This window comes from Equus caballus, chromosome 19 (assembly GCF_041296265.1).
Source record: "Equus caballus isolate H_3958 breed thoroughbred chromosome 19, TB-T2T, whole genome shotgun sequence".
NCBI classification, from domain to species: Eukaryota; Metazoa; Chordata; class Mammalia; order Perissodactyla; family Equidae; genus Equus; species Equus caballus.
The window spans coordinates 38,347,558-38,419,646 of NC_091702.1; the positions used below are offsets into that span (position 1 = coordinate 38,347,558).

At 37.5% G+C, this 72,089-nt stretch overlaps 1 protein-coding gene and 1 long non-coding RNA gene across 3 annotated transcripts; one reads left to right on the plus strand and one right to left on the minus strand.

Annotated features, from left to right (window-relative positions):
- Positions 1–19,564: 19,564 nt before the first annotated feature.
- On the plus strand, positions 19,565–20,910 carry LOC138918928 (uncharacterized). Its single transcript, XR_011428694.1, has 2 exons — positions 19,565–19,730; positions 20,342–20,910. It is a non-coding gene; the product is annotated as an uncharacterized lncRNA (long non-coding RNA).
- Positions 20,911–57,133: 36,223 nt separating this feature from the next.
- GMNC (geminin coiled-coil domain containing) lies at positions 57,134–68,046 on the minus strand. 2 transcript variants are annotated; one of them, XR_011428792.1, is made up of 6 exons: positions 67,598–67,991; positions 65,739–65,913; positions 64,062–64,150; positions 63,044–63,160; positions 60,370–61,260; positions 57,134–58,069 (listed from the first exon to the last, which is right to left on the minus strand). XR_011428792.1 is itself a non-coding variant. In XM_014732813.3 (5 exons), exons 1-5 carry the CDS (start codon positions 67,598–67,600, stop codon positions 60,637–60,639), a joined length of 1,008 nt encoding a protein of 335 aa, XP_014588299.1. In that variant the 5' UTR covers positions 67,601–68,046; the 3' UTR covers positions 60,122–60,636. The 2 variants fall into 2 exon arrangements, 1 of the variants encoding a protein (XP_014588299.1); XM_014732813.3 differs by lacking the exon at positions 57,134–58,069 and having other exon boundaries at positions 60,122–61,260; positions 67,598–68,046.
- Between the last annotated feature and the right edge of the window lie 4,043 nt (positions 68,047–72,089).

Below are 72,089 nucleotides of genomic sequence, written 5' to 3' on the forward strand. Positions count from 1 at the left end.
AGCAATAATATTAATTACCCAGGGCCTGCTGCATAATTTATGGTGCTGGGTGCAAAATAAAAATGCGTTTTCAAAAAACAAGGAAAAAGTGTCATTAAAAGTACTAGCATTTCCCTTTCTTGCATGGTTTTTCTCTTGACTTCTCATGGTATTTTTTATTTTATATTATTTTATTCTAAGTAAAGAAAAGTTAAAATTTTAAATTATTAGTATGAGTTTCACTATACATCCTTATGTCGTGCAACGCCAATTTTAATGCTAATTTAAGCGCATGTAAATTGTATACAGAATCACGGAAATTACAAGTTTGTATTTTGTAATTTGTGCATGCATACATATCTCAATCTTGCCAGAACAGTGAATTGCTGTGCAAAGCTAACTCAGCTACTTTTACTTTACTTCTTGATTCTTGCACATTGTAGCAGCATGCTCTAATTCCAGTTTACTGGTGAGTGATGAAGGAGTGAAATGCAAGGGAACTATGGCTTGTCTTATCTCTCCCTTTCCTTCTACGTCTTTATTTTTAGTGCAAGAGACTGGCTAAAACAGGGAAGCAACATCAGTAAGAAAGGATATGGTGGAGTTCCTTGGTCATTCATGTTTCTTAGAAGACAATTGCCTTCTTTCTTCATTCAAAGCAAGTTTTGGTTTGATAAGAAACCATAGCTTCTTAGGGTGTCAGTGCCACTCTTACTTAGTTGTAGACATAACACACTTATTTTGTAGGCACTTGGAGTCTCCCATGTATCTCCCATGTATCTTGGGTCCACCAGAATTCTATGCTCACAGCGCATCACCAACACTATATGTCAATGGAAAAGAGGACACGCATATTGCATACAGTCCATTCTTCTACTGTAAGGACATCACTTACAAAACACAAGTTCAAAGTTCATAGATCAAATTATTAAGATTTTCAAGATAGTGACAGCAGAACATTAAACCAAATATTGGGAACTTCTGAGCTTGAGGCCCTACATGACTGCATAGGTTGCATGCTCATGAAGTTGTTCCCATAATTACCATTTATTGAATGCCTCCGTTAGCCTAGTGCCTTACTTGCATTTCCTTTTTCAGTCATGACAAGATTGTTATCCTTATTTTACAGATGATAAAATGAATATTTAAGAGTAATTGACCAATTTACTCTGTATGTCTCCTGCTCTACAAACAGATTCAATTCAAGATTGAATCAAAGATCAAACCATAACAAAATCTGAACTTGGTAATTTTAACTAACCCTTTAACATTACTATAATACATGCTCAAAATTAAAGGAATTAATTTTATTGCACGACTCATAGAAATCAGTCATAAATTTATTACTTTACTGTAGGCGGTCCTTGCTTTGCACAGTACTACATTAACTGAAACGTGAATATTAGTACAGTGTCATTGTTCTCTATTGCCATGGAACAGTGCAAAGCAAGTATTACCTTACATAATTCATTATGTTTGTATAGTGACTTACAGTTTATAATCTTTTGTTTATTTTTTTATTGAGTTCATGATAGTTTACATCAATGTGAGATTTCAGTTGTACATTATTTCTTGACTGTCACCGCACAAGTGCTCCCCTTCACCCCCTGTGCCCATGCCCCACCCCCCTTCCCATGGTAACCACTGAACTGTTTTCTTTGTCCATGTGTTTGTTCATATTCCACATATGAGTGAAATCATCTGGTGTTTGTCTTTCTCAGTCTGGCTTACTTCACTTAGCATAATTCCCTCCAGGTCCTTCCATGTTGTTGCAAATGGGATGATTTTTGTCGTTTTTTTATGGCTGAGTAGTATTCCATTGTATATATATATATATGCCACATCTTCTCTATCCAATCATCAATTGATGGGCACTTGGATTGTTTCCACGTCTTGGCTCTTGTGAATAGTGCTGCAACCTACATAGGGGTGCATATGTTACTTTGGATTGTTGATTTCAAGTTATTTGGGTATATACCCAGTAGTGGGATAGCTGGGTCATACGATAGTTCCATTTTTAGTTTTTTGAGGAATCTTCTTACTGTTTTCCATAGTGGCTGCACCAGTTTGCATTCCCAACAGCAGTGTATGAGGGTTCCCTTTTTTATACATCCTCTCCAACATTTGCTATTTTTAGTCTTAGTGATTATAGCCATTTTAATAGGTGTAAGGTGGTATCTTAGCATAGTTTTGATTTGCATTTCCCTGATGATTAATGATGTTGAACATCTTTTCATGTGTTTATTGGCCATCTGTATATCTTCTTTGGAAAAATGTCAGTTCATATCCTCTGCCCATTTTTTGATTGGGCTTTTTTTCTTATTGTTCAGTTGTGTGAGTTCCTTATATATTATGGAGATTAACCATAATCCTTGTAAGATGTATGATTTGCAAACATTTTCTCCCAATTGGTGGGTTGTCTCTTTGTTTTGATCCTAGGTTCTTCTGCCTTGCAGAAGCTCTTTAGTCTAATGAACTCAGACTTGTTTATTTTTTCTTTGGTTTCCTTTGTCTGAGAAGACATGGTATTCAAAAACATCCTTTTAAGTTCAATGTCAAAGAGCGTATTACCTATATTATCTTCCAGGAGCTTTATGCTTTCAGGACTTATCTTAAAGTCTTTGATCCATTTTGAGTTTATTTTTGTGTATGGCATGAGATAATGGCCTACTTTCACTCTTTTGCATGTGGCAGTCCAGTATTCCCAAAACCATTTGTCGAAGAGACTATCTTTTCTCCATTGTATGTTCTTGCAAACTTTTTCGAAGATTAGCTGTCCTTAGATGTGTGGTCTTATTTCTGGGCTTTCAGTTCTATTCCACTGATCTGTGCGCCTGCTTTTGTACCAGTACCATGCCGTTTTGATCACTATGGCTTTGTAGTACATTTTGAAGTCAGGGATTGTGATGCCTCCAGCTTTGTTCTTTTTTCTCAGGATTGCTTTAGCAATTCAGGGTCTTTGGTTGCCCCATATGAATTTTAGGATTCTTTGTTCTATTTCCATGAAGAGTGTCATTGGGATTCTGCTTGGGATTGCATGGAATCTGTAGATTTTGGGGGGTAGTATGGAGATTTTAACTATGTTTATTCTTCTAATCCATGTGCATGGAACCTCTTCCCATCTCTATATGTCATTATCAATTTCCTTCAGTAATGTCTTATAGTTTTCATTGTATAAGTCCTTCACCTCCTTGGTTAAATTTATTCCTAGGTACTCCATTCTTTTAGTTCTGATTGTAAATGGAATTGTATTCTTGAGTTTTCTTTGTGTAAGTTCATTATTAGAGTACAGAAAAGCAACTGATTTTGTAAGTTGATTTTGTACCCTGCAACTTTACTGTAATTACTAATTATTTCTGATAGTTTTCCAATGGATTCTTTAGTGTTTTCTATACATAAAATCATGTTTTCTGCAAACAGCGAGAGTTTCACTTCTTCACCCCATTTGGATTCCTTTCATTCCTTTCTCTTGCCTAACTGCTCTGGCCCAAACCGCCAGTACTATGTTGAATAAGAGTGGTGATAGTGGATATCCTTGTCTTGTTCCTGTTCTCAGAGGGATGGTGTTCAGTTTTTGCCCATTGAGTATGATGTTGGCTGTGGGTTTATCATATTTGGCCTTTATTATGTTGAGGTAATTTCCTTCTATCCATATTTTGTCAAGAGTTTTTTATTATAAATGGCTGTTGGATCTTGTCAAATGCTTTCTCTGCATCTGTTGATATGATTGTGTGATTTTTATTCCTCAATTTGTTGATGTGGTGAATCACATTGATTGATTTGGTGATGTTGAACCATTCCTGTGTCCCTAGTATAAATCTCATTTGATCGTGATGTATGATCCTTTTAATGTATTGCTGAAATTGTGCTGCCAAAATTTTGTTGAGGATTTTTGTATCTATGTTCATCAGCGATATTGGCCTGTAGTTTTCCCTTTTTGTGTTGTCCTTGTCAGGCTTTTGTATCAGAGTGATGTTGGCCTCGTAGAATGTGTTAGGAACTGTTCCATCTTCCCTAATTTTTTGGAATATCTTGAGAAGGATAGGTATTAAATCCTCTCTGAAAGTTTGGTAGAATTCCCCAGGGAAGCCATCTGGTCCTGGGCTTTTATTCTTTGGGATGCTTTTGATTACTGTTTCAATCTCTTTCCTTGTTATTGGTCTATTCAGATTCTCTGTTTCTTATTGATTCAGCTTTGGGAAGTTGTATGAGTCTAAGAATTTATCCATCGCCTTCAGATTATCCATTTTGTTGGCATATAGTTTTTCGTAGTATTCTCTTATAATCTGTTGTATTTCTGTGATGTTCATTGTTATTTCTCCTCTTTCACTTCTAATTTTGTTTATCTGAGGTTTCTATCTTTTTTTCTTTGTTGGTTTGGCTAGGGATTTGTCAATTTTACCTATCTTCTCAAAGAACCAGCTCTATGTTTCATTAATCCTTTCTACTGCCTTTCTTGTCTCAATAGCATTTATTTCTGCTCTCATTTTATTGTTTATCTCCTTCTGACTTTGGGCTTTGTTTGTTATTCTTTTTCTAATTCGGTTAGGTGTAATTTGAGATTGCTTATTTGAGATTTTTCTTGTTTGTTAAGATGAGCATGTGTTGCGATGAATTTCCTTCTTAATACAGCTTTTGCTGCATCCCATATGAGTTGGTATGGTATGTTATCATTTTCATTTGTCTCCAGATATTTTTTGATTTCTGTTTTAATTTCTTGAATGATCCATTGCTTGTTCAATAGCATGTTGTTTAATCTCCACATCTTTGTCTCTTTCTCAGCTTTTTTTCTTGTAATTAGTTTCTAGCTTTATAGCATTGTAATCAGAAAAGATGCTTGTTATTATTCCAGTTTTCTTAAATTTATTGAGGCTTGCCTTGTTTCCCAACATATGGTCTATCCTTGAGAATGTTCCATGTGCACTTGAGAAGAATGTGTATTCTGCTGTTTTTGGATGGAGTGTTCTATATATGTCTCTTAAGTCCAACTCATCTAGCTTTTCATTTAATTCCACTGTTTCCTTGTTGATTTTCTGTCTGGATGATCTATCCATTGATGTGAGTGTAGTGTTGAGGTCCCTTTTCTTATTGTGTTACTATTAATATCTTCTTATAGGTAGTTTATAGTTGCTTTATGAACTTTGGTGCTGCTATGTTGGGTGCATAGATGTTTATAACTGTTATTTCTTCTTGATGGAGTGTCCCTTTGATCATTATGTACTGCCCTGCTTTGTCTCTCCTTTCCTGTCTTATGTTGAAGTCTACTTTGTCTGATATAAGTATTGCGACACTTGCTTTTTTTGTTTGCCATTAGCTTGGAGTATCATCTTCCATCCCTTCACTCTGAACTTGTGTTTGTCATTGGAGCCAAGATGTGTTTCCTGGAGGCAGCAGCATATAGTTGGGTCTTGTTCTTTAATCCATCTCACCACTCTGTCTTTTTATTGGAGAATTCAATCCATTTACACTTTGGATGATTATCAATATATGAGGGCTTAATGCTATAATTTTATCACTAGTTTTCTGGTTCTCCTGCATTTCCTTTGTTTCTTGTCCTGTGTGTTTTGGTCTACCCATTGAGTTATGTAGTTTTTTATGATGTGATTCTTTGTTTTCTCATTACTTATTATTTGTGTCTCTACTCTGCTTTTTTGTTTAGTCATTACCATGAGGTTTGTCTTCAGAATCTCATGTACAAGACAATCTGTTTTCTGATGGCCTCTTATTTCCTTAGTCTAAACTAATTCGGTCCCTTTCTTCCTCTCCTCCTAAGCTGTTTTTCTCACATCTTTTTCCATATTGTGTTGTGAGTTTGTGGTTAAAAAGACAATGTTATCTTTGTTTTTGGTGTTTTCCTTCCTTTTATCTTTAATGCTATACTTGAGTATTTGCTATCTTAGTCTGATTATGTCAATCTATTTATCTGCTCACTTGGTGCTTTGTAACCCCTTTCTCCCTTTATTTTTTTTTTAGGTATGAGGCCTTTCCTAAGGATTTCTTGTAGTGGGGTTCTGATGGCTACCAACTCCCTTAGCTTTTGTTTGTCTTGAAAAGCTTTTATTTCTCCATCTTATCTGAAGGAAATTTTTGCTGGATAGAGTATTCTTGGCTGAACATTTTTGTCTTAAAAGATTTGAACATTTCATTCCATTTTATCCTAGCTTGTAATTTTTCTGCAGAGAAATCTGCTGAAAGCCTAATAGGGGTTCCTTTGTAGGTCATTTTCTTCTGCCTTGCTGCCCTTAGTATTCTTTCTTTGTTATTCATTTTTGCCAGTTTTACTACTATATGCCTTGCAGTAGGTCTCTTTACATTGACATATCTAGGAGATCTGGAAGCCTCTTCCACATGGACTTCCATCTCTTTCCCTAGGTTTGGGAAGTTCTCTGCTATTATTTCTTTGCACTTTCTGCTCCATTCTCCTTCTCTTCTTCTGGAATACTCATAATTATTATGTTGCATTTCCTAATTGAGTCAGATATTTCTCAGAGACTTTCTTCATTTCTTTTTAGTCTTAGTTCTCTCTTCCTCTGTCTGGAGCATTTCAACATGTCTGTCCTTGATTATGCTGTTACGTTCCTCTAAGATGTCCACTTGATCATTCAGGGAATCTGTATTTTGTTTTATCTCTGCCATTGTGTCTTTCATCTTTAATATGTCTGATTGATTTTTCTTCATAGTTTCAATCTCTTTTGTGAAGTAGCTCTTGAACTCATTGAATTGTTTCTCTACATTCTCTTTCAACTCACTGAGTTTTTTGATGATAGCTATTTTGAACTCATTGTCATTTAGATTACATATTTCTGTATTCTCAGGACTGAATTCTGTGTGCTTGTCATTTTCTCTCTGGTCTGGAGATTGAATGTAATTTTTGGTGCTGCTAGAGGATTTAGCTCTGGACTTACGCATCCTGATATTATTTGGTTGCAGTTACTGCCTATCACCACTAGGTGGTGGTCAAGATCACGTATTCTGAGCCCTCTCCCTTCAGCAGAGATCCCAGGCAGTGTAGCAAGTGTGGAGCAGGTTGGGAAAGGCGTGCTTTCTCCTGCATGCTCTCAGGGCTTTCTCACTCTGTTCTCACTATCTGCTCTCCTGGGGTGTTGGCTTGATGAGGTCACCCCCTGTGAAAGCTCTCACCCAGGTAGAGGGCTTCCCTCCAGGCTGCATGGGCAATTGGGGGGTCCTTGATGTTCCTGCTAATGAATGTCTCCTCCCCTGTTCCTTCCCTCTTGGAGACATCTCCTGGTCATGGATAGCAGGCTTTAGGGGAGGGAGCAAAGTTTTCTCTTACCCCATTCCAGCTCCTCTGAGGGAGGCTCTTGCCTCTCCGCCCTCCATTGTATCACTGCATGTGTCTCTCTGACCTTTTTGTGTTGTGTTAGAATGTCCTCTGTTGGATTACAAATGTCCCTTTTCACTGTATGTTGGAGGGGAGAGAATCCTGGGCAAGTTCACTCCGCTGTGATGCTAATGTCACTCTCTTTTGTTTATTTTTTGTTAATTAAGATGTTATTTACTGTGCTGTGAGATTTAATTACAGCAGACCAAGAACTGGTCTGACCTATGTTACTAAAGTACCTACATAGCACTGACCTTTAGTCAAGGCATAAAATTTATTTATTAATAATGTCACTTTGTAACAATGTGTCCAAGGAGTTTGAGGGTAGTTTGTACTGGTTTATCAGCACTATTTACTCTATAACACAGATTGATGATTTTTACCTGTTCTTGGTGAGACTGCCCCCTCTCCCTGAGAATTTCGCCTTTGGAGCTATTGACATATCAAGAATATGACTATGTGGCCAGAAGAGTATAATACAACCCAGTCAGGGAGGACAGTGTCAAGATGATGGCATAGGCAGATTCTGAACTCACCTCCTCCCACAGACACAACAAAGTTACAACTACCCTTGGAAAAATTACCCCTGAGAGAGAACTGGCAACTAGATAAAAAGAATCCCCACAACAAGAGATAGTGCTGACTGAGGTGAAAGAGGCAGCAATTCCCCTCTGGAGAGAAAAAAAAGCCACCTTTGAGCAGCACCATCTCATCACTGGCTGGGAGCAATCTTAAGGTAGGAAGCCTTCCCTGGAGGAGTGGGGGATCTGAGCAAGGGAGCATTGCCACAATAAGTAGCTTTTGCACTTAGCACAACTGAGACAAGTGTCATAATATCTGGCTTTGCTGGCTATTAACTACAACAGGGAATACTCCCAGAAAAGCTGTCAGATATGAGGGGGAGAAAAGGCCTTCACTTAAAGGGTCCATGCACAAATTCACCAGTTTTGGAAAGCAAATTAAAATCATCAGAAAGAAAGGTGCACAGTCCTTTGGTGAAAAGAGACTTATTTGATAAGCTCTGGGTGCAACTTACTGAGAAGTGAGGCCTCCCCATGGACTGAGACATTGGCGGTAGCCATTATTGTGACCTCATACAGGTATGTTGACACAGATGCTGGCAGACACCATTGGAGTTCTTCCCCTGTCCTGTTAGTGCAGGGGTCTGCCTCACCCACTAGATCACTGATTTAATACAACTCAGTGGGAAGGCAGCCTGCACTAGGGACTGGCTTCATCCAACAGCCAGCCCTCGGGCAACTTGTGGGCTCATGTAGGCAGGGATCTAGCACCTCTGCAGCTGGGTGAGTGGGTCTGCCTCTGTGGAGCAGGGGATGCACGAGGGGTGGGCCTGTGTTGGTGAAGTGTGTGGAGCCTCTGCAGTGGTGACTGGATCTGCTTCAGTGGGCAAGGGAGCATGCACAGGGCAGGACTGTGTTGACAGCATATATGGCCCTGTGGGCAGTGAAGCTAGTCAGCTGCAGCAGACTTGTTCTTCTCAAACAGCCACATAGGGGATTGGCCCCACCTTGCTAAGCCTGAAACAATTAGGTGCTTCCATGCCTGGGACCAGCCCCCTCAGCTTCAATCCTGAGAGAGCTGACAACAGTTGCCTTGGAAGCAGGAGGCCTACAGCAATTGTAAGCTGCTGAGGCTAGGAACCAGCCACACTGAGGCTTACTTGTTTAACAGAAAAACTAGAAGACGAATGTACTATTAGACATTTCAGCCAACTCTACTGGGGTTTCCCACACAAGGTAAAGTGTCTAAAGGGTCCATAGCAGTCACATGCACCCAAGCATTACAATCAGCTAGCCAGGGGACAGCCTGGCCTGGCACCTGCAGCAAGAACAACCCTGCTACAACAGAAGGACACATGGAGCCACACAGGGGAAACTCCTGGAACATCTGGAATTGATGACAAGAGGGAAGCACACTGCTGGGCCTCATAAGGCATCTCTTACATAAGGCCACTTCTCCAAGATTGAGAGACATAACTGACTTACTTAATATGCAGATATAAGCAGAGAGAAAGAGGCAAAAGGAGGAGACAGAGGAACATATTCCAAGTAAGAGAACAAGACAAAACCCCAGATAAAAAAACTAAATGAAATGGGGAGAAACAATCTACCTGACAAAGAATACAAACTAAGAGTCATAAGGATGCTCACTGATCTTGAGAGAAGAATGGATGAACTCAGCGAGACTTTCAACAAAGAATCGCAAGATATAAAAAAGAATCAATCAGAAATGAGGAATACAATACTGGTAATGAAAAATTCACTAGAAGGACTCAGTAGCAGAGCAGATGATACAGACGAATGGATCATCAAGCTGGATGAAAGACTAGAGGAAATCACCCAAACTTAACAGATAAAAGAAAAAGGAATTTAAAAGAATGAGGACAGTCTAAGGGACATCTGGGACAACATCAAGCACACTCACATGCATATTGTAGATATCCAAGAAGGAGAAGAGACAAAGGGATGGAGGATCTATTTGAAGAAATAATAGCTAAAAATTTTCCCAACCTAAGGAAGGAAACAGACATCCAGATACGGGAAGCACAGAGAGCACCAAACAAGATAAATCCAAAGAGGTGCAGATCAAGACACATTATAATTAAAATGTCAAGAATTAAAGATAAAGAGAGAATCCTAAAAGCTGTAAGAGAAAGGCAACAAGTTACATACAAAGGAAACGCCATAAGGCTGACTTCTCGGCAGAAACCTTACAGGCTAGAAGGGAGTGGCATGATATATTTAAAGTGCTGAAAGGAAAAAAACCTATAGCCAGGAAGACTCTACCTGGCAAGGTTATCAATCAGAATGGAAGGAGAAATAGTTTTCCAGACAAGCAAAAACTGAAGAAATTTATCACCAAGAAATCAGCCTTACAAGAAATGCTAAAGGAACTTATTTAGCTTGGGAAGAGAAGACAACAAATAGGAATAATAAAATTACCCAAAAAGAAAAAAAAGCAATAAAATCACTGCTAAAGGCAAATATATAGTAAAGGTAGCAGATCAGCCACCTATGAAGCTAATATGAAAGTCAAAAGACAAAAGTACTAGAATTATCTATTTCCGTGAGAAGGGATAATGGATACAAACACAAAAAAAGAGGTTAGATTTGATGTCAAAAACATAAATGTGAGACAAGGGGAGTAAAAGAGTAGAGCTTTCAGCAAGAGGTTGGATGAAAGAGACCATCAACTTAATATAGATTGCTATATACAAAGGTTAATATACATGAACCTCATAGTAATCGCAAACTGGAAACCTATAATATATACACAAAAAATTAAAAGAAAGGAACCCAAACATAACACTAAAGAAAGCCATAAAATCACAAGGGAAGAGAGCAAGAGGAGAAGAAAGGAACAGAGAAGAACTACTAAAACACCCAGAAAAAAGTAAGAAATTGGCAATAAGTACATTCTTATCAATAGCTACTTTAAATATCAATGGACTAAATGCCTCAATCAAATGGCATAGGGTAGCTGATTGGATAAAAAAACAAGACCCATATATATGCTGCATATGAGAGACACACTTCAGACCTAAAGACACTCACAAAGTGAAAGTGCAGGGTTGAAAAAAGATACTCCATGCAAATGGCAAAGAAAAGAAAGCCAGGGTAGTAATACTTATATTAGACAAAATAAACTTTAAAACAAAAACTGTAACAAGAGACAAGGGTACTACACAATGATAAAGTGAACAATACAAAAGAGGATATAACACTTGTAAATATCTATGCACCCAACATAGGAGCAGTTAAATATATAAAGCAATAATTAACAGACATAAAAGGAGAAATAGACAGCAACACAATAGTAGTAGAGGACTTTAACCTACACCTACACCAATGGATAGATTATCAAAAGCGAAGATCAATAAGGATACATTGGCCTTAAATGACACGTTAGACTGGATGGACTTAGTAGATATATACAGAACATTCCATCCCAAAACCACAGAATATGCATTCTTTTCAAATGCACATGGGACATTCTCTAGGATAGATCACATAGTAGGCCACAAAATAAGTCTCAATAAATTTAAGAAGGTCGAAATAATACCAAATAACTTTTTAGACCACAATGGTATGAAACTAGACATCAACTACAGGAAGAAAATTGGAAAAGCCATAAATGTGTGGAGATTAAGCAAAATGCTACTGAACAACTGGGTCAATGAAGAAATCAAAGGAGAAATCGAAAATACCAACAGCAAAAGACCCCAGGTAGCCAAAGAAATCCCAAGAAAAAAGAACAAAGCTGGAGGTATCACACTCTCTGATTCCAAGATATACTACAAAGCTATGGTAATCAAAACAGCATGGTACTGGCACAAAAACAGACACACAGATCAATGGAACAGAATCCAGAGCCCAGAAATAAACCCAGATGTCTATGGAGACTTAATTTTCAACAGAGGAGCCAAGAACATACGATGGAGAAAGGAAAATCTCTTCAATGAATAGTGCTGTGAAAACTGGACAGCCACATGCAAAAGAATGAAAGTAGACCATTATCTTACATCATACACAAAAATTAACTCAAAACGGATTTGGGGGCTTGCCTGGTGGTGCAACGATTAAGTCTGCACATTCCGCTTCATCGGCCCAGGTTCACTGGTTCGGATCCTGGGTGCCCACATGGCACTGCTTGTCAAGCCATGCTGAGGTAGGTGTCCCACATATAAAGTAGAGGAAGATGGGCATGGATGTTAGCTCAGGGCCAGCCTTCCACAGCAAAAAGAGGAGGATTAGCAGCAGTTAGCTCAGGGCTAATCTTCCTCAAAAAAAAAAAAAAGAGATGGATTAAAGACTTGAATGTAGGACCTGAAACCATTAAACTTCTATAAGAAAACATAGGCAGTATGCTCCTCAGCATCAGTCTTGGAAGCATATTTTCAAGTACCATGTCTGACTGAGCAAGGGAAACAATAGAAAAAAATAAACAAATGGGACTACGTCAAACTGGAAACCTTCTGCACAGCAAAGGAAACCATCAACAAAACGAAAAGACAACCTAACAATTGGGAGAAGATATTTGCACGCCATATATCTGATAGGGGATTAATATCCAAAATATACAAAGAACTCATACATCTCAACAACAAGAAATCTAACAGCCCAATTGAAAAATGGGCAAAAGGTCTGAACAGACATTTCTCCAAAGAAGATATATGGATGGCCAACAGGCACAAGAAAAGATGTTCAACATCACTAATTATCAGGGAAATGCAAATCAAAACTACAAGGAGATATCACTTTCCACCTGTCAGAATGGCTATAATTAACAAGACAGGAAACAGTAAATGTTGGAGAGGATATTGAGAAAAGGGAACTCTCATACACTGCTGGTTGGAGTGCAAACTGGTGCAGCCACTATGGAAAACAGTATGGAGAGTCCTCAAAAAATTAAGATTAGAACTACCATATGATCCAGCGACTCCATTGCTGGGTATTTATCCAAAGAACATGAAAACACAAATGTGTAAAGATATATGGCCCCCTATGTTCATTGCAGCATTATTCACAATAGCCATGATTTGGAAGCAAACTAGGTGCTCATTAAGACATGAATGGATAAAGAAGGTGTGGTATACATGCACAATGGAATAGTACTCAGCCATAAAAAAGATGAAATCTGGCCATTTGTGGCAACATGGATGGACCCTGAGGGTATTATGCTAAGTGAAATAAGTCAAATGGAGAAAGTCAAATACCGTATGATATCATTCATAAATAGAAGATAAAAACAACAAACACAGAGACAGAGATTGGGTTGGAGGTTACCAGAGGAAAAGCGGGGAAAGAAGAGGGAGAAAGGAGTGATTAGGCACATGTTTATGGTGATGGATTGTAATTAGTCCTTTGGTGGCGACTACAATATAATCTACACAGAAATAGAAATATAATGATGTACACCTGAAATTTACATATTGTTATAAACCAATGTTACCACTATAAAAAAATAATGATAAAACCCAGCTAGGATTCCATTTTGGACTCCATAGTTCCAAGGTGTGCACATGTTGATAATTCCTGATCCAAGAGAAAAAGCATCTACATAGCCCTTACACAGAATCAAACCTCTTGCCTGGACTCCAGGACCTCTTGCTGTGTTTTGCTGTGAGGTCTTTGTCTGTAATGTGTATCCTTACTTTAATGCTGTTTCTCTACCATATCCTTTTCTTTGAGCAAACCGTAGATTTGTATGCACTGCCATTTTGGGTCCTATCGTCTTCTTCAGCAATCAATCTTATCTAACACTGTTAGTACATTTTCTTATAATATATTTCAGGAATTTATGTGCAAAATATTATGAATTTTATTATTTCTAAAACCTTGTATAAGCAAAACCATAATCAGAATATAGATCAGTTCCTCATCCCAAAACGTTTCCTTGTACCCCTTTGCACCTGGACTCTCCTGCCCCACTCCAGACAACCAGGCTTAAAAAGTTCAAATTCATTTTTTTGTTCTAGGAAAGCTGAACAGAATGTGATTTTCAAATTTTGCACCTAAATGCTCTGGGACACTGCAGCCCATTCACAGGAGCGTAGTGGAATATTTTAAATACTTGGAGAAAGCACAGATACCACATAAATTGCAACTGTTAAATATTTTGGATATAACCACTTCATAAACAGAACTGCTAGGTATTTCTTTGGTCTGTGGAATTATGAAGAAATTGCTGATACATCAGTTCTTTGAACTAAAAAACTTTGGGAACTTCTACTTCGCGTCTCACTGTAAGGAGGAAGACAGCTGTTACTGATGCCTGAATGGCCGGAGAAGTATATCAATCACAATTACATGGGCAGAAAATAACAATAGCAACAATAACTAGCAATGGCTATAATAAATGAGTTGTTTCTCTTAAGAATCAAGAAGTGCAGAATAAAGGGTTCATGACTTAGCTGCTCAAGACATCGTCAGGGAACTAGACTGTCCTGATCGTCTACTTCTTTTTAAAGATTTTATTTTTCCTTTTTCTCCCCAAAGCCCCCCGGTACATAGTTGTATAGTTTTAGTTGTGGGTCCTTTTAGTTGCGACATGTGGGGCGCCATGAGTGGTGCCATGTCAGCGCCCGGGATCCGAACTGGCAAAACCTTGGGCCGCCGAAGCGAACCACACGAACTTAACCACCTGGCCATGGGGCTGGCCCCTGTCCTGATCTTCTGTCAGTAGTATATGGCTTTCATCGTCATAATCACAATACGGTTGCCGCACTCCCAGCATCACATCTGCTGTCTAGGAAGGAAGAAAAGCAGAAGAGCTGAGAGGTAAACTGACAAAGACATCCTAACAGTTTAGTCTAAATTGAAAAAAAACTTCCTTAGAAACCAGCCCAGAAATTTCTTCTTGCATCTCACTGACGAGAAGAGGGTTACATGGTTGTGTCTAACTTCAAGGGAGGAAAGGAAATAGAACATTTTTATTTTCTAGACTTTACAATAGAGGAAACCAATTGAAAAGGAGGCTGCGAATGACTTTTGAGTGCAAATAAACAGGAAACATCACTATCTTTTTTTTTTTTTAGGAAGATTAGCCCTGAGCTAACTGCTGCCAATCCTCCTCCTTTTGCTGAGGAAGACTGGCCCTGAGCTAACATCCGTGCCCATCTTCCTCTACTTTATATGTGGGATGCCTACCACAGCATGGCTTGCCAAGTGGTGCCATGCCCACATCGGGGATCCAAACTGGCGAACCCCGGGCCACCGAAGTGGAAAATTCACACTTAACTGCTGTGCCACTAGGCCGGCCCCTGAAACATCAATATCTTAATATCTCAAAATATTATTCCACTGAATGCTATAAGAAATTATTTGTCTCTAAATCTGCTAATAAGCTATTTGTAAGTTAGTTGCTTTGGTGCAGGATAGGAAAAAGTTATGAAACATTATATTGCTTTTGTTGGGAAGAAAACGTCTAGATTGAGTACTAACTTAAACAAACCTTCCCCATTGTGTAAAGGTCCTGTATCCTGTGGTTATATTTTATACCATCATGTAAAATTCTATTAATTTCACATAATAATTGTTGTAATATTTGTCTATTTATCGGGGTTTTAATCTTTTGAGCACTTACCAGAATATTGTATGCACAATGCCATACTTAATCAGGTAGGCTGCTCAAACCCATCTCCTCTACTTTTTTGAACAATCAGACTTCCTGATGTAAAAGACATCGATGGAAACTTCTCTGTGATAGACATTTAATTAACAACTCAAGTTGGCTCTGCCAGTTTTGGAACAACTGACAAATTTGGAAACTACTGACAGCTGTCAGAATTTTGAGCCTAATTTAATAATGAATAACTAAAACTTTATGAACATGCCAAATTTTGTAAATACACTTGGATGTTTAATGCATTCTTTTGGCATTAGAGGGCAACAAGAAATGAATTTAAGGCAGTGTTTAGATGTTATGTATTGAGCCTGATGCCTGACATTCCATGGGACATTTATTATTTTGCTAGATAAATATCCTTTTAGAGAACTTAGAATAAACTGTATACGTAGCATACGTGTGCCAGCTGCCCATGTTTGAATGTATCTGAGGTATTTACCTCCCACTTGAAATTGGAGGCAATTTTAGATATAAAAATGCAAGTAATTCTGAAAGCCTTCAAGAGATTTTTGAAAGTAGACCATGTAATAATGCATGACCCAACTTCCCTGCTCATTTCTTTATAATACTGTTATCTTGAATACCTGCAGGAAGTTTCTATTCATTCTGTGTCTTTGGAAAAGAATAAATATAGGCACTATAACTGAGGCTAAATTTTGGCCACTAGAGCAATGGTTTTGTCCCATGTAATCCTATTTGCAAACTCGCCCATACCTGAGGATCTCAATAGTAGACAGGATACCCATTACACTATTAATGCTGAATCCTAAGACTTAGTATCCTGAGAAGAATAAAGGTATGAAGAAATGGAAAATTTATGTCATAAGAAAGACAAAGTGGACAGCCTGCCACTTCTACCTTGGTGGATTATGACAATAAAAATGAAGACAGAAATAGATTGAGGAGGTCAGCCAGGATCATTACTCCCCCACACTACTTCCTTTGAAGCCATATAGGAGGAATTCAAAAATATACAGAAAGATATGGGAGAATCTAAAACCTCTTGGCCCAGGGTGAGAGGAATGACGCAGAGATATCAGTAAGAGGAGGACAAGCAGACGAGCCTGAGGTAACACCATGGTGTTTCGTGGCATGTTGCCTACACATGGCAAGCAGGGATCTGAAAGTCCCTACGTGCCCTGATGAGAGGATGGAAAATTACTGAAAGGGCCCGTGGACCAGCAGAAGCCAAGTTGGAGAAAGGTCTGGGAAACATAACTTCTTATGGGTGTGTGATGTGGTGAAAATACTGTCTTCTACAGCAGCTCCCACTCATATAAAAGTTTCCTGCACTGAACAGTGTACCAAACTGTTGAGACATGGTCCTGATTTTGTCCCATGTGGTTGCATAAGGGGCTATAGCCTTGAATGCTTACCCAATACAATGTGGTAGAACTGGGTCCACTGGAGAGCACGTGTCCTTTCTTAAAGGGTTGGAATCCACTCAACTCTAGGGAACACTTATCATAGAGGAATGCTGGCCTAGTGTTGCTGGATGTTCTAATTTTTAAAGAAAAGTCATAAATCTTTATTTTATGTGGTTCTTCTGTGTTTCTCAATAAGATCAAATAATCCAGTTTAAAACACAAAAAGAAGCCAAGCAAAGCGTATGATCAATTACCCACCAGTTTGCTGACCTTGTTATAGAGAATATGCTGGGCTGCTTTTTCATGAATCAGCCCTTTAAATATGTGAGAAAAAATAAAGAACTCCCAAGATTTAGTTAACATGGACTTTTTTCCCCAGATAGGCAGGGTGTATGGCGTAACATTTTTCTTGTATTTCTCTTTTCATCTCTTTCTTTAACTAGTTCAGTTTGGGGGTCTTGGGTCCACCCAATCCCTGTGAAATATATGTGTTTTTCTCTATCACTCTGTGTAAACTTAAGCACCAAGATACCTAATTCAAGGCTATAACAGCCTCATCAAATGAATTTATTTACAGCTACTTGAAATGATCACTAATGAAGAGAAACTTTTCCTTTCCCGGTTTGTCTATATTTTCTTTTGTGTCTGCTTGGGATTTTACCCTAATATCTCTATGTTGTGGATTTATTTTTTAGTTCTTAGCATTTTATAGAATACATTTTTTCCTAAAGGAATAAAGGAGCATTCTGAAATGGTAAGTACACTTTATTTATTATTCTTTTAGAAGGAAATTATCGTAAATATTCTTGAATTCTCTTCTACCTGATTTCTCTACATGTAGGAAGACAATAGCCAATAGTTGAAATGTTTTACATTTGTCTTCCTAGAAGAGTGTACACATTGTTTTCATATTTTTGTTTTTTTCTTGAAAAAACATTATCAAAGAAGTCTTATAAATAATTATAAATAGAAGTAGGAGCCACATGGCAAATATGCTGATGTGTCAGATCCTCTCTTTCTACCCACACCTACCTTACAAATCCTTTTGATACAAAGTTGAGCTTGATAATAAATTGTAAAATCCCCAGAATCAGGAATTGAAGATAAAAAGGTCTCAAAGCCAGTTTGGTAAACATGAGCTTACATGGTAGTGACCCCTGAGGTGTTCAGACCTACGTCTTGGTGGTCAGGTTCTAGCGCCTACAGTGGAAGAAAGGGCATGGACTTGGAATGATTTAAGATGGAAGAGATGAAATTAAGCCCGTTTAAAGTAATTCTAAAAAGCGTTTAGCTATTTAAATCAGAAAACACAGTATTTACTGTAAATGTAATAGTATTTAGCTATTTAAAACAGTAAACGTAATAGTGGCTATTTAAAACAGGAAATGTCATGTTTGGTTAGATTTAAATATACAGGGATCAAAATGATGGTATATAATGTGTTTAGGCGAATTGGAAATAAAGGGTTCTTAAGGTACTCGATATAGGTGGAAGGAAACTAAAAGCATCTATTAATATTAGGCTTTGTTAAGAATGTATGCTGTACCCTCGAGGAAAAACCTCAAAATTAGAAGAGTACAATCTGTAATTTCCAATCAAAAAGAGAGGAAACATATTTCGTCATTTCAGAAAAAGCAAAAAATAGAGGAAATTGAATACAGAGAAAGTGGCAACTACTGAAACGGTATACGTAAATAAAAATACATCAATAATTCCATTAGATGCCAAATGGCTCTTTTCCCCCTTTAACAGACAAAGATTATTAAGACTGGATAGAAAACTAAGCCTAATTAAATGCTGCTTCAAATAGAGAGTTAGTGAACTGGAAATTAGATCTGAGGAAATAACTCCACGTACAGAACACATGATAAAGAAAAAGAAAATATAGAAAGCAAGTTAAGAAACGTGGATGGCAGAATGAGAGGCCACACCGATATTTAATATGATTTCTAAACAGTGAGAATAGAGAGAATTTTGAGAAAAAGAATCTTCGAAGAGATGACTAGAATTTTTCAGAATTAGAGAATAACATGATGAATTTTCAGACTGAGATAGGATGCCGAGTCCTCACAAAGATAAGTAAAAATAAATAAGCATTCAAACACAGTTTGGTGAAACTGTCGACTATCACAGAAGGAGAAACAAAAAGCAGATAAAATGAGTTGTTCTGACTGAAGTGAGTTTAAAGATCTAGCGTCTTGCTCATATCAGATTGTTAGCTCCTGGAAAGGAGTGATCAAATGTTGTTTTTCCTTAAACTTTCGGTGTCTAGCATAGTATCTCGCTTTTAAGTACTCTCTGACCTTGAAGAGCTTATAAGGCAGAATGAAATTCATGCTAAAATAGGAGTATAAATTAAACTGATGTAAGAGCAGAGAGAAGGAAATAGTTCTTTTTGAATGGGATAATGCAAAAGACATAACCAAGGAAATAGCATATGAGACAAGTTGAAGGATTAAAACAGGTGACAATAGTCCTAGGAGAATGGCATGAGAAAAACATGGAGGCAAATATCCCGTTTGGGGAATGCTGAGTGGCTTTACTTGGATGGAGTTTAGAGGGAATGAAAAGATGTAGTGACACAAGTGTGGACTGTCAACTGCCTGTGACTGACAAAAACAACACTGGATGGGGCCAGATTGAAGAGCTGCAGAGTTGAGTTCTGATCAATAGAATCTGGATTTTCCCTAAAAGCAAAAAACATTCACAGTTTGTTTGCTTGTTTAAGCAGGGAATAGTTATGAAAATGTCTACGCTTTAGCACAACAGGATGTATTAAAAGAAGGAGCTACTGGAGGCAAGAAGATCACTTAGAAATTTCTGTCAAGAGAATAGTCTAGATGAGGAGAAAGAATGCTTTTGTCTTTTTGATGCTTTGACTACATCCTACAGAGGTGAGTGTGTGTGTGTGTAAATAAGGATGATAGCACATATGCAGCATTGGTTCTAATTTGCAGAACTATTCTAGCTGTCGTATAGTACAATTAACTTCGAACTTGGAAGACAGTACTGCCACCTTTTAGCTATGTACTCATGGGAAAATACATGATTTTAAAGGTTAAATAATTGAATATCAACTTTCTCATCTTACCTCATCTTTAAAATACAAGATTTTTGTAAAATTTAAATGAAATTAATAATTAAACAGCGCTGCATATGTAAAAGCTCTAGTTATAGTGCTTAGCGCATATAGGCAATAACTGTTGTCAAATAAAAGAATGAAAGATTGGACAGTGACATCCATATTTTTTTCCCATTTGATAAAAACCTTCCCAGAGCTTTTTGTTGCCAGGTGATGGCAGCTTATCCTCTTAGACACATTCAGAGAAAAATTACTATGTTAATACTTATATAGCTATTTAGAAAAAATATGTAACTCGGAACGCCAGAGAATCAGTTGCAGGATTTGGCAATGCTTCCTGCTGTAGAAGCAGTTGAGGGAGGGGAGTTCATTCTTTCCTAAGTCCAGAATTTTGAGTTGCTCTTTGTTCCACTTTTTTTCCAGACACATTTCATTGCCATTGATTAGAGGACAAGAGGAAGGAGAATGGCCCATTCGCCTAATCATGACAAATAGCTGCTTTGGTCCTTACCTGGAGGCTGTGGTCACCTGGGCCTGCCTTTTGTGCATGCCCATGGGCAGCAAGCAGGAATTCAGTGTGGTAGCTGGAACCTGGCTCGACTCCAATTTGGCGTGTGTCTAACATTGTTTGAAGAACACTTTGTGCCCGCTGAGGCACACTCCTCTCCCAGGGACCAGAGCTAAGACAACAAAAGCTCCTGGTGCCAAGGCTACTGGTCTTATCTGTAAATCACTTTTCTTTTTTCTTGTCTCCTCAAGGGTGATTTGACCTTAGCTCAGAGCTTGAGCAGGCCCGGCTCATCAATTTTACACTGACAAGTGAAAAGACCAAGTGGATTTAGCTTCCCTGATTCCTGAAACCGTGTCAGGTCTTATATTTGAGTATCTTATTGACCTATTGGTGATCAGTACTGCCAAGAATATGTGTGTGTACACTTGCGCACTTGTTGTGCATGAACATGTAACTATATATAAATGATCATTAATCAAAATTCTAAATGTATATGAAAGTTAATTTTACTTGTTCTTTTTTAGAAATCATAAAATCCAAAAGTGACAGCGTTCAGAGGTCACTCTAAAAAGGCAGGCTTTTTCCTCCTAGAATTCTTCTTTGGATGCCTACCTGACCTCAAGCTCAGTGTTATTCTAGTACCAGTGAGTGATTCCAGATAGGCCTAAAACTTTGATGTTTTCCTATGAAGCTATTTAACAACCTGAAGAGGAAGGTTTCTATTGTGAATGAGTCTAGACTGCTCCCAGGTCACTGACCAGGAATACTCACCCCACAGGGTGGACACACAGGCAGCTGAGTTGGTTGCTTTTAAAATCTGTTCAAATAAACAGACTTAAAGAGACCAATTATATCTGCACCTATTAAATATTAAACATTACAGACTCCAAAATAAATAAGTGAAGCAGAGGAATTTTGTGGTGTGTTTCAAGCCTCCTCTGATTTATGAAGACACTCTCATCCTCTTTGACTTGCTGTCTGACACAGGGCCCAAGGTTGCTATTTAAACAACAGCAGAAATCCTCTGTGCTTTGAGGGGCCTGGGGCGTGCAGCCAGTGTTAATAACTAACTATGCAGACTGAGTGTCACTCATGCAGACCTTTCGAAGTAACTGCCCCAGTGTTGTCTAGGACGGGAAGGTCCAGGACTCCCTGTGTTTGGTCCTGCTCGGGCTCATGCTTCACAGTGACTCATTGACTTATGTGTCTAGCAATGGATGTGCCTTGCTCGTTTCCCTTGAGTAAAATCCAGACATCCCTGTTGGACGTCTTTTGGTATTGGATAAAATTTAAGATCTTCAAGAAGGAGGCTTTTCTTCCACAATTTGCAGCTCTGGGTTTCAGCATGCTAAAACCTGAAAGCACATATAAGTTGCCAGCTTATCTCTTGTCCTACTGCTTGTCTCCCACCACGTTTGGGTTCCGAAACAGATATGGTCATGGGCATTGAGAAATAAAAAAGAAGCAGTTCAGAGACAGGTGAGATCATACTCCGGGTACTACTCTCTGACTGTGTTTCCTCAAGTGGGAGCCAGCTCACTGAGTGTTTGTCCACATACTCATCATCAGAGTTAGGCCTTGAGTGAGGAGGCTGCTTATCAGCCCTACAGTCTTTGTCACACCTGCTCCCTGAGAAGTCTAGTTTCCCTCTGGATCTTTAGTAGCCTTCAAAATTCAATAAAGTTCCAACTTTGCCCCCAAAGAGTTCAAGAGTAAGGTTAGAATCAGCAGCCACTGCTGTGTTCACTGTCTGGAGTCAGAGGCTATAAGAGCTGCTCCAGCTCAGGACCAAACTTAGGAGTCCCACAGACTCTCTGGTACAGTGTGGAAAAAGTAAGACGATACTCTTCACCCATGTTAAATGGGTCAGATCTCCACTCCTTCACTGAGGAGGATGGCTAATTTTGACTCCTGGCACCATGGTTCTGGCTTTACTGCCTAACAATTAATAGAGTTCCATTGCCTACCTGGGCCCAGAGCCCTGGCTACTCCCTCCCCTCGTGCTTGGTCATCGACTGGGTTATCTCCTCCTTGACCTCCATGATGCCAGGCACCTATGTGGGCGGCTGGCATTTGTCTGTCTCTGGACCCTGTTTTCTGTATTACTGGCCTTTCTTTATTACACGCAGCTGGGCTTATCCTTCTCGGCTGCCTCTCCCTTGAGGGCATCCAAGTACCCATCCTCTCTGCTTTACCACTGATGGAACATCTGATCCATGTTTATGATTTATGTTTTTTATCCAGGGAGTACCAATTTGGCCATCAGATGTGATCTTTTTATGATGTTGACATTTGTAGGGGACCTGGAAATGGCCACCCCAAGATATGTCTCTTTGGCATCAGGATTATTTGAGGCTGATTGCTTTTGATAAACTGGGACAGGGAAGGAGGCTCTGAGGAATGGAACTTGCCCTTTGTTAGGACACGTTTACATTTGTAAGGTAAATCTCTATCTGTAAAGGTGCCTCCCTCTCTGTACCAGGAAGAAGAAAGGAGTTGACCTTCTTTCTAGAAACTCTTAATCAATGCCAAAGGCAAGGACTTAAATCTGCATTTTATCGTGTTTGTTTGGTAACCTCCTGTAACTGACTTCCCTCCCCCACCCAACATGGGCATTTCTTTAAGGATTAAGCATCTTTCCTTAGGCTAGGAATTGATTGTTGCCCTCACCTGTGACCGCCCAGCTCCAGACAATAGACTTACCTCCTGCTATGCCCACCAAGATAGCAGACCCACTATCTGCTGTGTCCATCAAGCACTGTGCCGACAGGACAATCTTGTGACTATTGTGGGAGGGACATTTCAATCATATGTGAAATAACCTGTTTGGGGGTATATAACCACTCTGTGCAACCCACTTCTTCAGTGCCCTTTCTTCCTTCCAGAAGAGAGGCCCCAGGCCATGGTTCCTCATAAAGCTTTGTTTAATTTTCTCTTGCTATTCTGTCTCATGTGAATTTAATTGGTTCGCCGGCCAGACGAACCCACATTTGGGAAGAGGAAAAGTCTTCCTCCCTACACATTCAATAATCAAAATCATTCTTTGGAGTATAGATCAAGAAGACATACAAGCCAGAACAACACCTGGTACTGTCAAAGCAAAACAAAACAAACAAAATACTTGTTGGGGGTTCAATATATCTGGGTCCCTGTCCAGTATCATTGTGACATCAGGAGGAAATCTTTGTTGTTTCTCCTCTGGTTATCAGTTTTCTCATCTGTGAAAGGAAACAATTGGACTCACTGTTCTCTAGAACACACTCCCCCCAAATGCAACTCCCCCAAAACCATTATTTTCAAAAAGGCAAAAAGTGCATTAACAGGTAATCTTAAATGAGAAGATAAGCATCAAAGCAAAGTGTGCAACTGTGCCTTAGTGGATGGGATGAGGAGCTACCACCAGTCCTGTGGGTCCTATCTATATGGACATCAGGTGAGGGCAGAGAAGGAAGCTGTACTGACAGTGTGTGTAGACCCTCACACAGAGTTTTTGAACACCCCATGGTGAAACCACCTCTTTCCAGGTAGGATAGGCTCCTTCTCTGTGTCCTGCCCAGCCTTTATTGACTGTGGCCATCAGGGGAATGAGAATATTATCCTTGGAGGGATGGACCACAAAGAGATTTATGAATAGTCTTTATACTCCATTTTTCTCAACCCAACAAGACATCCCAGTTGTAAACTCTGCTTGAAATGGTATCAGAGCTCAGAGTTAATCGTGTTCTGAGAGGTATAATCCAATTTCACTAGGTAACCAAGACTATTACTGTCACTTTTATGTGTTTTGCCTTTCACCGATATTTTTACATACATTATCTTACTTTATTCCCAGAAGAGCACCCCAAACAGGTGGGCAAGATTATTATCTAACTGATGAGGAACCCAAGACAAAACTGAAGGCACTTACTCAAGTTTACAGAGCCGAAATCCAGATTTTCTGATTCCAGATGAGTGATTTTTCTTCACAGTCTCAAATATGGAGATATTTTATGTTTTCCCTGATGTCACAGTGCTATCACCACCCAGTACTTATTGACCATATATTATAAATCCATACATTGTAGACCATTATGTGCTTCTAATAGCACACACGAAAGAAAAGATATCATCTTGGCTTCCCTCTCTATAATCTAAGTCACTCAGGTTCATCTCTAATAAAGAGATGGCTTGTCACCGTGGTTTTTGCTAGAGTTTCCTGATACGATTATGTCAGCAAAAATCTACCCTCGGTGTGCGTTACACGAGTCTTTCCAGAAGAAACGAGACTCAATCTTTAGGTGTGAGTCTGGTTCCAAGTTATCGCCGGCAGATGGCGCTGTGCATTAGCGAACATCCTGCTTGGGAAGCTATCTCGGGGTATAGCAGGAGGAGGTGAATGAGAAATACTATCTGAGGGAGAAATGTTGAACAGTTGATGCAGGAAGAAGACACATCTGTGTGGCTTAGAAAAAGGGGTACAAAAATGTGAGTTAACTTCGTAATAAGACATTTGAAACAACTCTTATTTAGCTTTTATGTATTAGAACAGTGCTGATGAGTGAAATCAAATAGAAATTCTATTCACTCCAGTGGAGAGATGTTCACTAATACAGGGGACTGTTTGCATCTTGTTGACATCAACCTAGCTCTACAAATGTTGAATAATTGTCCAGTTATTCCCAATATGAGAACTTCTTTCCTTTCTGCCCCTCATTTTTCCCTATTCCTAGACTCTGTTTCTCATGCTTAGAAAGCTCTCTTCTAATACCTATATTTCTATCTATTATATACGGGCCAGCTCTACCTCATATTTTCCTTGAAATCACCTTTGACGGGAATGGGAGCTCAAAGGACTCTATTTGTTTTATCTCAACATTCCTTACATTTGGCTTTTGCTCAATAAATGCTTATTTAAGGTTGAATAATTGATTAGTGAATCACACCATGGCCTAGTGATAGAGTTTTCTGAATGCATATTCAATCATCCTTTTCAAAATACATTCACTGAGTACCTATTAGGTTCTTGGTCACAGAGCTTATAATCTAGGAGAGAAAATTAAACAATTAAAACATAGTGTGGTAGGTGTATGACAGTGGGAAGATAGGGTGCTTTGAAAGGACGGGGGGGTTCCTTACTTCAAGTTGATATAAATGGTTAAGAGGCACTTCCCAAAAGAAATGAAGTCTAATGTTGTACCTGAATGATGAGTAAGGGATTGCTATCTGTTAAGAATATTTCAGAAAAAGAGGACAACATTTGAAAAAGACCAGAGGTTGGAAAATATATCACTAGATATGTGAGTAACGTAAAGAAGTTAATTTTACCTGGAAAAAACAGTGTGATAGGGAGTGTCAAAAGATAAAGTGGGCAATGTAGGTGCAATACTGGAAACAGAGACCAGTTAGGGAGCTGTTGCAAAATTCCAAGTGTGAAATGCTGTGGCTGAGCCTAGGATAGTAGCAGACCTGGATTAAGGGGTGGACCAGCAAGATCAGTTTTTGGGGGGATGCCAAGCTAAAAGGGTAAATAAAATATCACCAGGTGATAAAACATTGCTGCAAATGTAAGAAAATGGAGAAATTGATAATTATCAAGGCTCCTCCCCGGGAAAATACAGTATATTTTTGGAAGGAATACTTTGAAAAGCAGCTTAGGGTAATAAAAGAGATCCTTAAGCAGCATACTTAGGTGATCACAGATGAAAAGCAACATACCATTTTAGGGTGGTAAATCTTGCTGTTTGCCAAGGCTTTGTTTTGCTGACAGTTATACAAGTTTGGAGTTACAGATGATAGTTCAAGAAAATAAAAGAAAGGAAGAGCACTAGCCCCAGTGGTTATATTTCTCTACTCTCCCCTTCTCAAAATAATTATGGAATAGATATATAAAGAATGCCTGTCTAAAAGCACACCAAATAATTAGCGTCCATTGAGGGGTCCCTCACTCCTCCATTGAGACTTATTAGTGATAGAAGGATTAAAGGGAAGTAGATGACATCAAAATATGTTTATGGGGTAGAAATGATTTTTCTCTGTAATTATTAGGATGTAAGGATAAGGGAGAGAAAGAATCAATTATGATGATGTCCGGGATTTAGACCTGGGAAACTGCATGATGCTGTTCTCTGTGATAAGGGAGAGAAAAGACAGGTTTGGGGTGGAATTGGGAGAGAGTAGGTGAAGAATTAAGTTTTGCGTTTTTGATATTTGAAGTATGTGTAACACTCAAGTGGAGAAATCAAGTAAATAAGTAAGTCTAAAGGTTAAGAAAGGGGTTTGGATTAAAGATATGTGTTTGGCAATTAAAAACCTGGAAATATATTATATGACAAGGGAGAATGAGTAGAATGGCATACAATAGAAGATATGTGGATAAGGGTCTAGAGAAATACAATTAACATTGACTTAGGAGATATATCAAATTTTAAACCTAAGAAACATATGTATTGTGTTAACATATAGGTGTGTGTAGACATATAATTTTTTAATGGTTAGATGCTAGATGGCAAGGCATAACTTAGTAAACTACCATATGAGAAATTTGGGGGATCATATTCTCTCTGCAGTGAAATAAAACTGCTTGAGGTGAACTCAGGACTCTTTTCCCAATAGGACTTATGCTAAAACACTACAAGACTGCAAGATCTCAAAATTGGAAGACTTTGAGAATTTTAGACCTTAAAACTTCTAAAACTTGAGACCAAGAGAGCTCAAGACTACAAATCTATGAGACTAGGAAACTGAGACTGGAGACTGAAACTGAGAATCCATGAGACCACAGGGCTTTGAGATTACAAGTCCTGAAGACTGCAAGATTTTGAAATTACAAGACTGAAAGATTGCAAGATCCTTTTTGCTTTCCAGTAGCCTCTGCTTACTTATCAAATTTTCTATGTAGAAGAATAACTTAGCAGAGAGGGTTAGCTTTGCTTTGGGGGCTCTTCCAGAATAAATTCCGGCATCCCAGAGGACAGATGAATCAAAAGTTTGCCTGATCCCTCTTCATCTGAGAAGAATGTCCTTCTCTGACGGGTTAGCTTCTCTGCTCAGTCGGCTGCCTCCAACCTGACTCCAGGTATGAAAGCATCTTCTGTCTCTTGTGATCGCCCTTCTTGAGTGTGCTTTTATATTTTAAAACTATTTGGGCCCATTGCTTTTCAATGAATTTAAAGAGAAGCTTTTTGTTGCTCTGGTTTATCAGGAGATTTCATACTGTTTCAGGGAGAGTGAAGGGCTTTCCCATCTTGCACTTGTACAGTACTGCAGTTCTGCAGTTCATGCTCATCAATGTATCATAGCCTGAAGACCCAGCAGTGTTACAGTTTCAGCATCTCAAGGTATAGAAGACCCAAGGTCTTTCATTTTTGAGATCTTACCATCTTGCAGTATTTATCTGCAGTCCTGAGCAAGCTTTCAAAGCAATGAAAGACAAAGTTGAAATGAGTCTAACTAAAGTTGCAACCAATGAAACTTCTAATAACATCAAAATGTTGGCCTTTTTGTGGCCCAAGTGGTTGAGGGCTAGGGTGAAAAAAAAAGGAGAACTCCTCAATTTCTGGAGATCTAATTCCAAACCTTGCTAGTGGGATTAAAGTCACAATACTTCAATACACACTTCAACTTCTGCTTGAAGCAATAAAGTGATCAGTCCCTTATTCTAACCACCTAGGAGAGGAAAGTGCATTACCTCTTGGAGAGGAATATATATATATATATATATTCCACTTCAGCCTTTTCTTATATGCACAATATCAGCATACAAATTATAAAACATGTGAGTAAGCAGGAGAATAGGACGCACAACAAAAGAATATTTAGTAAATTGAAAGAGATCTATAGAAAATCCATATATTGGAATTATTAGAAAAGGACTTTGAAATAAACATGATAAATATATTAAAGAATCTACAGAGAAAGGCAGATTGAATGAGTGAAGAAATAGGACATTTTAGGAGAGACTTAAAAGTAGTAAAAAAGAAACAAATGGAACACCTAGAAATAATGATTACAGTATCTGAAATTTAAAAAATATGTATATATTGAATATGATTAAGGGTAGATCGGATAGAATAGAAGAAAGTATAAGTCAACTTGAAGATGAATCAATGAAAAACATCCAACCTGGAGTACACAGAGAAAGAAAATATGGAAGGAAATGGACAAAGTCTCAAGGACCTCTGATAGATTAAATTAGTCAACCATATGCATAAACGGAACGCCACAGGAGAAGACAGAGAACTTGAAACAGAGCAATATTTGAAAAAACAATGGATAACAGTTTTCAAATGTAATCAAATTAAAGAGAAATCTTCATATCCAGAAAGCTCCAAAAACTCCGAGGATTGAGTACAATATAACAGAAAAAACTATAGCTAAGCATTTCAGAGGCAAACTGCTAAAAAACAAACATAAAAATAAAAATTTAAAAGCAGCTAAAGAAAAAAGACATTCATATAGTGGAACATAAAAATGACAAATCCTCATCGGAAATAGTAGAAGTCAGAAGACAATAAAAATGTCTTTAAAATGAATAAAGAAAAAACAAGCTGTCAACCTAGAACTCTATGAACAGTGAAAGTATTTTTCAAAACTGAAAGGCATCATAAAGACGTATCTTACCAAAGACATTTGGTAAATACTAAATATATTTTTATTCTCTGTCTACACACACAACTGCACACATTTCTTGACATACTGATGTTTATGCAAAAATAACTCACTTAAGGGTCCACAACATATATAGAATTAAAATATTTGGCAGCAAAAGCAAAAAAATGTCAGGGATCAGTGCAATTACATAGCTGTAGGGTTCTTAAATCATTTATGAACTAGTATAACATTATTTGAGAGTGAAGAGTGATAAGTGAAATATTAACATGAGACAGCAAAAAAAGTCATGATTGACTCAAAAGAAGGTTGGGCAAGAGAAACAGAGTTACGTGGAAGACAGATGGGATAAGTTTTTTAAAATTCAAGATAGTAGACTTAAAAAAGGATAATTTCTTTTAATATAAATGGCCTAAACATTCCATGGGAGAGGTAGAGATTGTCAGACTGAATAGAAAAGCAGTAACAATGATATGTTATTTATAAAAATAACCTTTCAAACATAAAGACAGAGGCATGTTAAAAGGAAAAGTGTGGGGGCTGGCCTGGTAGAGTAGTGGTTAAGTTTGCATGCTCCACTTTGGTGGCCCAGGGTTTGCAGGTTGGGATCCTGCTGCACGCCTACACACCACTCATCAAGCCATGCTTTGGTGGCATTCCACATTAAAAACAGAGGAAGACTGGCACAGATGTTAGCTCAGGGACAATCTTCCTCGCCAAAAAAAAAAAAAAAAACAGTGTGGAAAGCAATCTACTATGCATACTTTAAGATTTTAATAAGGTGGCACATCTGTATTAATATCAAACAAAATAAATTTTAAGATAAGAACTATCACTAAGGTTAAAGGACATTTCATAGTGATGAAAAGATCAATTTGTCAAGACAGAACTCACAGAACTTAAGAGAAAAGTCAATATATCCATAATCATAATTAAAGATTTCAACACCTGTTATTAGTAATTGATAGAGTAAGTAGACAATATACTAAGCAACATTGTTAATCCACTTAATCCTACTGAAATTTATACAACTCTTTACTAAGCAATAGTAAAATATGCATGTATTTTGTAATTTCGCTAGTTTTTTAAAATCAATGTTTGTACGGTATGGTGGACAGAATAATAGCCCCTCAAAGATATACACATTCTAATCTCTTGGACCTGTAAATATGTTACATAGCAAAGGGAAATTAAAGTTATAGATGGAATTAAGGTTGCTAATCAGCTGACCTTAAAGTAGGGAGATTATCCTGGATTATCTAGGAGGGCCCAATGTAATAACAAGGGTCCTTAAAAAAGGTAGCATAAAAGTTGGTGTTACAAGAGGGGATGTGACGATGAAAGCAAAATCAGAATGATGCAAGGTGAAGGCTCAACCTGCTGTTTCTCGCTTTGAAGGTGGAAAGGAGTTGCTATGGTCTGAATGTTTGTGTCCCCTTCAAATTCATATGTTAAGATCCTAATGCTCAATGGGCCTTTGGGAGGTGCTTAGGTCATGAAGGTGGAGCTCTCACGAATGGGATCAGTGCTCTTTTCAGAGACCCCACAGAGCTCCCTAGCCCTTTCCACTGTATGAAGATACAACAAGAAGTCTGCGACCAGGAAGATGGCCCTCACTTCACCGTGCTGGCACTCTGCTATCAGACTTCCAGCTTCCAGAACTGTGAGAAATAAATTTCTGTTGTTTATAAGCTACCTATTCTGTGGTATAGGAGAATGTTATAGCAGCCTGGACAGACTAGGACGGGAATCATGAGCCAACAAAGTAGGCAGCCTCTAGAAGCAGGAAAAGGCAAGGAAATGGATATGTTCTTACAACTTCCAAGGAACTCAGTCCTGCTGACACATTGATTTTAGCCCAGTAAACCCTGTGTAAACTTCTAAGCTACAGAATTGTCAGATCATATATTAGTATAGTTTTAGGTTACTAAGCCGTGGTAATTAAACTGATACATATGGTATTGTCTTTTTACCATTCTTTTCCTGTTAACCTAACTGTATCTTTATATTTAAAGTAGATTTATTGTAGACAGTCTATAGTTGGGTCTTAGTTTTTTCCCAATCTGAAAATCTGTCTTTTAATTAGTGTGCTTAAACCATTTATATTTAATGTAATTATCAATACAGTTGGATTAAATCTAACATCTTGCCAGCTGTTGTCTATTAATTCTGTCTGTTCTTTCTTTCCCTTTCCTCTTTTTCTGTTTCTTTTGCATTAACTGTGCATTTTTGTATGATTCTATTTTCTCTTCCTCTTTTCTTATTATTTATACCTCTTTAAAATTTTGTTTTTAGTGGTTGCCTGAAGGTTTACAGTATACACCTTGATTTACTCAGTTTACCTCCAGATAACATCACACTGCTTCACATGGAGTGTAAGTAACTTACAACAGTATACTTCCAATTCCATACTCCCACATTTATGTGATTGTCATCATAAGTCTATGTTTGCATATGCTATGACCATTCAATAATGTATTGTGCCAATGGTTATTATTTCTTTAGGCAATCAGTTATTTTTTAGAGCAATTGAAAATAAGGATAGCATATGTATGCACCTTCTTTTGTTCCATTTCCAGTACTCTTCATTTCTTTGTGGCTGTCTAATTTTCTTTTTATATATTTCTTCTGCCAGAAGAACTTTCTTTAGCATTTTATGATATGCCACGTCTTCTGGCAACAGATTCTCTCAGTTTAGGTTTCAATGAATAAATCTTTATTTTTCCATTTTTAAAAGATGTTTTCTCAAGGTATAGAATCCTGGGTTGACAAGTTATCTTTCAGCACTGTTATTGTCTTCCAATTTACATAGCTCCTGATGAGAATTCTGCTTCAATTCTATGTTTCTTAATAGGCAATTTTGTTCTTTGACTGTCTTTAAGATTTTATTTTTCTCTTTGGCTTTCAGAATTTTGAATATGGCATGTATAAGTGTGTATGTGTGTGGGAGAGGTTTCTTCTTTCTTTCTTTTTTTTCTTTTTTAATATGTTTTTTGCTTGGTGTTCTCTGCTATATTGTTTGGTATCTACCAATAATTTTGAAAAAATTTTTATCCACTATCTTTTCAAATATTTCCCTACTAGTCTAGGATCTCATACACATATGTTAGACTATTTGTTATTTTCCCATAATTCTTGGATACTCTATTCTGTTCTTTATTTTTTTAAACAATCTCTCATTGTTTTTCAGTTTGGGTCATTTCTATTGACTTATCTTCAAGTTCACTGATTCTTTCCTTGACTGTGTCAAGTCTGTTGCTGAATTCATTGAAGAAATTTGTAGCATTTCCATTTTATTATTTCTTTTGTTTTCATCTATCTGCTGAAATTACACATAGTGTAACCTTTTCTACTACAGTCTTTAGTAGTTTAGTCATAGTATTTTAATTTCCTTATCTGATAGTTTCAATATCTGTGTCATAGTTGAGTCTTGTTTTGTTTATTTCTCTGTCTGTCTTGTAGCAGCATGTTGTTCTTTCTTTTTGTAGGTCTCATTTTTTAAGGCTGGACATCCTTTTCAGGAGAGTAGAGACTAAAATAAATTGTTTTTTATGCCTGAAAATGGGCATGGTTTTCCATCTTCTAGACTTTAATGTGAGTGATTGAGTCAACCTAGAAAAGAGTCAGTCTGTTTTTAGGTTTTGTCATTGCTATGGCTACCCTTTGTATGATACAGACCTCATATTCCTCTAGTATTACCTTGAATGTAGGGTGGAGACTGATTTTCCCAAGGGTTTTTCTCAATGTCTACTCTCCTCCAAGTTTTGTCTGTCTTTTGTACTGTACTTCAGATAAAGTCTCCCTTCATGCTCTTTCCTCTCTTCTAGGAGTAGACAGCTGTTACTTGTTCCCCAACTCCTGTTAGCCTGGCAAGGGGGAGGTTTAGAAATATTCTCTGTTCTGAATTTGCTTCAGTCTTAGACAGGCACTGTGTCCCTGGGTCTCAATAGTAGTACCTTCTCAGTGGTCCTGCCCCATCCCAAGTTGTAAGTCTGGGCTTAGTAAGTAACCTTCAGGCAGAGAGGGTTTTTTACTGTGCACTTATTCCAGTTACAACAAAGTTTAATTAATGTCTTAAAGACAGCATAATATGGTGTCCTTCCACTAGTTTTTTAAGTTTTTATTCCACAGGAGAGATAGATGAGAAGCCTCTGGGTGGGCTTTGTGATTTTCCTGCAACAGCTGCTGTCCTCTCCCCCCATATCTGTACCATATGGGATACTTTTTCACATCTCTTGCCCAGCTCCCCATCTTTTTTTGGTGAGTACCCCGTTAGGTCTGTGGAGAAGAACCTGTGAATGTGTGTGAATTTCCTTCAAAGGGTTCTATAGTCTCTTGCTAGGCCACCCTTAACTTTAGCAAATTCATGTTATTAATTTTAACTGAATTTTTCTCCCTAGGGCCTGGCAGTGTCTTTCCCAGGAAATCTTGGAGCTGCTTATCTTTTCTTAGATTTTTGTTTAGTTGGTTGCCCTAAAACATTAGCTGTCTGAAGGCTTCAAGAAAAGTTATGAATTTGAAACTTGTCTGGAAACTGTTTACCATTTTTATAAGGGTAGGGGTGATACTCTTCACAGCATTCTACATCCTCAAAATAAGCTGTAAATGTCTACATATTTATTTAAAGTGCATAGGTAGCATTCATCAAGGTAGCTATAGGCTGAGTTGTAAGACAAGTCTCATTAAACTTGAAAAGATTGAAATCATAAAAATATGTTCTTGGATCAAAACAGAATTAAATGATAAATTAATAATAACCATATATCTAGAAAAGCCCCCAAAACTTGGAAATTTAGCAAGAAACTCTAAATAACACATTATCAAAGATGAAACTACTAAGAAATAAGACAATATTTTAAATTAAACTATAAAATTTATTGGATGCACCTAATGTTGTCAAAGAAAATTGATAGAATTAAATTCTTATTTACAAAAGAAAAAAAATGCATTAATGTATTAAACCAGTAACCTAAGGTTCCAACTTGAGTTTATAAAAACAAGGGTCAATACAATCTAAGTAGAAGAAAGGAAATATTACAAAAAAAGAGCAGAAAACAGACAAGTAATAGAGAAAAAAGTGAATTAAAAAACTGACTTTTTTGAAAATATTCATAAATCTCTAGGTAGGCTGTTTGAGGAAAATTAGAGCAAAATGCAAACTACTAATAAAGAGAATAAAGATAAATAATAACTACAGATTATACAGACATTAAAATAAAAATAAAAATATATTATGAACATCTATATGCCAATAAATCTGACATCTTGGAAGAAAGGAATGAATTATCTAAAAGCAACCCAAACAGACTGTATTAATTTTCTATTGCATAAAAAATTGCCACAAATTTAAGGTCTTTAAACAGCATTTATTTATTGTCTAGGTGGTCAGTAGCTCATCAGTCCATTCATAGCCCAGCTAAGTTCTCTGCTCAGTGTCTCACAAAGCTAAAACCAAAGTATAGGTTAGACTGTGTTCTCCTCTGATGCTTGGGATCTTCTTTCAAGTTCACTGGTTGTTGGCAGAACTCACTTCTGGTGAGACTGAAGCCCTTGGGTCCTAGAGGTCACCCAGGGTTTCCTTCCACAGGGCACTCTCTACAACATATCAGTTTACTTTTTCAAAACCAACAGGAGAATCTCTCCTTTCAGGAAGGGCCCAATCCCTCTTTTAAGTGTTCTCCTGATTAGGTCAGTTTCATCCACAATAATCTCCCTTTCAGTTACTCAAAGTCAACTCCTTATTATGTTAAGTGCAGAAGTGAAATCCCATCACATTCACAAGTCCAGCCTGGCACTCAGAGTGGGGACTATACAAGGCATGTATGCTGGGAGAAGAAATCTGGAAGGCTATTCTGCCCAAAATACTGACCAAGAAAAATACCAAATCTGAACATTTCTATATTTATTAAATGAATTAAATTTATAAGTTTAAAAAAATCCCATAAAGGAAATTCCAATCTGAGGTGGTTTCACTGGTAATTATACCAAACATTAGAGGAAGAAATAAAACCAGTCTTACACAAACTCTTTCAGGAAAAAAGAAAGAAAGAACATGTCCAGACTTGTTTTATGAAGACAGAATAATCTTGATACCAAATTCTAGTAAAACCATTACAAAAAAGAAATTCAAGACCAACGTTTCTCATGAACATAGACACAAAAATCCTCAACAATTATTAGCATATCTAATGCAAGAATATGTGAAAAAGACAATATATTATGTCCAAGTAAGCTTTATCGCAGAAGTACAAAAACTTGATTTATCATAAAAAATCAACCAATATAACTCATCTCATTAAGAGAATCAAAGAGAAAAATAATATAATCATCCCAATAGAGGCTGAAAAGGTTTTTGACAAGACTCAACACCCCTCCTTGATAGAAACTTTCAACAAACAAGAAATAGAAAGGAATTTTCTCAATCTAATAAAGAGCTTCTACGACAAAATACAGCTAACGTGGTACATGCATCATGCTTAAAATGGTGCAATGTGGAATTCTTTCCCATTACATTCAGAAAAAAGACAAAGAATGTCTATTCTTACCACCTCTGTTTAACATTTTATTGGAATTTCCAGTCAATGTAATAAGTCAACAAAAAGACATAAAAAGCATAAATAAAAGGCATAAATGAGTAAAGTGAATCTGCCATTGTTAGTATGGCATAATTGTTGACAGAAAAAAAACAAGGAACATAATTAAAAAACTACCAGAATTAATAAGTAAATTTAACAAGGTATCAAATTACAAGGTCAGTAAAAATCTATTATCCATACAAAATTAAAACATAAGAATAATCAATTATTTCTTCAACATGATAAGTATACTTATCTTAAAGAAGTAGCCAGTTAGTGTATATCCTTAATGGATAAAACACTAGATGCATTTTTATTAAATTGAGAATGAAAACAAGAATGCCATCTATTGCTTTTGTATTTTAAAATTATTCTGCAATATCTGAGTAATACAATAAGTAACAAATATAAGACATATTAATATTGAAAGTGAAGAGACAGAAATATTATTAAGTGCAAACGATAAGGGTATAGCTCTAGGAAACAATAACCAGATAGAAGATAAAGCAAATAATATTCTTGTTCATATTATTAGCAAAACATTAAAACTAGGAATAACATCTTAAAAAGTCTGAAGAAAATAAAACACATTACAGAACGATATCTAGAAAAGACATTACATTCTGACCTAGATAAAAATGCTAAATGTTGTAAAGATATTAATATTTCCAAATTAATTAAATCGTAATGAAATTTAAATTAAAATATCCATAAAATTTTTAACTTCAAAAAGATGCTTTAAAGATAAACATGGAAATAAGTAATAATATTTAGAAAAGAAATTATAATGAAAGCAGATTTGCTTTAGTAGATATATTTTATGACTAAAATGATAAATAATACAAATAATTTTTGTATTGGTAAAAGATGCTGAATCTAATAGAATAAAGTGGGTAATCCTAAATAGGCAATAATGCAAATACAAATGCAATATATGAATAAAAAGCAGCACAAACTACTGAGTAAATGCTAAATTATTCACTACGGACTTTGGCAAAATCAACTTAAGGTAATTCTTAATTTTTGTATATTTCATTCTCATACAAAAACTTATTCAAATATACTATTAATTATTTTATAATAATACACCAAATTACCTTCTATATACACTAGATGGTCCCTCATACCTCACCTAATAAATTTTAGAGCTACTGTATGATGGTGTTATTTTGAGAATATTGAGCTTGGTTATCTGGAAAAGAGAGAGAAAAATCACTTTTTAAACTTTTGAGTAAGGTCTTCTGGTCCCCCAAATTTACAAGTAATTTTATATTTTTATACTTCATGCGTTCTAAAACTTATACAGAACCCTGTATCTGTTCCTTTACATAACTTTATAAGAATATTTCAACATTATATTTTTTCATTCATTCTGTATATACATATTAGCAGCATGTACATAGTAAAGAACAAAATCATTTAACATTTTAAAAATTTTGTCTTCAGAAGCAATGTTGTCCAAGAGACAGTTCAGAAATGCAATAATGCTTTTCCATGTTTTTACCATGGTGTTTAACAGACAGTTTTAAGAAAAGTAAACTGAACCTTTAATTAATGGCATTCGATTGGTCCGCCTCTGGATCCTGCTGGCCCCATCAGAGGAGAGGGACTTTAGCATGTTAATACAGATGTGTTCAATGGTTTGTCTTTACCCATTTTCTCTTTTAAATGATCTTCTTCAGAGCCGACTTTGAAGATTTCTAAGACAGCTAGCAGGAGCCCAAGTTTCAGTCTACGAGTCCTGGCAGAGAGGGAAATACAGTAACCATATAAAGTTACACAAGCAAACTTAAGTGTAACCGGGCTAGATTTGCATATGTAGCTGCTACGTGGATTCTCCTAAATTCTGGAAACACTAAACAAAGAAGGAAAATGAGGTAGGGATGGCTATCATGTGATGGTGAATTAAACGTGAAATAAAGCAACATAAGAGTTTTATAATTGTTAATTATGGCCCCCTGAAAGGGGAAGAATTTCTGTCCATCTCTCTTGGAGCCTCTTTCCATGTTGGTTCATCATGGTTTTGTGATAAGCTGTCTAGTCTTAAATTTCTCTGTGTGTGGAATGCAGAGAACACTCACCTGGGATTTAGGAGACCCGGATTCTCTCATCCCCACTGCCTCTCTGTGTAACTGTGTCCTTCCCTTCTCTGCTCTTCCCCACTCACACATTCAGGAATTTAAGTAAATGATATCTAAAAGCAGTACAGTCTCCAGATTCTGTAAGGAAAGGGAAAGACTAAAGGGCAGACAGTTTGTACTGAGTAGGAGGATGGTTCGAAGCTGTGCTTCTGTGGCATGACACATAAAAGTTAGAAAAAAAATCAATTGCCCATATCAAAGCATGGGATGTGTACATTCCTTGACTCCAGTATTCTCCTTAAAGCTCCTGCTTTCTGAGGTCTACCACAGCTCTGTCATTCCGTATTTCTAAGATTCTTTCCCACTTTTCACTCACCCTGCCCACCAAGCCGTATTTGTGTGTTACCAACAAAGTCTGAATGGCAGCCTATGGAGAGAAGCAGCTATGCCCAATACTGAAGAACACAGACTCTGCCGTCAGATTTTCTGAGTTCAAATGCTGCATCCACCCTTTTCTAGCTGTGAACTTTTGGGCAATTTGCTTAGTCTCTTTGTGCCCCACTTCCTCATCCGTAAAAGGGGGATGTAAGTAGTACTTGCGTCATTGTGTGTTTGTGACATTACATTCATTAATACATGTAAAGCTTTTGGACCAGTGACTCCTCTGTAGTGAAGCAATTAATAAAGGACTGCTACTATTATTGTTTATTTTAGCTCAGTTTGGAATTGCTAAGAATAGATATTTTATGAAATTCTGTCTGTAGTCTCCCTTTTCCTTCCTTCCTTCCTTCCTTCCAACCCTCCATCCTTCACTTTCTCTCTCTCTCTCTTTCTTTCTTTTCCTTCACCTCTGTCTGCCCCTCCTTATCCAGGTAGACATTTTAGGAGGCGTGCACTTACTTCCCAAGTACCTTGGGCCAGTCTGGCTTGATCAAGCAGGCCGGGGGCCAGGGAGCTTGCTAAGCCTCTCTGGTGTCCAGGCTATGCTCATTGTAAGCTTCATCGAGCTGCGGAAAGTGCCAGACACGGATTTCATTAATCCTACCATCAGAGGTCTGAATTCATTGCAACTAATACAATACCTGTTTCTCTAACTATGCCAACATTTTCTTGACACCGTGTATGACCTCCTGTTATTTCTCAACAAAAGCTGGCAAGCACAACCTGGCAATGAAGTAAAACTGCCCAGCGGGCCACAAACTGCTGAATGCATCCATGCTACAATGAACAGCACGTTCCAGAGAGATCCACAGCAGCGCAGAAGAAAAAAATATGAAAGAAACAAAAAAGCAAAGAACGCAGAATCACTTAGAGGAGAGAGTAATCCTCTAGGCCACCAGACTTCCATATTTATCTTCCCTACATTGAAAAGCATGGTCTTCTCTCCCCTAGGATCCCTGACTATTCTGATTCTACTACCATGCTTTAAGATGCCATTCCCGACAGTCCCCATCAGACGTTATCCTCACAAGAAGAATCACATGTGTCCTCATGATGGGACAAGTCTCCAAAATCTTTGAAGTTTCTGCCAGCAAAACCAAAGAGAAAGCACCATGCCGCGTGTATGAGAAGGTTTAGTTATAGCTCAGATCTGGGATGAAATCAACCTGCGATGATTTCTGCATGGTATGAGAAAATATAAAGGACAAGTGGAGTTTGTTTAGTTTCAAAGGCTTTCATTTTTCCCTCATGATTTTTGTAAAAAAAGTGATATAGTAAGCTAATTTTCCTGTTCTGTATCTAACTCTGATGAGCACAGGGGGAAGTTTTTATTTTGTTGGCTAAAATGCCAGATCTTCCTTAAAGCCCCTCCTAGGAAAATGATGTAAGTAAAGTTAATGAAAAGGGAGACCATTGAGACAAATACTTTGAATGATCCATACAGTCATTTAACACAATTGTTGAACAATAGTATATCCCAGTTACTGTCATAGGACCTGAGCCAATAAAAGATGAATAACATTGAGCACTTGCCTCCCCTCAAGGACCCACACTCTAATGGGGGTGATAGACACAAAATAAATTAATCGTTACAAACTGTAGGAATTTCCACAAAGAAAACGTTCAGGGTTCCATGGGAGATAAAATCAGGAGTATCTAGTTTAACTTACAAGGCAAAAGAAAAGGTTCCTGGGAGGGGAAGTCTGCATCTGGTTGCAATCTGTAGAAAAATATAGGAAAGTCTAAAAACTGAAAATGCCATGTGGAGTTATTTATAGATTTGTCAGTGATAACATCCAATTATTTTCAAATAAAGCTAACTGAAAAGAGGGAGTAGTTTATTGGTGTTTAAGATTTAATCTTCTCAAGGATCAGAGGCGCTTCTCGCTGTTTATTGAACTACCAAAGAATAACAGCTACGTATTCTCCTCATACCTGCAGAGGCCAAGGTTTTATTCTCTAATCTAATCCCTCCCATACTCTTCACTGCATTTAGCACAGAATTCTACACAGAGTGGGTACTAGCAAATATCTGAATGATTGTGAGAACTGGTTAGAAAGGCTTTCACAGAGCTAGGAAATTAAACTAAAAAGTTAGAACAGGCGTATATTGGCTCAGATGAAAAAGGATTGATCTGTAAATTTATGATACGGTTTGGAAAGGGAGTTTTCTTGAGAATTAATTCCTGAATCTGACCATTCACACTTGCCTGTACTAATGATCTACTCCCCAGTCAGTGAGGGAAAATCTGGCTATCTGGTCCTTGTCGTTTCATGAATACACACCATTCACAGAGCTCCATAGTGATCTTTAAAAGACAGGAACTTGAGGTCTTGAGCAAAATGTTAAAATATGTTGTTCATAATAAAATTTCCTCACTAAGGGATAATGGACTTAGTGAAGAACACTATATGTGTCCTTCTATGGGGTACACAAGAATGATAAGAATGACATATAATGGTATTGTTGTAACCCACATCTTGGAAACTGGATTTGCAGCTGTGGACTTTGATCAAGTAACTTAATTTCCAGAGTGAAGCTCTAATTAGACGTTCTAACACTTAAATTGTCTTTATAAATCTCTTCTTTTACATGCAATCTCTCACTTAATTCTTGCAGAAACACTTATGATAGAGGTTTTATCAATTCTATTTACAGATGTGGAAATTAAGACTCGGAGTGTTTCCTTGTTCAAAGTTATCTAAACAGATAAAATTACAGAAACAGAACTCAACCCTTCATCCTCTCATTCCAAATTATATGCAAATTCCAGTACATTATACATCCTCTGAGCATCAAATTATATTGTACATATTTGCTAGTGTTTGATAAATGTCAAGGTGTTGCATACATATGAGGTACTATGTGAGCAGTGAAGAATCCATCAATTAATTAGTTAATTAGTATTCTTTCATTCTTTTAATAAACCCTTTCTGAAAACCTAATAAATGTTTTCATCACTGTCCTAGACACTAGGAGAATATGAGGAACTACTTTGTGGAGATATATTTGGCATATATTTCTTTGTTATATATTGCCACCCTGATTTAGGAAACAATCATTTTCAAGAGAGTCATTCTTGAACACTTACTTTTATAATTTACTACATTACAAAAGCACATTAGTAATTCCAGATGCTGGACTTCAGCCACTGAGTCTCTTAGTTATTGGCCTTGGAATCGTCTCCTTGTTTCACTGTTGACATTTGCTTGCACCCATTGGAATATAAGTAGATCGCTGTACGCTGGTGTGCACTGACCTGCTTAAATATACATGTTAATAACAGCTTTTTCAGTGGTTTCAAGATAAGCAGAAAATATTTGCATTCCTCTAAAGTATCATTCCAAAAGTGGCAGCAATGATTCACAAAAGTAAGCAGGCTGAGTTAGAGGCTTTGCTTTCTTACTCAGGACTGTAACTATAACTTCACTATCTAATACATTTGGAATACTACAGTCAAATGAAGGTCTCCAAGTGAAGTCACCAACTTTTGTATGGAGAGGAGGGGTGTTTCATTCAATGAAATCCGAAGCAGAGTTTTCAAGTAACAAGCACATTCTTGGTTAGATTGGCATTTTTAAATGATTACTGGCCTTACATTGGGATTAAACTCCAGAGTGTACTTAATGGGTACAAATGACCTGAATTAGCTGTCAATTTTGAAATTAACCAGCGTTGTTCTACAATCAAGGCAAGCATTCTCAGAAAAGAAATATTAATTCAATTATATGGTAGCAAATGTGAAGCAGCTACTTCTAGCTCTTTGCTTATGTAATTTGTTTACCAGCTTAATTTGTGCTAAGCACTTTCACAGATATTTTTCTGTTAAAGTACATTACAGATGCCTATTTAGGTAAGTTAAACTATATGAAATTGACAATATTAGACCATATTTGTCCTACAGAAATGGAAATTTCAAATGGTTCAGCTTAATATATGGTCCTGCTCATGGGGGCGGTCTTAGTTATGCCAGCCTCCTCATATCTTTCACGAATTTTTTTCCTTTAATGCAGCCGCTTAAAATGAAATTAATTACAGAGATTTGAAAAGGACTCTTCCCTTTTCTTCATTTAATGAAATCAGTGTTCCTCTATTTTCAAGTGTCCTTATCAAATCGTTATAAGGACTAATGCTTCCAATCAAACCATGCAAAAAAAAAAAAGGTTTTTTGGAGGAAGATTTATGCTGAGGGGTGAGGGTTCAACATTTATTTCCTTCAAATGCAGAGATGGGAAAAGGCATAGGGAGAAGACTACACCCTACATCATTAAATATGATAGATAAAATGCCAAGTTACGAAAGACAAAGACATATTTGAATATTTAGATTTCATTAAAATACAGTATTTTGGCCACAGTGTTAACAGTAATGTGAATCCTCAAAACTCTGATAATCATAAAAAAATAAGTTCAGAGTTTCTCAGAAGAGGTTATCAATTAGTAGCATTTATTTTAGTATTTGCTTTTTAAACACCTAGTCTCAATCAATTTTGCTGATTTCATATTTCAAAATTGTTTTGAAAGTGGCAGTATTTCTCATCTCTGCCATAATTATTGTTTTTCTCTTGTGACTATATGACTTCACGTTGCTCTAACTTGGCCTCGTTAAGTTAGGTTCTAAAGAGTTCCAATCTTGAATTAGCAATTTCTCTGTCTTCCTCTACTGATGTTATTTCTGGCAGGATAAGACTATTTCATCTTAGATAACCCAGACTTGCTATAATGGATAATGTTCATGAACTAAAATGGAAAGTAATGGACCAGTGCTGGAAATGGTGATCCATGACCAGGTTGTTCTGATCTTTCACAGTGCTGTCTGCTGACCTACTTGGCAAGTTGAATTCACTCTTCTCATTCATGCATAACTGAGGTCACTTAAACATTAAAGGGGTGGAACTCCTCTCCCTCTCATCCTTTGACCTAGTTTAAACCTGTTGTTACTCCTTGGAAGGAGCACGTGTGGGTATATACATATGTGTGAATGTGTGTGTCTGTGTGTGCATGTCCATGCCCAAAGTTATATGAATTGAAAGTGGCGATCTATTGAATAAATGGGGCCAAGCTTCATGTTTCATGTGTCCACATTCAATAAGGATAAGGACACATGTAAATGGGAAACATCGTTAGCCTAGAATGCCAATACGTATACATTAAGTCTTAACAGATAATTATCATTTATAAATCCTCTTTCTATGCTTTGAATGCCTTACTTCTTCTCTTAAAACATACATGAGCATATCTTGGGTACACATAGTGAAATAGATCCTAAAAGTGTTGGATCAAAGAGGGACAGAAAGTTAATAAGGATAGGTAATACAAGATTTGTACTTTAGGAAGAACCCTGAAATATGGGACTGATACACTGTTAAAATGGCTGTTGGAAACTGGAAGAAAAATGATGGCCCACACCTAAGTGAAGTAAGAAATGCCAGAAATACTAAGGCAGATGGTGAAGGAATGCTTAGAGAAGTGGGCATGCTAGAGATGATTTACTAAGTGAGGCCAGAAAACATAATGGTTGCTTATGTTACAAAAGAGAGCCCCTGTGATTCTGTTTACCAAAGTGATTAGCAATGCACTATTGAAAAAGGAGCTAGTGTGTTTGAAAAGCTGAGTAATGGCCATCCTCTGTAGTCCAGGGTAGATGATAGGAGATGCTAAGAACTGGGATCACTGATAGCAATGGGGATAATAACATCCTAAAATAATAGAGGCCAGATGACAGCAAATTTGAAGTCATTATGGTAATGAGTATGAAAGTCAGTGTGCAGACCAAGAACTATGAGAATGATTCAAAGGACACAGTGTTCCTATGGGAAAGATAAATGATCAGCCAACAAGGGTACAAGCAGCCACTTCAAATAAATCTCCCAATCTCTTGCCCAGTTTCCAGATCTGAGCCAATTTGCAAACTCCATTTATTAACCCGTTGGTTAATGGAGAGGCTGAGGCCCCATGAGCAATGACTTTGAACATCATGGCATTTGTATACAGTTATGATTCCCTCCAATCTCTCAAAGGACTTATGGCTATTTAATCAGGTAACTGTAAGCTATGAAAATGTGAATGCTCTGGCATTTTGAGAACTGTGGAATACAGAGTTGATATTAACATTTGAGAGCTTGAATCATTATCATGATCCTGCCGTTAAAGTGGGTGCTTATGAGGACTTGATAATAAACGGAGTTCTAGCCCAAGTCTAGCTGACATTGAGTCCACTGGGTCCAGAGACATCCCAGAAGTTATTTCTTTGGTCTTTGAAAGCATAATTGGAATGAACATATTTCATTGTTGGAAGAACCCTATACTGATTTCTTGGCCAGTAGGATCAGAGCTATTGAAATGAGGAAGGTAAAGTGGAAACCTCTGAATCTGTCCCCCAACCCCATTCCTGAACAAGACAACACAACAAAAACTCCCCATGGGAGTAGGCATGAAGTATGAAGATCTTTTTATTACAAGTTAACACCCACCAGAGAAAACCTACTGAGAGAAGCCCCATTGACACTGCAGTGCAACACAGTGGGCTCATAAATGGAGCAGCCTTGATGGTGGAGATACAGGCTATGCATAGGTAGACACACAAACGTGGTCTTCAACTACACAAATCTGATCCAGCTCTAGCTGTAGGTTAGTATCAACCTTCCATCAGCAGAGATCAACATAGAGCCCCGGCTCCATCACTTAAGGAGATCAATTAATTATTTAATTTCAAGATGACTACATTGGACCCTTTTCATCGTAAAAGGGTAGCAATTCATTTTGACTGAAGTAGATACACATTTAAGTTACATTCCTGCCTTCTAGTTCTTAGGACCTTGGCCAGGATCAACATCTAAGGGCGTATAGAGTTTTGATCTACCACTTAGAATACTGCATAATATAACCTCAGAAAAAGGAAACTACGTTACTCCACAGAAGGTATAGAAGTGGACATATGGTTCATCACATATCCTCCCACCCAGAATCTGACAACTCGATAAAGCAGAGGCAGATGAGGCACCAACTTGAAGGTGATAACCCACAAGGATGATATTCTATCCTCCAGGATGTAGTTTACCCTCTAAATAAGTGGCCCATTTTATGGCACTGGACCCCCAAGTAGAATATATGGGTCCCAAGTCAAAGAAGAAGAGGTAGGAGTAGCTCACTTACCCTCACTCCCATTGACTCACTTGGAGAATTTGTGCTTTAGTCTCAGTTTCTAGATGTTCTCTTCTTAGAGGAGGAACACTTCCACCAGAGATACAGTAAGAGTCCAATGGAACTTTAAGCTATGGTTATTGCCAGATCACTTGGATTCTTTATGCCAAGAAACTAACAGATAAGGGAAAGAATCACAACACTGGCATCAGTAGTTCATCCTGGTCATCGGGAGCAAAGTTGGCTATAGTTACACAGTGGTGATAAGGAGGAAATGCTTCACATTTTTTGACCCACTGGAGCAGCTCTTGGTACTTTCTTGGACATTATGGTGGTAAATGGACAAGTGCATCAGCCATTGCTGATCATGATGAGAAGATGATAGTGATCAGGGCCTCATACCATAGAAGGATGGCAGTCTGGGTCACTACAAGGTAAGTCACCTAGACAAGCATAGGTGCTAGGAGAAGCTTAGGTGTATCTGGAGTGGATAATAAATAAGAGATTTAATGAGTATCAGCTGCAGTCCCAAGATGAACTACTATTTGGGCTCTGTAGTTTTAAAATTCTTCCTCTAAGTTTCTCGAGGAAAAAAGACCAAAGATCAACCAGAGTACTGTAGATATTCCCAGATGGGATGAACTTACTATTGAGGCAAGTGGATCTGAGCGGTGCAAGGAGTACAACATAAGGAATGCCGTAAGTGATGCATCACCCAAAATCCCCTTCAGGATCAAGCCTCTCCGTTCCCCTAGCTCTCCAGAAATTGACTTCAGCTGAAGAAAGCTGTCGCACCCAAGGTTAATCTGACTTCTAAGGTCAGGGTACAAAAATTAAGCCCTTTGCTTCAATTCTGAAGGGCCGCCTCAGCTCCAGAGCTCTCCACGTGTTTGATTGAGGGCTTTGTTTTGACTGCAACACCATTCATTTTTTGTCTTTCCCCAAACTTGCACATTCTTCCCCTAGATGTGTTGTTCCTCAGAACACTCCCATGAAAATCTCCTGCATGCCAATCTCTGTATCAGAGTCTATTCTCTAAAGAAACTGACGTAAGACACAAGGCCACACAGACTATAAATGACAACCAGAATTAGAAATCAGACTTCCAGACTCTCATTGTAGTGTTCCTTCCTCTATATCATATTGCTAAATCTGCTCAATATGTCTTTCATCTATGATATTATATAGTGATATATAAGTTATCCGCTTATACCTCTCTGTCGCAAACGAGGATATAAGCTTCTTGAGGACAAGGGGATGTATCACAGACATATTTATTTCCTAAAATGAGCAAATTTGATATCTCATTTAGACACTCAATTAACATTGCGTTTGTTTAAATAATTATCATAATAAATATTTTCAACTTTGTTTGAAAGTTATGATTAGATTGAATTAACATTTAAGTATTTTCTTTACAAGAATTACAGTATATTGGAGGAGTGGTTAAGAATGCACTGCTGTCCTTTCTGACTTTCTTCTCTATTATTACTGCCAATAGAATAGTATTAACGTAATTCCTAATTGTTCTATTTCCTCCTCACTGCCTGCTACATTTATTGCTATCTTTATTTTCCTAAAATATAATTATGAGTGGATAATTCTCTTCCTCAAAAGCCTGCATGAACCCATGTTTTCTAAGGATAAGTGTAAACCCAGTAAAATTGTTCTGGATGGATAGAAGGCTCTCTCTTGTTTATTATCACCCAATTTTCCAGTTTTATTTGCCACCACTTTACTTCATGCACTTTAAATTTCTTTCAGCATGATTTTGTTCTCACTGTTTCCTTTCCTCTCACATGCTCTTCCAATCTGGATTAGTCAAAATTTTAACAGTCCTTCAGGGCCCAGATCAAATTCCGCTTCTTCAGTCCTTATTCATTGTCTTCCAATAACTGCCTCTCCCAAGTCAGAAGTAATCTCTTTCTATATTTAATCTCTACACCACTACTACTTGTATTCTCTTCTGGAATGTACCATTGTAAAATGCATTATACATATTTATATTTGTGTAATTGTATAGAAATTGTATAATTTTTATATTGTGTGTAATATGCATATTTATATTTGTCTTATCCCCCATGCTCATTGTTTTTCCTTTTTCCCTCAATGCGTACCCTGGTGCATAGTAGTTACTAAGTAATTTTAACTGAGGGAATGAGATACAGATGGATGTTGACAACATAATAGCTGAATGACCAGCCATGGAACTGATTTGTCTCCCTTAAGATGTGTCAAATATATTTAATAACATTTAGATGGTAAACCATGTAAATAATAAGGGAAGACTTGAGGGACAGAAAAAATTTCACCGGAAATTGAGAGAAAGGAAATTTCAGGGAAGGCAAAGGCATTGACACAGAAGGGGATCCTTGCCTCTTGTCTGAATTTAACAACTTAATGCAGTGGTAAAGTGAGGAAATGCAGCACAATATATTTTCATAAATTCACTTAATAAGAACATTAAGGTTACAGTAATTTGAACTTATATCCTGAAAATATCTATCTGCAAGTTCTGTTGTGTGTATACGTTTGTGTTATGGTCTCTTAAATGTGTCATATAAATTTACTTGTTTTGCAAACATTCAATATTTTTAAATGAGTTGTAGCATGGCTTTAATCTTAATCTTCAGTTATAATTTTGGTTACAGTAGCCTGCTTTTCTTTGGGAGAGGTGATGTTGAGAATTGCTTAGTACTTTGTTATATGCTTCATTTGGATGGGATTAGAAATACAATAAAACCAATTACCACTTTCTTATGCTTCTTGACAGCTGGAATGCAATTTCAAGGGTTGATTTCAGCACCTTGGTCAGAGCAATGGAATTACAAATATTCTTGTACATTCGTATGCCTTGGATTCAACAGAGCAATTATGGCTTCTCCATACTAATAAATACATATTCAAAAGAGATTGGCAGAGAGATGTAATAGCCAACTACAATCATTCTATAAGTACCCACTAAAGTCTTCAGGCAGCTTTACCTTAATAAGCATCTTTTTACAAAATCAATCATAGGACCCACGGGCTGAAGAAACTATAAAGACCATCTAATCCAAAATTCCCACCTCTCTTTATATATGGACAAAGGCTTCTACTTAAGTTATTCTTTAAATATGAAAAGGTACATAATAAAGAGAAAATAAATAGAATAGTTTGATTTTTTGTAAAAAATATACATTTGTGTGTAGAAGAAAAGATAAGAAGTATACAGAAATGGTTGTTCCTTTTGCTTATCTCTGTTTTCTAATATTTCTCTCATAAGCATCTGTGATTAAAAAATAATACAAATTTTTTGTAAAAATAAATCATTAGCTTTCCTTTTCAATGCTAAGGTAAACCAAGAGCCTTATCAGAGATTATAGATTTGAGTAAGTAACACACCTATGGGTCCAATATATCTGGATGGCAGCAGTGACAATAGAGGTGAAGAGACCAATCTGAGGGCATAATGATACCAAGGGGAAGAGTCAAAGCAATTTGTTTGACCTTCTTTCCCATTCAGAGTCTTTGTCTCTTTCTAAACTCCTACATTCTGTTTGTACTTGTTACAGGAGCTATATACAGTTGTTCTATATGGCTTTGAAAATCTTTTCCAGTTCTCATAATTTGTAGTTCCAAGCTTTCATATTTGATCTTGATACTATTCTTTATAGATGCTTATGATAGTGATAATGATAATAATTAGCATTTCTGTGTACTTACTATGTGTCAGAAGCAATACTAAACATTTCAATATAACTTATTCATTATTTACCTGGAAACTTGAGTTAGGCACTATTATTTTCCCAATATTATGAATGAGCCAAAGTCTTAAAGAGGTTAAATAATGTGCTTAAAATCACACAACTGTTAAGAGGAAAATGATAATCCATTCCAAATTGTGAAGAAATAAGCCCTCTTTGAGACTTACCAATTGATAGTCTTAAGTATTAATTGAGTCTAACACAAGGTGAAGGTCGTCCTAACTGGCCTTTGTAGAATTGGAGACTCAGTGTTCACAAAATCATTCAATATGTCAATATTCCTCAGTGTTGGTTATAACAGACCTCAAGGCCTATTGATCCAATTATAGAATCTATGGACTAGCAAGTGTGAAATGAGGACTTTCTTAGTTCTTTCATATTTAACAAGGTTAACGTTATTTTATGGAGAGTAATATGCTTTTTTCTTTCATATTTTATGCACTTGATGTTGTCTTTAGACAAGCTGAGCCATGTGTCTCTGGCTTGGTAGGAGGTTGGAACTGTCATGTTAGTAATACAAAGGGAAAAAAGTGTTCAAATGCAGCTTTGACATTAAAAATATTATTGCAGAAACATAAGATGGACAGCCACGCTTCAGGGAGAGAAAATTACTTCCTAGGCAGGGTTGTAGAACTTGACTATAGATAAGCTGGAAGGGAAAGAAGAAGGGGGAAAAGAGATGGAGAAGCATGTGGTCAGATACTTGTTACAACCTCCTCTCTTAGAGAGCAGAAGCCTGTTAAAAGATAAAGGTGAAGGGCAAAACCATAAATGACATAAAAGCTTCTGCCCTGCTTTCCCTTTGAGATTCTGGAAGGAAATTGTGTCCTAGTCTCCCTGCTACACAGCAAAGTAAACTTGAGTCCTCTTCGCTTCAAAACGTTTTGTCTCATTCCACATTCTTTGTACCCACACGCATGCACACAAGTGTTTTTGATCATTGTGTATTATAGACTCTGGCTGCTTTTTGCTTTAATCAATTAACATAAATAATACTTAACATTTAGTTAATAAAGCTTTTGATGTTAATTTTAATAGGGTTATTATTTTATTTGAAAATAATGACAAATTAGGAATGCATAATTGGGTGACTAATAGAATGCTCTAATTAACTAAGGATCTGGAATGCTTCTTCCCCTTAGTTAAAAATCGTTTCACAGGGCTGGCCCTGTGGCCAGGTGGTTAAGTTCATACACTCCGCTTCGGCGGCCTGGGGTTCGCCAGTTCAGATCCTGGTGCCAATTTAGCACCACTCATCCAGCCATGCTGTGGCGGCATCCCACGTAGAAAGACTAGAATAACCTACAACTAGAATATACAACTATGCACTGGGGCTTTGCCGGGGAATGGGGCGGGGAAGAGGAAGATTGGCAACAGATGTTAGCTCAGGGCTAATCTTCCTCACCAAAAGAAAAAAAATCATCATTTCACTTAGGAAAAAAATGACTCAAGTATTTGTTGCCTAAATGTCTAACTCAGTCACATAACTTTTTTTGCTTTCCACCGCACATACTTGATTCATTGCTTTGGGAGAATGGAAATCCATCACATGTTCATCACCATGACCTCTGTTCATTGTCTTTGGTTATTATCTCTCTTTAACTTTTCTGCAAATTGTTTTGGTTTGGATGTTCTCCTTTCCTCCACTGCTCCCCACTCAAAACACTTTTTATTGTTTATCTCATTTCTGTTTCTTGCTTTGCCTATGTATACATTTTTATTAAATTGTTTCATGTAATAAAGTTATAATTATGCTTTTGCTTTTGCCAGTTAATATATATTTCATAAGTCATTTCCCTTGTATATAAAAATGAAATGTAAAGTTTGTAAATGCATATATAAAAATACAGTATATTATTAAGGGAACTTTTATAAAACTATAATTTAGGGATGATTAATTGAGTACTAAAAAAATCAATATTTTTCATGGAAGCAAATTTTTTTGACACTCTATCTTTCATTAGATGAAAAAACTAATCTGCAAGTGATGATAGAAAAAACATTGGAGAAAAAATGAATTGACTGCTTCAGATTTCTGGATGAGCTATAACCGTCTAATATTTTATGCAAATAAAAAAACTAGAAGGGACACGTTAAAATATTCACACGCATAAATGAATTTGAAGATACTTTAAAAACTCACTACTCTTTACACTTTCTAAGTTTTTGGAGGAGAAAAGAAAAAGTGGAGTTGACAAATTAATTTACTTTGTTATCCACAATGATTGTGGATATTCACAATGTATAGGAGGTTCCTCTCTTCTCTTGATAATAAATTATCCCATAAAATATGATCCTTGAAGAAAACGGGAATGGATTGCATCTATAATCAGAAAAGAGTGTTCATTATTTTTAAAATTAACCACTCAGAACTCAAAATTCAATATTCTTATCTATTGACAGAATCATCTAGAGGGTTTAGGGAGTCTCAATGACAACTTTTAATAAAAAAGTTAGGTGCAGTCCTATTGATTGAAGTAATTTCATTAATTAAATGTCTCAATCAATACGTGAAATTTTCCATGTCCATCAGAATTTTCTTGAGAATTTCTTCAGAATTTTCCTTCAATATATGAGAGTTATAACGAGTGCAGATTTGCAAATGTTTAATATTAGACATGAGATTTTGCATTATGAGACAACAAATTCTTCAAGGACAGGATTCTGAAGAATTTCTTTCTGGTCCTTCAAAACTAGAAGCTGTTGAAGGCTGAGATTGGGGCTTAGTCATTGTGACTCCAGCACAAACTCTTTCTTGTTCATATAAATAGAGCATTGAGAATAAGGCCTGGGGCTTTTTTTTCCTATTTATGTCATAATTCTTAAAAGTGTAAACATTTTTCACAAAGCGACTACAGTTCCAAGAATTAGACAGTGAAAATATGGATCCATAGGAGTGTACATTGTTACATTACATATAATAAAGAAAATTGAGAACAACCTTCATATCTGAGGACAGGTAATTAGTTAATAGTTATAGTATATTCACACAATAACCATACTAAGTATTAATCGAAAATCACGTTGTACAAAAAAATTTAATAACCTGAAAAAATGTTAATGTTGCACAAAAAAAGGTTATAATACTTCATATATATGCATATATACATACTATATGTATATATATTTTTATTACAATTTTTCCATGCTCATTTTAATACAAAATATATAAATGTGTATACAAATATGTTAACTGAAGTCATTTATGGAAATTTATTTTTTTTTCTTCTTTAGTCTTTACATATTTCTTTGGTAATTTGTGAATTGCTTATAAGCACCTGATTATTGCAGAAAAATGATGCATAGTAACTTCAATTTGTTTTGCTATACATTTTGATTACCAGCTACAAATGAGCCCCACCCAGTTCATTTCAAAAGGCTACTCCATTTCTCCATTCAACTTATTTCTCACTCTCCACAATCACTTGCGAGTGGTTTACTGGAAGACATCAACTCATTGAAGTATTAACATGAAATGATTTTATTTTTCCCTTTTGCTGACTTCAGTCTTGCTGTGCTGAATTACCTTTTCTATTTTTGGGTACATCTCACACGTTTTCAGTCACTTTTGTTCTTGAAACTAAGTCCTGGTGAATTTTAAACTTTAATCTTATAACTGATTGAATTGATAATCTTATAATTGATTCCTCTCCCCCAACATGTAGGTTAACTTTGTGGTTCAAGGCCCTTTAGAATAGGGAGGAGTTCCATTCTTGACATACCTCCTGCTTCCCTTTCTTTTAATTTCAATACATGTCTACCTAACTAGATAAGGTTTAGCCAACTATTATTCATAGTTGTTGCTTTCCTGGCTAATATGACTGGCTGCTGTTTTCCTCTTCGTGGAAGACATCCAAGTACTGATTTTCCTACATATGTTGGACACATGTCTGATTCAGTTGCAATAATCTACAGTTATATCTATTGTCCCAATGTTCCTTCCAGTTTAGTGCTGGTCACTAACAAGAAAAGTCACAGCTTGAACAATAAATTGTAGGATCACGCTCCCTGGGGGAAATATTTGTGAGGTCTTTCTAGGTAGAAGAACTTCTACATAGCTTTGGTTTAACTACCTCTAACAGCCCCACTCCCCTAACTAGCTCATACCACCTGATGTCTACCCTAGATCTCTTGCTTCTCATGCCCACTGCCTGGAAGACGAATGGGGTAAATGCAAGATGTCTCAAACCCAGCAACTTCTGCAGTGTTTGATCAACCATAAGAATCCTCTTCCCTTGAACAACTTTGGGAGTTCAGGTTGCTCTGCTGCTTCCTCCTTTGTTGCCCTGCCGTCCAAAGTCATAGTGCTGCAGCCAGTGGGAGTCTGAGGAACAAAAGTTCCCATTCCCTCTCTTGCTGTTTCTCCTAATCTTTACATGATTCTCTTCATACCTTGATTTGGCTCCAATGGGGAAATTTCTTCACTCTTCTTCTTCTTCTAGAGGGAAAGTAGTTTGGGTAGGCACGCTTCTCATTGAATATTCCAAAAAATATGATGACTACTACCATATGTTCTCCCTAGTCTTCATGTTATACATGAAGTACATTTAAGATCTTCAAAGAAATCTTAGAACAGCATGTGTAAAAAAGAACCTAGAATTTTGAAACAAAAGCTGGTGGATATGAATCAAGAACAGCTGGTAATTTCTACCACCTACATCCTCATACCTGTGTCTGTGTAGGGTCTGCCTGACTCAGTCTTGAGAAATTGAGAGTATTTTTAAAGAAATCTTAAAAAGTTAACCTCCTTTACTAGTTACTATAGTAATATCAATGTAAATAAGCATGAAAGGTGATGACTGAATTGCTGTATTTTAAGGATGCAAATAAAATATCGAAGTTATTGTCTTTACTCTTTTCGGTTCTATGTGTCACCTCCCTTCTCTTATTAATAGAATATTCATAGAGGCCGTAGTGTGTCTTATTCTATAGAAATTTCTACTGGATTCCAAGAATAGATACTTTATTTTATAAAATAAAGCCACCTGCAGCCACCTGGGCTAGTCATTATTTCCTGGATGGCTCTTACATTTTGCCCTGTTGAGCTTTTCTTCTCCTTTTCTCCTCCTACTTCTACCTCCACTAATGCAAGTCTACCTTTATAACCAATGACTGTCTCTGGCCTCATGCCTTCAATGGATCCTTTCCTGGTTTCCCTCTACTCACCGATTGTAAACTCTTGTAAGACATGGACCATAGTCCCTGGAACATAAAATTGTGCTTTGAATATAATAGGAAAACAGTGAGCATTTATTAGTTTGAATCAGTAGAAATATGCATAACTGCTTTTAAAATGTATTTTATGAAGTATGAAGTTTTTTCTCAAGAATTAAATTGAAATGGACTTTTACTCTGTATGAAGGTTGTGATAGACAACAGACTCTGAACTTATACATGGTTCTGAAAAATTATGAGATTATCTCACAAACTTATGAAATAGATGGGGCAGACATTATCTTCATTTTATAGGTGAGTACACTGAGGCTGAGAAAGGTTAAATTAATTCCCGAGGTCACACAGCTGTGAGTTAAGGAACCCACTTTTTGCACTAGCGTCCTTCCCTTTTCCATAACGTCACTGCGCCCTAGGGAAGGGGACTCTGAACCTCTGTCTGTACGCTGATCTACTTACAATAATAAATCCTAATCATTACCATAGACATTAAACAATCTTCCAGAAGCCCATTCCAAGGTCATTGGAAGGATTTATTTACATTCATCAGAGGTCTATTCTGCATCTCTAGCATTTTTTCTCCCCTTGTTGCTAACAGGATGATTCATAAGAAACCAAATTCATCCTCTATCACTTGAAAAGAAAGCAGCCTATTAATTAAAACTATTGTAGAAATTGTGAGTAAGGGTAATAGGATGGGCTAAGTGGACTACTCATGGTCCTTTAAAGCAAGAGAAGGAAAAGCTAAGTGTCTGGCAACATGATGCTCTATTCCCAAAGGAGGCTGGGATTCCTGGGTGCACCCGCAGCTCTACTGAGGGAGGGGCCCATGGACTGCACTGTGCAGATGCCACTTCCAGGTTCCACCCACAATGACTTCCCTGTGGGCCAGGGATGGAAGAAGGAGGACTCTGAGGCTGTTGTGAGGAGGCACACCTCAGGAGACCAAAATGAAAGGAAGGTGTGTTTTGACCTTTTGCCTGATTGTAATGAGGGTTTCTGACTTCTCACTGCATGCTCGTTAAAGGGCTTCCCCTGCTCTCAGCTTCAGAGAAACTGGAGGGCCCTGAGGGAACATCACCTTTAGAAAGCTCCTAGTGATGGATCTGAGATCCTGGGCCTTATCCCGGGGGTACCAGCCGTTGGATACTAAGTACTCTCTTGAAATGAGAAATTACCTTGAAACCCCCTTTCTAAGACTTATTATTTCAGATTATAAACGTGGAAAAGAGATGAGAAAAAAAGCCATCTGCTATGTCCCTGAAAATGTGTCATTTAACTGCCGATTTCCAAAGTGAGAAGATATCATGCTGTCCATGTGTTAGAAGGAGTAGGCTCACCATTGTAAATATGCTTTTTCAACTATTTTACTTTCTCTTAGAGTTATACTTAAAAGGATTGTCAGGAAAGGGAATAATGGCTTACTTGAACAGGTGAAAAATCTATGTCCCATACGAAGGGAGGAAGAGAGAGACTTCATGAGCATTGTACATAAACTGCTATGTTAGGCCTTTGTATTAGCAGCAGTATAGAAATTGGAACAGAGATTTATTTCCCTTTTAATTTTTCTGACTTTTTCATTTAAGAAGCATATTAATACTTTTGGCCATGAATAGTTTACCTATTCTGTCCTACTCTCTGTGTCCCAAATTTCTGCAGTAGTCTTCGATTTATACACTTCTTTCTTTCTGAAATGATAGAGGATGAATTAGGTCTCTTGTGAATAATTCCTTTCAGTAATGATGGAGTTAAGAGAGGCTTAGACTTCAGACTAAAACTCTGATGACTATAAACAAAGATTTAAGACTCCTCCTTACTTCTAGACCTCTGGCTCTCAAGCCCATACAGCTTGTAATAGACTGCAGACTGTAAGCACAAATATTGGTCCCAAATTATGTGACATATTGGAGAGAGAACCGGATCTAAAGTCAGTGCCAGGGTTTACCTTGGGCCCCAGACACTTATTATAATATGACCCATTGAACTCTCAGAGGCAGTTTTCTCATCTATGAAATGGGAATCAAGTTGCCTACCTCATGCTGTAAGAGGTTTCCAATAACCTGTCCTGATGACATCCATATTCAAGGGTCATTTAGAGTGAGTGAGGTTTAGGTGTAGTTTTGTCCAAGAAAAAAAACCCGAATATCTCTGTAAAGAAACTAAATGAAATCCAGGTTATCCATGACTGATAACAGGAAAATCTTCATGTAGTCATGAGTTACTGGTCTGATATGCAAGTTTTGAATAATTTCTCTTAATATTAATCTTCCCCTGAGGGATATGTGGCCTAAACAAGGGCCTCAGGGAATATCTTCTCACAATTTTCATACGTAGACATGCTGATATTTTTATAATTCCTTATGGTGTAACTGAGACCAGCCTGGAACATTAACTGAGGCTTTATTCATTTTTATGGGATTATAATACGAAGGACAAGGAGAATGTCACAAAACTAGAGAAGAGCTTATGGGGTATAGCTTGCTGCTCTTCAGGTTCACATTGCTTATCCCATCCTGGTTTCTGTCATGCTTTCGTGTGATGAGTACTATCAACACCATTCAGAATCCATTCCTAGTCATCAGCCTTCCTTTAGATCCCAAACCAGACTCCTGACAAAATTGCCTTAGCACCTAGATCCACCCATATCTGAAGCACAAACTTTTCAATTATGAGAGTTAATTATTTCCTTGCTTTGATTAAACATGTTCCAGTTATGTTTCTCTCATTTAAAGTTAGCTTGAGCACATATTTCATCTTTATATCTTCTGCAGAGCCTAACACAGACTATATCTGTTGAATAAGTGCCTCAGTTATTAATCATACCACTAGTTGGCAATTAAAATATGCATTTTTTATGACGTAAAATTTATGGCAGAAATGAGTAAAGAAGACTTTTTCTTAGTCTGTTGCTCCATTCACTGAAAAGCCTTTCTAAAATAAGGGCCAAAAGTAGGATTAAATAAGGTTTTGTCATTTATTTATTTATTTACTAGACATAAATTCATTACAAAATTGACTCTTCCATATTATTAGAAATAGTTTAAATCATAAACAAATACTAATCATTTAAAATATTAAGCATTAAATTACATTTTACATTTATAGAATAGCCAATGTAAGAATTATAACTGGATATCTGGTTATGTTCGTGTAATAAAAATGTAGATAATAATATGAGAAATACGTTAAGAAATATACCATATAATTGTAGCTTGTAAACCAATTTCATTTGGTTTAGTGAAAAATAAAGAAAAATGGTGTATTTAATATTTACCTTATGCAAATCTTTTGGTAACTGAAACAAATGTAAAATTGTGTATCTCAACTTTACAGAAGTAAACTTATCAAATGTTGTGACTGGATGTATTAACTCCACACTTTCCTCTGCTCCTATCATGTGGGTCGGTTGTTGAACTGATTTGTCATACTTTAAAAGAAAATTTCTGTCTTCTTGAAATAGATCAAATAGAGAAATTCTTTTTGTTGGCTCACTGCTTTCTTTTCTTCAAATGTTTTAAAATTATAGTTTAGTATCACTGCAGACTTAAATAATCCCATGCGTTAAATGCCACCTGCCTAAGTGAGGTTTTCCAATTGGTGTAATTTTTCACATACTGGTGAGATACAAGTTTGATTTATTTTCAGATGATCAGAGGACATTGGAAATGTCATCAAATTTTAAAAATTGATACTAGATTCTAATTTTTATGGGAGGTTAGGTAAGAGAGTGCTGTACGCACAAGGCATTTGACCCTTTAGGCCACTTAACATCTAAAAGCCTCATTAATGTATCCTGGATAAGAGAAAGAACCATTAAACCCTAAATGCTGAAGAGAGTAGTCTGGCCACACGCATCATACAAAAGAGGTGCAAATCAACAGGATTATGGTTAAAACCTAGGAGAAGAAAATCCATTATTAGAAAACGTTATGCACAATATAACAATATTCATCACAATCACAAAAGTATTTAATTTTTATTTCTCACTTTATATTAGTAAAATATTAACTGTGTTTTACTGGAGGGGTATGGTAATACCCCAAAAGTTAGCACATATACTCAGGTGAGAGAAATTTGTAACTTTTTAAACATTAACAAAATAATTTTCTATATATAATTCAAATGAATATCAAATGTCTGTAGATATGATTGTGAAAAGATGTGGTTATTTTCTTCCATATAACCAGAGCAAGTTATCATAATTTACCACAAATGTGCTATAATTTCTTAAAACCAGGCTGAGACCAAGTTTCGTTTAAAAGTTATTACATTTTTTGTGGCTTTGTTTTATGTACCAAACGCACCGTGCTAAGCCTGGGTACTTCCTCATGGTACATAACACATGATAAGGTGCATAAAAAATGCAAAACAAATATTTGTTGACTGATCAATTTCGTTTTACAGTTTCATCATTTAGACTTTCAAAACAGTTATGTTGCTTTCTTGATTTCTAATGTATTAAAACAAAGCCAATTCTAATTATTAAAGTTGCTATTTTAAAAAGAGATAAATTTCACCCACACCAGGAGCACACGTACTAGAATGTACTAGGCATTTTTTTTGGTTTTTTTAGAACATAGAATGTGTTCTCTCTCTTCCTAAGTCATGAAAATACTCCAGAGGATAATATGAATTAATATCTTGCATTCTTCTTCACAGATTATAAAGAAAACTGGGTGGTAACAAAAGTTTATAAAATATATTATTTGCTCACATCACCAAAATAAAGCAAAAACCAAACAGCAATAGCAACAAATCACGTCTTCATTACAAAGAATGTCAAACAGCACCCTTCCGCTCTCAGGCAATGACTGCACAAGGTGGCTTATTGAGATGTGGAAAAGACAAAAATGGGAAAGACATTCAACATGGTGGATTTTATCATTAACTGAAGTTTGGTCCAAAAAAACATAGGAGCACATCTTTGATGTGTAAATTATTCTGGGAAGGATAGGGAGCTTGGGGGATTGGAAAGGAGAACTAGCATGAGCACTAAGAATACATTATTTTTATTTAGAAAGAGAGAAATCTTTGATGTCAACATTTGCATTAAATCTATGCACATTTATTTAAAAATTAATGTCTCTATTTTTTAGATGCAAGTTATTCTCACACAGCTTGACTGACTGAATTCACCTGTAAAACAGGCTCCTACCAGGAAAAGAATACTGTGATCAGAGCAACGATTTCTAGTGTTAATTACAAATGGTTCACATTTGTTTTCAATTGTTTATAAAGTTTACCCAACATATCTGCAGTGCCTATCAGAACTGAAGACAACAGTGACCTGGGATGGCAGTGTTTGAGTAAAGCTGATGGCAACCAGCCTCAATTCAGAGAATGCTAGTAATTATTTAGTCCAACTTCTGTATTCTCCAGCTAGGAAAACTGAATCTTCACGCCAGGGAACTAGCTTTCTCAAGGTCACAGTAAATGAGCGGCTCTAAGTTTCATGGGGTGGCTACAGTGTCTAACTTGGTGACATTTTATCACCATCCCACAGCACAGTGCCTGGTCTAGTAGGTGTTCTACAGAAATTTAGGGTGGGTTGATGAATGAAAAAGTGAATACATGAATGAGTGAGACAGTGCCAGGCTAGGCTGGACTATACTTTCACAGAATAGAAGTTTGTCAGCATCTGAGTAGTTTAGGGTGATGACTCGTTCTCTTACCACAAGTCCCTCAAAATGTTCTTGCTTGAGCCATGTTGGTTAAAGACACAATGTCAGATGCCTATGGAAGCTGATCTACCACGGGCTGTTTTGAAGTAATTTTAATTCTCTTTCATCTTTTATGAGTGGTATTGCTTATCAGTAGAGTCATAGCTGTTAGAAGAGACTCGTTGTCAACTCTACTGCGGGACACTCAACTTACTGAAATGCCCTACACATAACATTACTCACATCTACACAGGACATTACTCTCATTATGTCTTCAAATGGTGATGGGCAAAGACACTTGTTTCTACCCCATCCTCAGCTATTTGAACACTCAATAACAGGCAGTTGGAGCAATAATAGCACTCATTCTAAAGGCAGTTTTCAGAAATGAAGAGGAGCAGGAGAGGGAGACAGGTGGAAGGGTGAACTCTGCGAACACTTAGACCACTTGATGAAAGAGGAAAAGCTGTCAGACCCATTATAGTTAGGACAGCATAGGTAGGTCTCAAAGGACTATTCAGGCAATCGGAAAATACCTTTTCAAGTATAGGGCAAAGGGAGGAAGTCAACAGCAGGTGTTGCTGCGTAAACAAGTCAAATTTAGGTGAAAGAAGAGCAGGCATGTTTCATTATGGATTCTTGGAACCTATTCTCTGCAGATTTAAGTGGGTAATTGAGAGTGACACTTAAAGTGGCAGGAAACAGTCTGGGCAATAGCTTCCGTATTCCACATAGTCAGGTTCAAGTGCAAGAGAGGTCTTTGTAAACAGAGTTCGCGGCAGTCCTTTGTGATAGAAGAGGGGTCACTGAGACTGTTTAGGGACCCAGGTAAACTTCCAGCCTCCGTCTTCATCGCGACGAACAAAGGCTTGACCCTGGTGGAAGGAATGAGTTTTCACATTACAGTGAGGACTCAGGGATGTGGAAAAGGCCATCTCCGTCTTATTGGGTGACACATCAGAAGCATAGTAAGGAAGAGTTTCCAGCCCTCCTGGTGGATTTGAAAGTTGAGAAAGGAAGGGAAAATCTTCCCTGTGGCTGGCAGTGCTGTGCGACGGGGCTGGTCTGTCACCTCCGTAGTCAATTGGCAGATCCTCCTGGGGAGCATTTTCATAATCAACTGCATCATCTGGGAACTGGGGAAACGTGCTGATGATTCTTGTGGGATGAGAGGAGAGGGCACTGTAGTTAGCTGATAAGGTGTCATCAATGGTGTTGAGGTCTTTTAACCCAAGTGTTTGAAGGACCCAGGGATCCACAGGGGGCCCAGGTTGTTCTTCACAGTTAGCAAATTCACTAGAGAGGTTTCTCTTGGCATTTTTGTGATGGGGGATCTCAGGAGGAAAATATCTTTGCTCTTTGGGTTTCCTCTTCCCCTTTCTGAACTTTCCCCATGCTTTGGAGAACTCATCTGATGACAGCAATTTCTGGGGAAGGAATATTTGAAAATATACAGTTAGATAATCAACTAAGATCATTTTCTTTACTGTTGCCTAATTACACCACCTTCAAATATTTGCTAGTCATCTTAATTCCTTAGAAAATTTGATTAAATTTTTATTTTTGCACACACGCAAGTATAACTGATTGAAGTAGCTTCTGTTTCAAAATTAAAATCTATGGGACAAGTTACCACCTAGAAACTCCAATTCATATTTTTTTATTAGTCATTTAAAAGTTGAAAGGAGTAAATGATGTCTTTACAAATTTCAATTCAGGGAAGTAATGAGTATCATGATGATGACAATAATAGCAACTATCCTGTTTTGAACATTGGTTACATGCATGATCTCATTTTATATAGGCACTATCAAAATCTCCTTTAATGAGGAAACTGAGACATAGGCACATTAGTGACTTGCTAAGGGTCACGCAGCCTAGATTTAAACCTAAGCCATCTAAATCTAGACAGAACCACTGACTGAAACACTGTGTGACACTGCTTCCTCTTATTTCATTAACTTTCATAGCACTCCCGTGGGATTTGTTATATTATGCTAAATATCTCAAAATTGAGGATGAGAGAAAAATCTGTCTAATTTATACCATACTAATTTAGTAACTGTTCTTTTTTAACAGAATGGTGGGTGGAGTTAGGAGCTCAGGACAATAACTCTGAGATGTGCTCCCTTTTTTAACACAGCTAACTGAATTGTGAAGGAATTAAATATAGTGTCCTTTCTTCTCTGAAAGGCTATGCCCAATAAGAGTAGTAAGAAGCATCATCAATATAGATGAAATAATATCAAATAAGGTAGCTTGTCTAGAAGTAAGATCAAGACTGATGGTAGAAGCAATAATAACAGAATGGAAAATAGATAATAAAAAAGACAAAACCCAAAGAAAGAAAGAACAACGAAAGGGGACTATGGGCAAGCTATTCATCCTTGAGTTAGAAACAGTTCGTTTTAAAAGTGTAAGAAAAAACATTCATTAAAAGATAATCCAATTGGCTATATCTAATTGCTAGTCAAGAGATCTCGGCTCCAGCCATACTCATAACATTTTAGAGCTGCGAAGAGTCTTAAAAGATCTTTTAGCCCATTCATTTACAAATGTAGGTAACAGAGGCCCTAAGTGAGAGACTGATTTACCTCAAGTCAACAGATAATTAAAAGAACCGATGTCTCTCAGCTCTGATTCCTGCTCCAGTGTTCCATCCATCTAACTCTGTCTTTTAGATTAACCTCTGTTGTCTCAGCAATTCCGTTGACTGGCTTTTGATTCCTTTTTTTCTTTTTTAAAGATTTTATTTTTTTCCTTTTTCTCCCCAAAGCCCCCCAGTACATAGTTGTATATTCTTTGTTGTGGGTCCTTCTAGTTGTGGCATGTGGGACGCTGCCTCAGCATGGTTTGATGAGCAGTGCCATGTCCGCGCCCAGGATTCGAACCAACAAAACACTGGGCCGCCTGCAGCTGAGTACACAAACTTAACCACACGGCCACGGGGCCAGCCCCTGGCTTTTGATTCTTAAACAACTCCTTTTGTAATATATGGCTAAAATCTGCCATCTAGATACTTCAGAGAAATGATACATAAAGATTCTTGCAAAACTGCTTTATTTCCTTCATAAAAATCCATCCTTCCAATAAATGCATTTCAAGGCACAATTGCTTAGTACACTTCTTACATTTAACCAAGGAGTTTTACCCAAATGGTCTCCTTTCTCACGTCACTGTTCTGTCCTTATCAAGGGGATAGTTACATACCTTGGCCTTTTCCTCAAGACATTTAACTAAAGCAGAATTCAGGTATTGTCTGAGATGGTTGTTCTCTTCATGTAACCTAGCAAGTTCTTCTTCCTTCTGCACCAGAGTATCCTGGAGCTGCAAAAAGCAGACAATGGTGAAGGCTGGTCCACTATATTGACTTTGTAACCTTACAATAATGCCACTGATCCTTAACCTGCTTAAACTTGATTATCATTCTGTTTATTTTATGAATTCAACCTCAGGGAGCCCTCGTCCTCAGATGCCTAAATGCAACCTACATCCACCTACCATCTGACTGTTCAGTTCTGTGCTCTGAATTTTAGATTCATTGCAAAGTGCTGGAAGAGATTACATGACTTTCAAAATTGTAAGCACAATGGAATCGGGGAGGTATGTAGGAAAATGAGCTGCGGGCAACTGGTTAAATATAGAAAAAGGTGCTTAGAAAAGTTTGACTGGTCTCTTTCCTTGCACATCAAAAAAAGAAGAAAGGAAAAGGTGGGTTGGCTTCTCTCAGCCTCAGATTGATCTGTTGTGTATCTACTAGATTAAATTACTCCCTCAGGAACAACAGCCAACAAAAGGTGGAAAATGAAGCAATCTTTGCAAAAACTTTTATAATCATAATTCCTTCTCCAAGTGACTGGCTATGTTTATGGTTTAAAAATACCATCACACTCATACCATTTGATCTCTCCAAAAGCCCTCTGAGGTAGGCAGCACCTACTGCAATAGGCAAGGAAAAGGAGGCTTCAAGAGGTCATACAACTAAAATGTGCAAAGACATGGCTTGACTGCAGGTCCTCCTAGAGGGTTTCAGTGGTGGTGGTAGTGGTTGTTTTCTGTGCCAGTGATCACCTTTCATTGCTCTGTGGACAGATATCTACTTTGGTTCTAAACTGAAAGTCAACACATGAATTTAACAAGGGAAAAGATGCAATGTGACTTCAAAGGACATTAAGAATGGACTGCATGGAACATGGCTGGTCTCATTGTTCTGATTATCTATGCATACCTGCTTGTTTCTGTAGAGCTGAGAGGAAAGCTGAGCCTCTTCCCAAGAACACAAGGTAGGAACAGGGAAATTTGAGTCACTGGATGTTTCTATGTGAAAACACCAAATGGAAACTGAGAAAACACACATGCAGTTTGTGTGCAATTAAGAACTCACCAAAAGATTTTGGAAAGTTTAACAGGTTCAATTACCTTTCTAAAAATAGCTATTGTCTCCACCCACGAAAACAAAATATTTAAAGCTGTTAGAACGGGCAAGCACACTATGAAAAACAAATATTTATAGACTATACGCCAAAGTGGTTACAGAGAGGAATTTTTAGGAGTTAAGAGGTCACATTCCTCTCTAATATATGTACTCCTGCTGACTAAATTTATTAAGACTGTTCTATCTGCATTATTAATTCATTCAAATATTTATTGATCTTCCTCTCACTAGGAATAACGCAATTCCACTAGTTTTTTCAAGTTTTTATCTTATTTTCTAAGCTTTAGTGCTTGATAATAAAGTATTTGGCTCTAGAATCAAATCCAAGTTTTGATGCTACCATTTATCCTCAGATGAAAATCTCTGTCTGCCTGTCAGTTAAATCTGATGGAGAGTATTTACTCAGAATTCTATGTGCTGGCACTTTCTACTTTAAAATAATTTGGACTTGGCTTTTCTAAAAGACTGATGAAAATCTCAGAACTGTAACCCAAAGTCATGTATTTAAAATGTCATTATCTATATGTCTTTTATGTTTTTCAAAAAAAATTTTTTTTCATATTTGACAGCACACTATACCTACCAATAAAAACAAGGCTTGGGCATGCTAAATTGGTTTACTTTGACTTTCTTTTCGCCATCTAGTAAGTTCTGACTATTGCCTTCTTCTATTTAAACTGAAATATTACTGAAATATTTTTGATTAAAGTAGAATAATAAGTAAGGAGACAGGAATATAATTTTATACACCATTTAGTTTCATATTCTTGGGCATTCTGTTTTCTCTGTTGCCTGTGGTAGAAAGCTAAAACTGAATAACTTTCTTCCTGACATATAAGTGTGTTTCAATATTTTGGGGCTTTTTGTTTGTTTGCATCTTTTCTCAAATTCAAAAAACTCTTGCAGCAGAACCAACAATAAAGACATTCCATTCTGACATTCTGAGAGTTTTTCCAGAAACTTGAGTGAATACAGAAAAATCCTTTAATATTTATAAGTATTGTTTACTAAACCCCAGGTCAAAATTAATTTCCATCAATGTTATACTTCCCTCTAAAGTTGAAGTTTTCTTTGTGTAAAAGGGATTTTTTTTTAGTCTTATAAGATACAGTTCATAGAATTTCCACTATGAAATGCTCCAATTGGTATCTTGACTACAAAAGCATCCCACTAGAATGGTTTACAAAACTTTGATTCAAACTCCCTTAGTGAGTTGGAAATTTCCCATTACTGTAAAGTGTAAGGAGAAACTCATATTGTCCAGCAGGCAATAGGAAGAATCCCATTTTCACTATTTTGCAAGTACGAAAAAGCAGGTTATTTAGGTTGTAAAATGCAAGAGTCTTTGGGCTTTCTTATACTTTCCATGTCATCCCTCCTTCGACAGAGATCCAGCCCATGATGCTTTGCAACTATGGGTGATAGAAAAGGGCTTCAGATCTACTAGGAAAGCAGAAGAGCAGAACTTACCCTGTGCCTGTGGTGCTTGTTGGGGCTCTCTGTTGTCCAGGAGACCAGCAGCCCAGAAAGAGACCCGAGTCTCCGTGGAAACGTCAACACTAGATTCTGACGTTGTAGTGGAATACGGGCAATTATAGTTCTGGCCTCCTACAAAGTACTGGTCTTGGCAAGGCAGAACCGTGTTCTGTGAAATTCAGTACGAGGGGTAGGGAGGTCCCAGGAGATGGGGTGATGGGAATTTGGAGGTGGGGAAAGGGTGGGAAAAAGATGCAGAAATTTCACACAGTGAATCAAAAATAGTAAAGGTGCTAGTATAGATCCCAGATTAATTTTGAGTGGTCAACACACAATTATTAAAAGGGAATCAGCTCCTTGGTTTACCCAGTACCGTCCTTAGTCCCTCTCAGCAAAGAATAGGCTAGTATTGGATGGACCAAATTTGTAAATATCCAAGAGTATTCTCTACTGCAATGTCCGCGTCATCTCACAGGCTACCCAGGATCAAAGTAAAAGGAATTCTATTTAATAATTTGAAGACATGAGAACCATTTGGCTCTTTCTAACAAATATCTTAATTATATTTCAATATCCTTGAAAGGCACAAAGCCCAGAATGCTAAAGCTGAAATGGACAGAACATGACCTTCTTATTTTAGTCTCAGTTTCTGAATTATAAACTTGCCCCATTCCTTCCTCCCTCCTCCCTATGGTTTTAAATGTTGCCGGATCCTGTGGTGATCAGAAAGGTGTGAGATATCTCTCTCTCTCTCTCTCTCTATATATATCTATACATATACTCCAGAGATAACTAAATAAGTTTTGCTTAACTTCAAGCACAGGAGCATAAGCCACTCCAAGTAAACATATAACGAAAGCTAAAATAAGTTAGTCAGCAGAGACAGCGAGCTCCAGGTCTCTCCATCAGTAGTTCTCACTGCCCTTCCGAAGCAATCTTGCCACCAGTAACTGCCTGGCACGCACTCTCCACTGCGTTCTGAGCCAGTGAGTGTCTGCTGCCCTTGACTCCTCAAACCTCAAACACACAGTTTTTCCAAATGTCCAGGCAGGAGCAGGTATACAGCCTTCCTGGGTTAATTTGTACAACAGCCCATTCTTAATTATTTGTCAATGTTTAATCAGGTAAAAGTCAATCATTTCAGCACAGTCCAGCTTTGGACAAAGTCTTTATTGACCATTACAAGTCTTTTGTTGACCTGAGGACTTTCTTGGGCATAACATACACAGAGAGAAAACAAGAAGAGGAGAAAGAAAAGTTAAGTCAATTAAGTCACACTTTGTTAATGGTCCCGATAAGCTTAGTTTTGAAAAAGTCCGGTTTGGAAGCAAGTCCAGCTTGGGCAGTGCACACCAAAGAAATTCAGCCAAAAGTGTATCAAGTTCTATTTTCTTTTATTCTAAAAGCATGTTTGTAGGCAGTTTCCCTGAAGTTATTATCGGAATCAGAGATGAGCTATTACGCAATTGACACCTGAGAAGAAAAGAAACCCCAAATACGCCTAGACTAGTTCAAGGTCAAGTGTTTGCAAATATGCGCATAATCTGGAAGAAGAGATGGAAAAAAAGGTGAGTACAGGTGAAGAGGAAGAGAAAGTTGGGAGAAAGTACAGAATGTAGATATAATAGAGACGACAAAAGGATGAAAGAAAGATCGAGAATAAGAAAGAGAGAGAAAGAGAAAGCCTGGAGAAGACAGGAGAGAAGAAAAGGGAGATGGGGCAGCAGAGAAGACCTGTTTTGATTGGCAGGTAGCAGAGAAATCTTGCTTCCAGGGTGGAAGAATTCTAAACGAAAGGTCTCAGAGCCCCCAGGGTTCGCCAGCGGACGGGCTAACGCCAGCCCCTCACTTACCATCTTGCAGTGGAAGAAGGCGCTGCAGAAACTGAGCCCGCTCTTAATTTTTTCGGTAAAGCCCGTGGGAGCTTTAAATGGGACTGAGGGGAGGAGCTAGGAGAGGCGAGTTCTAATCCGCGGGAGCTCCGGGTGACGCCCGGGGCTCCCGGCGAGCGCCGCCCTCTGATTTGGTGCAAGGCTGTCATCCTGGTGACGACCCACCTAGCTAAAGCCAAAGTCACTGGCGCTCATGGGGACCGCCGCGCCGGGACCTGGGACCTGCGGGTCGGGGACCCGGCAGTAGGACCAGGGCAGGGCCCACGGCGCTCCTCCTCCGGGTGCGCGGCGCTGCTTCAAACCCCGCGCCGTGCCGACCGGGCGCCGGGAGCCAGGGGCTGGCCGTGAGCGCTCTGCCGGCCCGACGGGGCGAACGCAGCTCCCACTGGCTCTCGCTCGGGGCGCGCCGCGGCGGGGCGGGGCGGGGCGGACTCGCCGGCCCGAGTGCCAGCCAGGGCGCAGGGTCAGGAAAAGGCCAAACCCGCATCTCAAGGATCAGGGCAGCACTTGGAAAAGCCCATCCAGCAGGCTGCTCCTGTGTGTTTTCTGGCTACTTGATAAATATCAATTTTCTGTATGACGTTGTGAATTGATTGCCTCTTTTTCCCCTTCTATTTGATGTGTCTCATTTTCCCCGTATATATATTAGAATAATATTAATAATATTAATATTATTCTAATATATAATATATTAATCTATATATTAATAGAATAAATTATTACAATTAAGAAAAATTAGTGTGTTACTGGTTCTCAATTAAAGTGTTTTATTTCCATCATCTTTTCTTTTTCTTGTTTCTTTCTTTTTTTTTTTTTGAGAAAGATTAGCCTTGAGCTAACATCCACTGCCAATCCTCCTCTTTTTGCTGACGAAGACTGGCCCTGAGCTAACATTTGTGTCCATCTTCCTCTACTTTACATGTGGGACGCATTCCACAGCATGGCTTGACAAGCAGTGCGTAGGTCTGCACAGGGGATGCAAACTGGCGAACCCCAGGCTGCTGAAACAGAACATGCGAACTTAACCACTGTGCCACCGGGCCAGCCTCCCATCATCTTTTCTCTTGCATTTTATTCTCACAACAATATGGTGTTATATCTAGAGAAGAAAGAGGAGTAATACCATCTTTTAAAACCATTCCTCTACTACTAGTAGCCAATTCTTATTTCAACTGGCAATAACCCTAGGAGGCAGGTCCTCTTACTGTCCGTGTGTTAAAGGATGATGAGTGAAGCTCTGAGGTTAAGAAATTTGACACAATATTAACACAATTAGGAAGTGGCAGACTGGGGATTTTAACCTCTGACTCCAGCATCCATGCTCCTAATTACCATATATATGATTTTCGACTCTCTTTGACTTCTTGCCACTGCATATAGCCATTTATGTAATGGGGATCGTTATGGACTGAATTGTGTTCCCCCAAAATTCATATGTTGAGTCCCTAACACTCAGTGTGATTGTGCTTGGAGATGGGGCCTCTAAAGAGGCGATACAGGTTAAGAGGTCCTTTGGGTGTTGCCCTAATCCAGAAAACTGACATGCTTATAAGAGGAAGAGACACGAGGAAAGGCTTGCAAAGAGAAAAGGACATCTGAGGACACAGCAAGAAGATGGCCATTTGCAAGTCAAGGAGAAACTGATTACCCTGCTAATGCCTTGATCCTGGACTTCTAGCCTCCAGAACTGTGAGAAAATAAATTTCTGTTGTATAAACTACCCAGTCTGCAGTTTTTCTTATGGCAGCCGTAGCAAACTAATACAGACAGGGTGAAGGAACTGAGAAAACTTATTCTGGCTGGCGTTGACCTTGCTCTAAACCAGTTTTGAAGTTTAATTATTCTGCCTTGTATTTTACTTATCATCCATAGCGCGTAGCAGTGACAAAGCAGATGCTTATTAAGTGCTATGTGTCCAAAATTAAGGAAGGAATGGAAGAGGAAGAGGAGGAAAGTACCAGACTAGATAAGTTCCCTTTCTCTTGCTCCAACACTGTTTATTCACAAACATTTTTTCGAGTGAATAGTACCAGGTTTGGGGATCACTGCCTGGAAGATACTGCCTGGGTTACTTGACATGACTTATTTCAGTGAGCGATGTGAGAGACTAGTCCCCTCTTGCTCTCATTGCACAGGGGCAAGGATGCCCAGGCAATACGACCCTGAGATGAAGGGAGAAACAAATCAAACCCATTTAGGCTGTAAGAATCAATGATCTTGTTTGGGGCCAAGAAAACTTTAATTAGGTTTATGATGCACTCCGGGGCAGAAAAAGGAGGATCAAGTTGTTTTGTTTTTGGAAATTATCCTAAAGGAGACATGTGATCCTCTAGAAGATACAATTTTTTTGACTCTAAAAATGACTTAAAATGGGCAATTGTGCAAACATGGTGTGAAAATAAAGGACATAGGCTTTGCATCCAAATATATCTAGATTCAAATTCCTGCTCTACGTTCTGAGATTGAATCACCTAGGGCTATATTAAATCCTCAGCTCCTCTGGTAAATGAGGAAGGAAATACCTACCTGAGAGGATTATTAAAGAGCTGATCACTAATGCTTGAAAATTCCTAATTCACTGCCTACATCATGACTAGTAGGAATTATTGGTAGGTGTAGAGGACTCTCCCTTTGAACACAAATGCTGCTGTGCCTTGCTTATTGAAAATAACTGAAAATGAAATCTACATTTATCAAACAGGTTTATTTTAAAGGCTAGAAATATTTTTTTTACAAGGCTTTGGTGGATTTTAGGCGCACAAATGTTTCATAAATCATTAACTACTTTAGCTTAGTGGGAGAGAGAATCCGTAAAGTTAGACATGAGGAGCTATCGACAATTGAACATCAATCAGAAGATGAAGGCGTCCTGAAATCATAAACTAACGGGAACATTTCCAAATTCTTAACGTCTGATTTAAGCACAGCTTGTTATTTAAGATCCACTGCTTATGGATGAACCTTATTTTTTTTTTTTTGTTTGGTGACTTTTAAAAAATGAATCAAGTAATCAATAAGTGAAACGCTTTGGCCATTTTTTATTCATATGTATGAAAGAAAGAGGTACACCTTCCTTAGTGATTGCAACTCATGTAGATGCATTTTCTTCTATGAACAACATGATCAGTTAAAAACTGCCATTTGTATTGTGGCTGAAGGGGTGGTGTTCAAAGGAAGGTGGCTAATAACAGCCCAATTATTGCCTCAGGCACTGCCTCCTGCCAGGGCAAAGGTATAACAAAATAGGAGGTAATCTGACCTGCACACAAACCAAGTTCGCAGACAGAAACGGGTAGAGTGTGATCAGAGGTGGGCCAAGGAGATAAATAGATTGGCATATGGAATGTTCTTTTATTTCACCCCTGGAGGACACTTTATTCGATTACCTCATTAGTAAACTCAGTAGCATATATAATAAAAGAACAATTTTAAAATTCTCTTTATAAACATAGACTTTTCCCATAGCTTCAACAGCTGAATCTCCAGGCAATCAAAAGATAGCATTTCCACTTTCACATGTAGGTAAAGAAAAGCGTAACCCTTAGAGAAAATTCAGTGCGGTAGATGATTTACACTGGAAGATTTCACATTTGCGTGTTTTATTTCAGCATATCTGGAGAACAATGACACATTTAGTTTGCTGAGGCATAGTTTTGAATTTCGCCTCTCCAGAATGATGTGCAGAAATCAGTCACGTTAATGAGCACAGAGCCTTGTCGACTCCCCGCCGTCTACATGTCAGCACAGCTTCTAGTAACCATCACATGTGCCATAACTTGTGCAGTGGCAAAAACTGTTTCTACACGAACAAGAGGTATACGAAAGAAAGTCACCTGCTAATTCTGGCAACAGGAATGAAAAAATAAGCTTGAGAAAATGATATCAGGTTATTAGGCAGAAAAGAGAAAGGCCTTGGATAAATTAAAGAGTGAAATGTTCAATTCGGGCCTGACTTGGATTAGCGCTATATAGAATTGAGAGAGTGAGGAGGAAAGAGAGATTTAGGATACTGGTTTATTGGATGTTTCAGCCAGAATCAATTTCAATAGTTTTATAACCAGCTTTAGCTCTTTATTTATTTATTTATTTATTTTTCTGCTTTATCTCCCCAAATCCCCCCGATACATGGTTGTATATCATTAGTTCCAGGTCCTTCTAGTTGTGGCATAGCTCTTTATTTATTGACTCATTAAGTGATTGCTTAATTTTTCAGTTGTATTTGATTGTATTATATTAAGGAAAATTGTGTGCTATAATGATATTCACAAATTTGAATATTCTCAAGTCTAAGGGTATAGCTTTCAAATAGCAACTATCTATTTCATCTTTGAGGGATAACTAGCCAATGGATGCAGATCTGTATTCACTGCACAAAGTGAGGCAAACCTTTTCTGCCCTCTGTAGAGCTGCTGTCTGGCTTTTCTCATAATACGGTGCTTAAAAGTAATATTTG

Coding starts and splice junctions, on each gene's coding strand:
- GMNC (XM_014732813.3), bottom strand. Junction 64,151..65,738: donor ACAAGCACCACAGGCACAGG/GTAAGTTCTGCT, acceptor GTTTTCACATAG/AAACATCCAGTGACTCAAAT. Junction 61,261..63,043: donor GTCTTGAGGAAAAGGCCAAG/GTATGTAACTAT, acceptor TTCCTTCCCCAG/AAATTGCTGTCATCAGATGA.